The sequence below is a fragment of the Marmota flaviventris genome, chromosome 1 (genome assembly GCF_047511675.1).
Source record: "Marmota flaviventris isolate mMarFla1 chromosome 1, mMarFla1.hap1, whole genome shotgun sequence".
In the NCBI taxonomy this organism is placed as follows: domain Eukaryota; kingdom Metazoa; phylum Chordata; class Mammalia; order Rodentia; family Sciuridae; genus Marmota; species Marmota flaviventris.
In genome coordinates, this window is record NC_092498.1 from 11,656,890 (window position 1) to 11,728,978 (window position 72,089).

At 38.5% G+C, this 72,089-nt stretch overlaps 4 protein-coding genes across 4 annotated transcripts; all 4 read right to left on the reverse strand.

Moving 5' to 3' along the window:
• Positions 1-1,665: 1,665 nt before the first annotated feature.
• LOC114084316 (olfactory receptor 2A14-like) lies at positions 1,666-2,598 on the reverse strand. The gene has a single exon (XM_027925436.2). It carries the CDS (start codon positions 2,596-2,598, stop codon positions 1,666-1,668), a length of 933 nt encoding a protein of 310 aa, XP_027781237.2.
• Positions 2,599-15,588: 12,990 nt separating this feature from the next.
• On the reverse strand, positions 15,589-16,521 carry LOC114099096 (olfactory receptor 2A14-like). Its single transcript, XM_034637001.2, has one exon. It carries the CDS (start codon positions 16,519-16,521, stop codon positions 15,589-15,591), a length of 933 nt encoding a protein of 310 aa, XP_034492892.2.
• Positions 16,522-31,600: 15,079 nt separating this feature from the next.
• Positions 31,601-32,533, reverse strand: LOC114099097 (olfactory receptor 2A7-like). Its single transcript, XM_027943326.2, has one exon. The coding sequence runs from the start codon at positions 32,531-32,533 to the stop codon at positions 31,601-31,603; it is 933 nt and encodes a 310-aa protein (XP_027799127.2).
• An 18,423-nt stretch (positions 32,534-50,956) lies between these two features.
• On the reverse strand, positions 50,957-51,910 carry LOC114099098 (olfactory receptor 2A5). The gene is made up of 2 exons (XM_071605426.1): positions 51,659-51,910; positions 50,957-51,613 (listed from the first exon to the last, which is right to left on the reverse strand). The coding sequence occupies exons 1-2, from the start codon at positions 51,908-51,910 to the stop codon at positions 50,957-50,959; spliced, it is 909 nt and encodes a 302-aa protein (XP_071461527.1).
• Positions 51,911-72,089: the final 20,179 nt, after the last annotated feature.

A 72,089-nucleotide genomic window follows, 5' to 3' on the forward strand; every position in this document is an offset into this window, starting at 1 on the left:
GTTAGAAGACTACCAGAACCATAGTCTCACACAAAGGCCATCACAATCTCATACAGACATGCTTCTGCAAGGACATCGTCCAGCAATTGTCTATTCCACCTCAATTGATGCCACTCTGGTTACTCATTCTTGTGGCCAATGATTATTGCTTTGAAATATCTCATATAATCCCTATTTTTATCTTTAAAATTCCCCTTTGCCTCATACTCTAATAGTCTCACAGTTTATAACGACACACATGTTCCTATTACAATACATTTTATCCCCAAATAAACTTAATTAATCTTTAAATAATCTCTGGTTGTTATTTGGTTTTATACAGACAAAATGATTACCAGTGTAATGTAGGCTGAGATGAGCAATGTCTTTCTGAATATATAAACAAAACAAGAACTATTTCAACATAAAGATATAAAGAACTAAAGATATAAAGCTAATTTTTTTAAACAAAGATTTTGATATATCCACCTTTAAAAAATCCCTAATCTGTACAAGGTAGCTCTGTGCTTATTTTTATAGAATGGTTAATATCATTATATGAATGTGGTAGAGCAACCATGGATATTTGTAGACCTTCAAGTGATGGTATATTTTAGAATTTATTGGAAGTAAAAGCCTTGCTCTAGGGTGGTTTCAAAGTGACCACTGGGTCTTGTTTTTAACCACAATTAATTACACAGTCCCTGTCCCCACCCCACCCACCAACTCCAATGAGAGTCTCTAACTTTGAATCAGACAGAACTAGTCCATATTCTAGGTCTAGAGGAAGGACTGACAAAGTATCAGGCCTCAGGTACATGTGATCTGTTCCTTGTGTTTGCAAAGAAGATTCTATTAAAACATAGCCACATTCATTTGCGTATCTTTTTAGCCTACTTTTGCTCGAGTTGAGCTATGGCAGAGAAAATGGTCCTCAATGTCTTAAGCATTTTTCTGTGTCACTCTACAGGAAGAAGTCACTAATGGTTGATGTAGAGGTTATATAATGTGCTCTCATGAACCCACTGAGTGAAGACTTTGCTACTATTGACTATTTTTAAATAGTTGGCATTAGATTTCCAATCATCCAATGATGATAATCCATTAAAATTTCAGCCATTCTCCTGGATATTAAGTAGTAACTCATGGTGTTTAATTTACATTTTCTTATTAATAATGATGGTGAACAGCACTTCATGGGTTTATTAAATGCTTGTTTTTATAATAAGTCTGTTTAAGTTCTTTCACCATTCTATAAAACTTGGCAATTTATATCTAATATCATTGCTTAGAAAGAAATTTAAATGTATTGTCTACATTTTACTGGAAAGAAAATTTTACAAGGTCTGTAGCTACAGTTTTTGTTTGTTTTTATGGTGACCTGGACAAGCCATGATTAATTTTGAAGACCTAATATTAATCAACCTTTCAAACTTCATATCTGTTGTTTTCATTTCTTTTCTACAGATCAGTTTACACTGAAATTCATTAAGGCATTCATCAATTTGTTTTTCAAAGATCTTCTATAGTACATCATCCTTATCAATCTTATACATTTATAAATTTGTACGTTTATAAGTCCACAACATTGCATTTAAGGTAGCACATATTCAAAGGGCAAAAAAGTTGCCAACTCCCATTACTTCATAGGAAGCAAAGTCCTCTCCCCATCTGACATGGGTACTGTCAGATCAGCCTCTCCTTCCTCAGCGCCCTCTGCAGGGCACCCTTGACCTCTGCGTTCCTCAGGCTGTAGATCAGGGGGTTCAGCATGGGGTTGAAAAGGCTGTAGAACAGGGAGAGGATCTTCTGCTGCTCCTCAGGGTGGCGGGACTGGGGGGCCATGTACATGATGATGGCGCTGCCAAAGAAGAGCCCCACCACACAGAGGTGGGAGGAGCAGGTGGAGAAGGCCTTTCTGCGGCCCTCCCCTGACTGGATCCTCAGGATGGCCAGCAGGATGCGCGTGTAGGACACCAGCACCCAGCACAGGGGCCCCACCAGGATGAACACGCAGGCTGCAAAGATGCAGAGTTGGTTGAGCCTGGTGTCGGCACAGGCCAGCTTGAGGACAGACAGGATCTCACAGAAGAAGTGGTTGACCTCGTGAGGCCCACAGAAGGGCAGCCTCAGGATGAGGACTAGATGGACCAGGGACAGTAGAGAGCTAAACATCCAGGAAGCAGCAGCGAGGATGGTGCAAACTCTCCAGCTCATGATGACAGCATAATGTAGGGGGTGACAGATGGCCACATACCGATCATAAGACATTGCTACCAAAATCAGGCACTCTGTAGCAGCAAAAGCCAAGTACAGGAATGTCTGCATGAGACATGGAACAAAGGAGATGGTTCTTCTTTGGTTCACGAGGTTTGCCAGCATCTTGGGGACATTGTTGGAAGCATAGGACATGTCAAGTACAGCCAGATGAGAGAGGAAGAAGTACATGGGTGTGTGCAGTCTGGGGTCCAGACAGATAATCCCAAGGATGATCCCATTCCCCAGCAGGGTGAAGGTGTAGAAGACAGAGAAAAGTCCACAGAGGAAACACTGCAGTGCCGGATCCACCTGGAATCCCAGCAGAGTGACCTGAGTGATCCATGTCTGGTTGCCTCCCATGCTCTTCCAGCAGAGAGGAGACCTGGACCAGGACAGTTGGTCAGAGCTGTGGAGCAAAGATGCAAGGTAGTTAGTGGATGTCACAGAGGGAGCGTTTGGAAATGGATCACTTAGGATGAATTCGCTCTTATTTATTTTCAGATATGTTCCAGAAAATTACTTGGTTTGATCATAAAAATCAGAGAGGAAAAAAAAAACATGGCATCAGTGGAATAATAAGAAAAAAATAATATTTGCTTTCCTTTTCTTCTTCTCTAATTTTTTTTTTTCTGTGCTGTGGAATGAGCGCAGAGCTCATGCGTGCTAGGCAAATGCTCCATTGCTAAGCCACATCACTGCCCCAAATCTTAGTATAGATGACGAAATACGGTTAAAATAGTATAGGATCTACTGTCATATACTCTATATAGGTGGATACATACACTCACATGCACACATATGATGTTTTAGAGAATTCACATATTCTGGTTTCCTTTTCACAGTGGGAGTCATGATTACTAATGTCATTTGAAATGGGGTGATTCTGAAAAAATGCTTCCCTAGGAGTACTTTCATTCCTGGGTCAAGATGTGAGGAGATGGGACACATGTGTCCTCTGCTGTTCATACACCTGCCCACTGCCCCACTTACCTTCTCAACATGCTTTCTACCCACTAACTTCAGATTTGAAGTCCCTTCTAAATAACTTCTCAGATTTGTAGTTTCTTGACAACTTCCGGAGTCCTCCTTTTCAGCAGCTCTCTGGAAGCTCCTGTTGGTACTTTTTTGTTGTTGTTGCTTGTCTCCAGTGTCTGTGGTTTTATTTTGAAAGTTTTAACTTACTTCGTCATCAGCACTTGATCCTGAAATTTGGGCATAAGTGAAAGAATTCTCTGGCCATGTGTAAAGGATTCATTATATATCTTAAGTACCGTTAGATGCCACATGATGATGGTTTGGTCAACGTTGGACTTACTGTGGTTCCATAGGATCATATCACCTAGTGAAGGGAATACTCTTTTGAGTTTGTGAAGTGTAGACTTTCCAATGGTTCCACAACAATGAGGACATCCAAGAATTTATTGCTTAGACTGTGTCCTTTTCACTATGTGACTCAGGACTACAGTCAACAAGATGACCCCTCCAAGTCCTCCTGAAGGAGAGCACTGACACATGGAAGACAAGTTTCATTTCCAGTGGTTACACTGTGACATGATAGCCACACTATCACTGCATCATGTTTGTTTTCTCTTTTCCCAGTTATAACTTAGTGTAGTGCCAAATCTCAGAGCTTATCTCATTTACTAGTGTAGTGCCAAGATATTGTCCTCAATATCTTCCCGGCTGGGGCAACTCCGGTTGCCATCGATTCCTCCTGCAACTTCTTCTCTTTGCCTGTTACCATGCTATTAGCCTATTGCTGTTCAGACAGACCCCGAGCCAGCTGGACTCTCTTGTCACTTCTTTCCAGAAAGCCCTTCTTGGGAGAGCCCTAGGTCTGTCCAGTCTTTGCTGACTCTTTACACTCTACTCTCTTCACAATCTTTTCTAGAAACAACCTGAGATCTCTATTTTAAAATCATGGTAGTGTTTCAAATCAAAAGAATATTTTAAACATTCAATATTTTTTTTTCTTTTATAACCTCATTTGCAGGTAAATGGATGGAGTTAGAGAAGATAATGCTAAGTAAAGTTAGCGAATTCCAAAAAAACAAATGCCAAATGTTTTCTTTGATATAAGGAGGCTGATTCCTAGTGGGGTAGGGAGAGGGAGCATGGGAGGAATAGACCAACTCTAGATAGGGCAGAGGGGTGGGAGGGGAAGGGAGGAGGCATGGGGTAATTAATGATGGTTGAATGTGATGATCATTATTACCCAAAGAACATGTATGAAGACACGACTTGATGTGAATATAGTATGTATGCAACCAGAGAGGTGAAAAGTTGTGCTTCTATATGTGTAATAAGAATTGTAATGCATTCTGCTTTTATATATAAATAAAAAAGAAAGAAATTCTGTTACTGAAAAAAAGAACCTCTACTCTGTATAATAAAATGGTATTATATTATATAGAGTATTTTTAAGCTACATTTTTCACTTAATGAAATAAAATTTTTCTTGCATTAAAATCATGTTTCATACTATTTTTTAAAAAGTATGATATTCTATTATATAATGATTTATTTATTTCTCCCTTTTGGAATTTTTTGTTCCTATTTCTCTTATTTTTATTATCACTGAAATAAGTATTAGTTTTGACCTGTATTCATATTTATTTCCTTAGACTATAAACAAAATATTAAATTGCAGATGGTAATGATGTAGATATTTTGAAGGTATTTTCACCTGTTGACACCTTCCCTCTAGAAAAGTGGGCCAAGTTTAGTTCCACTGACAGTGTTCGTATCATTCAAGTCTCTTGCTCACATGATCATCCATACAAAATTTTCCCAGTTATAATCTGAACTGCTCTAATGCAAGAACAGTTTCACAGTTTATATTTCACCACGTCCTTAACACATGCCCTGGAGCACACGACCAGCCCACTCTGTTCTGTGAATGGAGAAACAGCTGTGGGTAGGGGGCCTCATTCTGAACAGCAGAGGGCATGGAGAAGGGTCTGTGGGGAGCCACCTCTCCTTGTTCTGCATTTCCATTTAAGGGAAGAAGGATCTATAGTCATGGATGGAATCACCCTGGAATATGCCTACCCCTGTCCATCTCCTCACTTAAATGATTTGCAAAATAGGAAGAGAAACCCAGGATGTCCTCTGTGCTCCTTTTGGCCACACATTTCCACCAATTTGCATAAAGCTTAAGAGAGTTTGCACTGTCTCATTTGGGGCTAAGGGTGGCCTGGTGGCTGTAATATTTGTTACAGATATAAACCATGTTTTCCAATAAGCCTTAATAGCAAAACATGTCTTTTTTATTTCTACCTGTTTCCTGTGGCTGTTTTTTAATTTAATGTTTCCGGAGTTGGAGCAGAGAGGGGGCACAGTTCATTACTGCTCCTAAAGCAGGATAAAATGGTACCAAATTATATAGAGTAAATAAGACAATGGAGCATGAGCAACACAATGAAGGAAAAGGTGTTTGATGTAGGGGAATTGGTTTCTTCTCTCCCTCTCTCTCTCTCTTTCTCTCTTTTCTTCCTTCTTTCCTTCCTTCCTTTTTTCCTTCCTTTCTTTCCTTCTTTTCTTTCTTTCTTTCTCTTTCTTCCTTTCTCTCTCTCTCTCTCTCTCTCTCTCTCTCTCTCTCTCTCTTTCCCTCTCTTTTTCAGGATCTTGCTGTGCCTTCTACACATAGGCTGAAGTGATTCTCCTCCCTCAGTCCCCTCTGTAACTGGGCCTGCAGGGGTGAGCCACGTGCCTGGCTGAAGGAAGGTCCTCTAGATGAGATGGTCAGAAAACGTCTGTCTCAAGAGGAGAAACATGAGTGGAACCTAAATGCTGAAGGGAGTCAATCTGACCCAAGCTGCAGGAGGACTGCTCCCTGCACAAGAGACAGCAGGAACAATGAAGGCCCATGCTCTGGGCAGGAAGCCCTCATCAGTTCTGGGAAGAAAAAGAAACCCCATGTGCCTGACCATGGTAGTAGACAAGGGATTAGACATGCTCACTGTAAACTTGTGTGTATTTTTTAAACGTTAGAATTGACATAAAAGTTTTTTGATAGATTAAATATATTGAGCTACTTTTATAGCATAGAATATCATGCAGGCATTAAAAGGATATTACAGATTTTTATGTGGTGAAATATAAATTATTCCCATGGAGTCAATATAAGTGCATATATGATGTGCTTTATATTTTAAAATATAAACATACATATATATATATATATATATATATATATATATATATATATATATATATATACTTTGATCCTGTTTAAATGCATGTGCAACTCTGTAAGGAAATCATGAATCTGCTTACACTGATTAGCTCTGCAGGATTAAATCATGCAGGGATTTAGCTTTTGCATAGATCATTTGATCTTTGGTTCATTTTCTAATAAACTCTGTGGAATTCTGGATTAAAAAAAAGGGCATTTCCATTTTGGAAAGACTCACAACATAATATATAACTAAATTTGCCCATTATTCATACTCATTTTGAGAGAAGTACTACTCACCAAGTTTGAATAGCAATCTCCCCTCCTTAGAGTTTTAAGTGGAAGACATCTCCACATTATGAAAATGAGCTAACCCTTAACAGGATAGAGGAAATTGAAAAAATTTTTCCTTATAAAAGACATATTGTTTTTTTTAGTTTCTCTGATGACCAAGATTTTCCATTGACTAAAAGTAGAAATGGATTTGAAATCAGGTTGAAAATTGTTGGGAGATCCATCAAATTGTGAAGAGAGCACTAGCAATGGCAGGTTCTCAATTTGCACAGGTTGAGAAAAGTGTACCTTGTCATACAGAGAAGTGCATTTTGATGCATTTTAATGTCCTTACCTGTAATGTAGCTTCTGGAGATTTCAAGTTAGAAATCAAAAGAATAAAAGCAGAAATAAAAGAGTGTCTGAAATACAGAATCAGAGTGAAGGGGAATAGAGCCAACATCTAATCAGGGAAGCTGTTTCCATGGGAAAATCCTATAGCACTGCCTGCCTGCAAGGGGGTTCCCCAAGTGTAACTCTACTCGGAAGATCTACTCTTTTCCTAAAACTGCCCAAGTGACCCGGGACACAGTCTGCTTCTGTGAATTCCCTCTAATCATGTTTCTGTGGTTAACCAATGTGCCTATAAGTAGATATATTTAATCAAAGTACCATTATATTTCACATTACAAGGACATTTATTCTCTTTAATGTAAACTTACATGTCTACTCCTACATGAATTTGATGTTTCTTTTCAAAGGAAATGGTCATTTTCAACTGACTTCCAAAGCCTTGAGTGGATGATTCACTGAAGCTCCAAGATATAGCAACAAGATCTGACTTATCAACTACCTTACCAAATCACTCAAATATAATTGATTTTATTTGAGCTGATACATACACTTTTGACTCTATGCTAATTGATTTACTTATAGATTTTTGCTATCAGACAACAGAAGATACATATTGAGCTTCCAATTAGCGGGTATTTGGAAAGGGAATCTGTCCACTTTTTGCACAATATAAATTAGTGACAGAACAAAATTTGGGCATTTGGTGGAACCAACACAATAATGTTGTGTTGATTTCTCATTGAATTGAGCAAAATGAAGAATCAAACACTTAATTCCTCAGATCTCCATGGACATGAACCTTTAAATATTTATAGGTCCAAATGGCTCTCATGAGTGATGTGAACTTCTGGGCTCTTACCACAACCAGGCCAGGGACTTAGGGGATCAGGAACTCAGGAGTTGAAAAGGTAAGTCTCTAGCTTCCAAACCAATAAGTAAATAAACCTGCACTTATAGTTTTACACATGATTTTTTCGGTAAGAAATTTCAGAAAGGAACTTATAGAACAAAATATTACTAAAGGACAAGAATAAATAACTGAAGCAAATAAAATTCTTGGTGAAACAACTAATTCCATCATGTTAACTAATGTGAACCATATGCAATACTGATATCTTTTGTACCTTTAATCAATTTGTAGCAAATATCATAGAGATGAGTCTACAGTGGTAGTTCCACACAGGAATAACTAATCAGCTCGGTCATGAAGCCCAGAAAAGTAGAAAAATATGGGATAAGGTGGAAATATTCTTTTTTCCTTTTCCTCATCAGCCTAGATCCACGTTTTGGATTTCACAGCAGAAAGTCAGATTTTATATTTCCTTAAAACGTCTGGAGCAGATATCAAAAAGGGACATAGATTTATTTTGAGTTTCCACTCCAGCTACAAATGGAAGAACAAACTTCAGTGAACCCAAGAGGAAAAGCTCCATGGGTACATTTCTCAGTTCTTCCCAGTGGGATAAAGTTGGCAGTGACTGGGAATTAAAAACAAAACGAAGCAGAACTTGATCCTGAGCCAGAACTAATGCAGCATGGTGAGCACTGTGGTCAGAACCTCATTCCAACCCTGATCTCAGGAGCCAACATTACTAACTACTGCAAACCGGTATTTGCATCTGTGAATGGTGACAGCGGCTGTGAAGAAAAAATGCCATTACACCAGACCTTGATGAGGCTAATAAATGTCAACTGTTCATAGGATTAAAGAGAGCACAGAACTGAGGGAAGCATCTAAATTTTTGCAGTTAGAAATTCAACACCATCATCAAGGTATAGCAAAGACTTCCACATAGATCTTGCTTTTCATTTAGATGATTTTAATTAAAAAAACCTCATTTTGCTTTTATTTCTATTGAAATCTTTACATTTTGATTCTCCAAATTAAAATTAATGGAATTTAAACAACTAGAAGAATACTTTAAGTGACCTCACTAACGTATTAAGAAAAAAAAAGTTAGAAAGTTAGATTTAAAACTGAAAGGGCAATTCTTCCATGCCAACTGTCTCATGAAAGGGTGAGGGGAAGAGAGGGAGAGAGAATGAGAAGCTCTCAGGGAAAGAAGAGGGGAAATTTTTAGGATATTTAACAAAAGAAAAGTTTCCATTGATTTTGTCACAGAATGGGAGCCCTGGGTCATCGACCATGGGACTCGGGGACAGCACAGCTTTGTCTATCTTTACACTTATTCAGAAGGAATTTAATATCTCTAATAAATTACTTTGACATGAAAAGCTACAAATAAATGGAAGAAACATCAGTAGAATAAAGGAAAGGGACAAACAGGGGAAGGGTAGGTGGACAGGAGAGAAAAGAGAAGTACTGGGAATAAATTGGAGCAAATTATTGCCCATGCTTTTACAATTATGTCAAACTGAACCCCAATATTACATATAAAAATAATGCACTAATTAAAAAAATGCCTATCAATGCCTTACTATCCTGTTTGCAAAGTAGGACAGACAATAAAAATGACCTGATAGGATGGCTCTGAGGAACAAAGGCACTAACAGTTGCTAATTGATTAAATATGATTATTGGGTTTGGAGACCCATGATCAGAGACTACCTTCTGGATCCACTAATCATAAGGAGGATGCTATGTGTTCAGCAGCTCCCCTGCTAAGATGAGGAACAAAGGAGAAGCCACCCCATGGGCTCTGGGCTTCCCTGTGGGAAGTGCCTCTTGCTGGAGGAGGCTAACCTTTTGAGGCTGTGCAGGGGGAAGAAAAACCTGTCTCAGGACAAGCAAATCCTGAAACTTCTGTGACTTCAGGGTTCTTATGTGTAAGGAGAGGCCCTGGGCCACAGGGCTTCTGAGGCTCTTTGTAGCCCCTTAGCCAGATCACCTCCTACGTGGAGGGTTATCTGAGCCTCTTCTCTAGCACAGTCAAGACAAAGCCAAGACCTGCTCTGGGTGGAGGGGCCAAGAGGGTCAGAGGAACCATGGCTGCAGCATGGGGTGGGCAGAGGTTCCTGGAGATCTGCTCAGGACCCACATTGTGCACATGGGCTTAGGGCCTGAAGGATACTAGGCAGCAAGGACATTTTGTCACTTCAATGCCAATTATTTCTTTTGCCTCTTCTGTCCCATTTCCCAGCTGCAAATCTGTTCTTGTGGCAAATGGCGCACCATTACTTACATTGGCATAACCTGCTATCTTGTCTTCAAACATAGCCTTGCACTTAGAAGAAACTTCAAAGACAGGAAGGGAAAGTATATTACAGATGGGGGTGGGGGGTGCACTCTCTCCTCCACAGGAAACTCACTGGGAATAAAGGGAAGATCCAGAGCTCTCCTGACCTTTGTGGTAGACTTGCTTGTGCATGTTCTGGCTTTCTCTAGCATCCTTTCAATCCACTTGATTCCCTGCAGATGAAGATTCTCTAGAGATTATTCAACAGACCGAGTGTTGAGCTCCTAGGCCCAGTCACATTCTCTCTAGAGAGAACTAAAGAGTTTGCTACTTTCCTATCAGCAAGTGAGTCAGTGAGTGCAGTTCCCCCACCTCTTCATTTTGCCTTGCAGTATTCCTGGGGGACTTGTTATATGTATTGCTGGGATTGGACAGAGAGAGTGCACCGACTAGAGAGCCAAGATCCTGGCGCAGAAAATAAAGTTTTGAATTATGCCATCAATTAATTTCTCTGAATAATTTATTTTATCAACTGCAAACTGGTTTCCCTCTCCAGTGCCTCCTGTTTGACTGCAGAGCCACTGTAGTTTCTTGATGTCTCAGAGCTCCAGGCCCCATGGACCCTGTGAAGGGATAGCTCAGAGAAATAGGCTTCTCCCTGTGGAGAGAATGTTACTACAAACAACTGCTCAGTATTTCTCAAATTGCAAATACTCAGGACTTGACAATTTAGTCTGCGCCTGAATTTCCCCCAGTGTGTCTTTATCTCAAACAGATTCAGGTGGTTTGTGTGTGTGTGTGTGTGTGTTATTGTTGTTTCTTTGTTTGTTTGTGTGTGTATGGCATTTTCATTTCCTCTTCCTGAGTGAGGACCCACCTATAAAATGAGACACTTTTCTCTATCATTTGAACAAAGTGATAATGTTTGATGATAGTAAAATCCTTCCAGATTTTACTCCTGAAGAGTCTCTTTTTATTCTGGTCCTTAAACTTTGGTTGAAGGAGCACTTAAAAATAAATCTATTGTAAAGCACTGAAAAAGTATTTAAGAGGAAGAAATAAAGTTATTTCTGATTTTAAATCATCTGTGAGGCCCTTAGAGCCTCTGTCCACTTCCCTCCTCATTCTCCAACACACACCCTGCTTGGATTCAAGGACCACCCCATAACTCCCCTTTCTTGCCCACTGTGTCAAGTTAATTGTAACTTTGCTTTAAACACTTGCAGTCATCTCTGTCTCTCATAGCTCTCATGGAGCCCTCTTCAGCTCTTCCAACCCAGGTGGGTGTCTCCAGCATGATAACCCCAAACACTGCAGTTAGCATGATTCAGTGTTGGGCTTAAATAATCTGTTCCCTTCAAACTTTTTATCATTCTTTCCTACAAAGTTCTTACAGAAGAACCAATTTGACTCCCTAGCCCTCAGATACATGTAAGGATAATATTTTAGTGCATGTTCACTCAAGTCTGTACAATTAGCAAAATTTTATTTTTTCTGGTGAGGATAATACAACACACTTCACACAGCCTACTGTGGACACAATGAGGCATCATAATATGCCCTCATTTTAACAGTTTTTTATTGGTGCATTATAATTATACACAATGGCGAGATTCACTGTCGGATGTTAATACAAGACTTCCTGGGGAAGTTCTTAAGACGTTTCTGAGTGTCTTGCCACTGATGTGCTGTGGATGAAGGGGCTTCAAGGTTCTGGTGCTTCTCTTTCTTACGTCATCAGCCTTCTCCAGCAACTGCCGCCCCAGGAGGGAGCTTATTCGAGGGACACAGCACAACATTGAACTTGGCTCCAGAGCAAAAGACTTAGTGCTGACCACTGGTGTCTTCCTTAATGCTTTTCAATTATTTTCCAAGGAGGAACAGACAGAGAATATTTTATTTACTTTTCAAAAAAATGTATTTGTGATTTGAATTTATTCTTTTAGGGTATTTTACTGAGGTGTGATTAGCATGTAAAGAGCTTTGCATAATGAACAGATATAATTGTATGGATTTGGGATGAGTGTACACTGGTGACACCATCACAACCTCCAAGGCTACAGTCACAGTGATGATCTCCCCAAGTTCCCTCTGCACTCATTGCATATAATTATTATTATTTCCCATCATTAGAACAGTTAACTTATGATCCACTGCCTCATATTTCAAAATACACAGTAGAGTATTGGTAACTGCAAGCACTCTGCTGTATAACTGATCTCTAGTACATATATAATTTGCATCAATGAAACAATGAAACTTTGCAACCTCTAACCTCCCCTATTTGCTCTCCTCTAGTGCTTGGCAATTACCCATTCTTCTCTCTCTGCTTCTCAGAGTTTGACTGTTGTAGATTCCACATACAGGGAGATCATATGGTATCGTGTTGCTTATTTCACTTCCAAAATTCCTCAAGGCTCATCTGTGTTTCCACCAATGTCATCATTTCTTTATTTTTGATGGCTGAATAATGTTATTCCTCTCTGTGTTTGTGTGTGTGTGTATGTGTGTGTGTATTCTTTTTACATTCATCTATCAATGGACACTTTCTTTGTTTAATATCTTGGTTTTGTGAATAATGCTGGAATGGACCAAAGATTGTATACATCTATTTGGAATAGTCATTTTCCTTCCTTTGGATGTATACTAGAGGCAGGATTGATACAACATACAGTCATTCTATTTTTAATTTATAGAGGAACCTCCATACTACTTCTGTGATGTATTCATTCATATTCCAAGATCAGTATAACTAAATTCTCTTTTTCCATATCACCCCCAACATTTGTTTTATTTTTACCTTTTGATAATAATATTAACAAAGCATTAGGTAGTTATTGTCCATCTGGGAGGCAGTGTGAAAGGAGAAACCAGAGAAGTGGACAATTGCCTATAAGAAAGTTGACATGTGATCATCAGAGAGGGACTCTAATCTAGACACAGTTTCTCAGTAGGTGGTTTCTTCCAGTGCCTTAAATAAGCTGGGATTTTTGCCTGTTTGATTTTTAAATGATAGACATCGTGCCTATATGTGTACACTTAGATACATTGTCTGATAGATTTGCCTGACCAAACACCCAAGTCTCAGTATTTACTAGGAGGATATCATATAAAGAGGTATGAGTGTAAAATTTAATCACTGAATCATTATATTCCATACAACTAAATGAGAAAATAAATATATTAAATAAATTATAATATTCAAAGAAATGGCATGCAGCTTCTCAAAGTGTAATGCAGAGAAATATTTTGGAATGGAAAATCATTTGTGATATATTTCAAAATGAGAGAAACAAATAAATGAATAGTTCTGTTTCATGTAATTTTATGATTCAAAATGCATATGAAATATATATATATTTATACCTTAATAAGGTATAAATCCATTTACAAATTATGATGAAGTTAGAAAATTACATTTTGCCATCATCATTACCAATAATTGAATCAGGCAAGATATTCAATGGATGTTAGACTAGTGCCTGAGTGTCTTAAGAAGAAAAAGATATCAACAGGCTTAGATAAACATGTAAACTGTATTTAAAAGGACAAAAAATACAGCACACAGTGGCCTTGTTAATAATGTACAGAATCCGAATGGAGTCAGTAGTGTCAACACTAACAGCAACAACAACAAAAAATAAAGCCCAAGGTTATGAAGGGATCTCATGCAGGATAACATTTGTCACAAGACTGCCTGAACCACAGTCTCACATAAAGGCCACCACAACCTCGGAAAACATACTTCTACAAGGACATCGCCCAGCAACTGTCTCTTCAACCTCAATTGATACCACTCTGGTTATTTATTCTGTGGCCAATGACTATTGCTTTGAAATATCTCATATAATCCTAATTTTTATCTTTAAAACTCCCCTTTGCCTCACACTCTAATAGTCTCACAGTTTATAATGAAACACATGTTCCCATTGCAATATATCTTATCCCCAAATAAACTTAATTAATCTTTAAATAATCTCTTTGGTTGTTATTCGGTTTTACACAGACAAAATGATTACCAGTGTAATGTAGGCTGAGATGAGCAATGTCTTTCTGAACATATAATTAAAATGAAAACTACTTCAACATAATGGTCTAAAGAGCTTTCAATAAAATAGTAAAAAATTTTTTTAAAAAAACTAAGACCTTGATAAATTCACTTTAAAAAAATCCCTAATATGTACAAGATAGCTCTGTGCTTATTTTTATAGGGTGGTTAATATCATTATATGAATGTGGTAGAGCAACCATGGATATTTGTAGACCTTCAAGTGATGGTATGTTTTAGAATTTATTGGAAGTAAAAGCCTTGCTCTAGGGTGGTTTCAAAGTGACCACTGGGTCTTGTTTTTAACCACAATTAATTACACAGTCCCTGTCCCCACCCCACCCACCAACTCCAATGAGAGCCTCTAACTTTGAATCAGACAGAACTAGTCCATATTCTAGGTCTAGAGGAAGGACTGACAAAGTATCAGGCCTCAGGTACATGTGATCTGTTCCTTGTGTTTGCAAAGAAGATTCTATTAAAACATAGCCACATTCATTTGCGTATCTTTTTAGCCTACTTTTGCTCGAGTTGAGCTATGGCAGAGAAAATGGTCCTCAATGTCTTAAGCATTTTTCTGTGTCACTCTAACAGGAAGAAGTCACTAATGGTTGATGTAGAGGTTATATAATGTGCTCTCATGAACCCACTGAGTGAAGACTTTGCTAGAATTAACTATTTTTCAATAGTTGGCATTATATTTCCAATCATCCAATGATGAATAATCCATTAAAATTTCAGCCATTCTCCTGGATATTAAGTAGTAACTCATGGTGTTTAATTTACATTTTCTTATTAATCATTAGATGGTGAACAGCACTTCATGGGTTTATTAAATGCTTGTATTATAATAAGTTTATTATAATACTCTGTTTAAGTTCTTAAACTTAACTTAAACTCTGTTTATGTTCTTTCACCATTCTATAAAACTTGGCAATTTATATCTAATATCATTGTTTAGAAAGAAATTTAAATTTATTGTCTACATTTTGCTGGAAAGAAAATTTTATAAGGTCTGTAGCTACAGTTTTTGTTAGCTTCTTAATGGTGACCTGGCCGAGCCATGATTAATTTTGAAGACCTAATATTAGTCAAATTTTCAAACTTCATATCTGTTGTTTTCATTTCTTTTCTACAGATCAGTTTACACTGAAATTCATTAAGGCATTCATCAATTTGTTTTTCAAAGATCTTCTATAGTACATCATCCTTATCAATCTTATACGTTTATAAATTTATACGTTTATAAGTCCACAACATTGCATTTAAGGTAGCACGTATTCAAAGGGCAAAAAAAGTTGCCAACTCCCATTACTTCATAGGAAGCAAAGTCCCCTCCCCACGTTGCCCCTCCAGGACTGTCAGATCAGCCTCTCCTTCCTCAGCGCCCTCTGCAAGGCACCCTTGACCTCTGCGTTCCTCAGGCTGTAGATCAGGGGGTTCAGCATGGGGTTGAAAAGGCTGTAGAACAGGGAGAGGATCTTCTGCTGCTCCTCAGGGTGGCGGGACTGGGGGACCATGTACATGACGATGGCGCTGCCAAAGAAGAGCCCCACCACACAGAGGTGGGAGGAGCAGGTGGAGAAGGCCTTTCTGCGGCCCTCCCCTGACTGGATCCTCAGGATGGCCAGCAGGATGCGCGTGTAGGACACCAGCACGCAGCACAAGGGCCCCACCAGGACGAACACGCAGGCTGCAAAGATGCAGAGTTGGTTGAGCCTGGTGTCGGCACAGGCCAGCTTGAGGACAGACAGGATCTCACAGAAGAAGTGGTTGATCTCATGAGGCCCACAGAAGGGCAGCCTCAGGATGAGGACTAGATGGACCAGGGCCAGGAGGGAGCCACATGCCCAGGAAGCAGCAGCGAGGATGGTGCACACTCTCCAGCTCATGATGACAGCGTAATGTAGAGGGTGACAGATGGCCACGTACCGATCATAGGACATCACCACCAAAATCAGGCACTCTGTAACAGCAAAAGCCAAGTACAAGAAAGTCTGCATGAGGCATGGAACAAAGGAGATGGTTCTTCTTTGTTTCGCGAGGTTTGCCAGCATCTTGGGGACATTGTTGGAAGCATAGGACATGTCAACTATGGCCAGATGAGAGAGGAAGAAGTACATGGGTGTGTGCAGCCTGGGGTCCAGACAGATAATCCCAAGGATGATCCCATTCCCCAGCAGGGTGAAGGTGTAGAAGACAGAGAAAAGTCCACAGAGGAAACACTGCAGTGCCGGATCCACCTGGAATCCCAGTAGAGTGACCTGAGTGATCCATGTCTGGTTGCCTCCCATGCCCTTCCAGCAGAGAGGGGACCTGGACCAGGACAGTTGGTCAGAGCTGTGGAGCAAAGATGCAAGGTAGTTAGTGGATGTCACAGAGGGAGCGTTTGGAAATGGATCACTTAGGATGGTTTGCTCACTTTAATCCTCAGATATGTCTTGATTGTTGATTTCATTTGAAGAGAAACAATCCCAACAAAACTCTGCTGAAGGAACCAGTTTTCCTTCCTGGGCTTGCTTTTAGTGACTAAGCCCTCTGATCACTCATCCCTTGCCCATACACCCACTCACCTTCTCACCTGCTTCCTACTCACTTCTTACAGATTTGAAAACCCCACTAACTAACTTCCCATTTCTGTAGCTTCTTTAAAACTTCTAGGACCCTCCTTTCCAATAGCCAACAGTACTCCCTGGGAGTACTGGGAGCATCTCTGGTCACTGTTTTATATCTCTAGTGGCCGTTGTGTTTCTTGAGAGTTTTATCTACTCCTTCATCTGCACTTGGCACTGAAATGTAGGCATAAGTGAAAGAATTCTTGGACTACATGCAGTGGATGCACATAACTATTTTAAATATTGTTGAATGCAATGACACTTCTTTCTTATTTTACAGACTCCAATGTTATCAGTGAGACATGAAAGATGATTGCTCCACTGTAACTGTAATGTGTTTGGTTCTTTTCACTTTTCCTTTTCATCACTTAATGGAGTGACAAATCTCAGAACTAGTCATATTTTCTAGTGTGACAGATTTTTTTTGTTTTTGTCTCTAAGATACTGTCACAGCCTCAGCAGCTCAGATTGCCATCAGATTCCCTGATCACCTTCTTCCTTGTCACCTGTACCAGGCTGGCAGCCTACCTATGGCAATAGGAAGGATCTGAAGCAGGTCACAGAGATGAGAACAGCTGGAACTAGGGGCTGATTCTTTGTAGAGAGTGCTCCCCTGGGAGGCCCTGCATATGAACAGACCTCACAGGAGGCAAGGGACCTGATAAGGAGGGATGCAATACCACACAGCAAAACCATGTGACCAGTGCTGTCCCTACCCTTAAATCACAGTTTAAAAGCTAACGCTGGATTTTCATTTTTTTTAAAAAAAAATATTTTTTAGTTGTCAATGGACCTTTATTTTATTTATTTATGTGTGGTGCTGAGGATCAAACCCAGTGCCTCACGCATGCTAGGCAAGTGGTCTACCACTGAGCCACAACCCCAGTCCCCCGATTTTCATTTTTAAATCATACCCAACAGAATAATTTTAAAAATGATTTCGATGTTTACTCCTTAGTAAAAACAGACCCTCAAATATATATACATATATAAATGTGTATATATGTATATATATATGTATATATATGTGTGTGTGTATATATATGTACATATGTATATTAACAATGGTATTATAATTGCACTATACAGACATTTTTGAACTGCCTCTTCTACAAATAGTTTTCATGTATCAAATTCATATATAGGTGATGAACAAAATATACATGGAAATAAATATTAATTGTGTATAATATTATATAAAAACAATATTTTATATTCACAATGTACAATTTTATCGGAAAAAATAATGTATTGATGTATTGATGTATTTTTTTTTCTTGTTTGGTTACATTGAAATAAATATTCTTTCAAACCCTAGTTTTATGCATATTCATGATTGGTTCTTTAGGATTTATTTTGAAATAAAATTTCAGATACTTCAGAGTTTGTTACCTATTACCAGTTGTAATATAATATTAATGTTATTATTGCTATATAATGTAACATAAATTTTATGAAGTGTAAATACCACTGACAGTGTGAGGACTATTCAAGCCTCTTGTTCACATGATAATCAGTACAAAGTATTTCTAGTTATAATCTCTGATGCATGAAGAGTTTCTCATAGTTTATGTTTCACAAAGTCCTTAACACATGCCCTGGAGGGCAGGGTCCACCCCATCTTTTCTGTGATTGGAGGAACAGCTGTGGGTAGGGGCTTCATTCTGAACTGCAGAGGGAAGCTACCTCAATTCCATTTAGGGGAGGAAGCATATAAAGCCCTGGATGGGATCACTCTGGAATACACCTAGCCCTGTCTAGCCCCAAATTTATAATTTGCAAAACAGGAAGAGAAACTGAGATGCCCTCTTTATTCTGTTTTTCACCACACATTTCCATCAATTTGCATAAAGCTTAAGGGGGTACGCTCTGTCTCATTTGGGTGCTGAGGGTGGCCTGGTGGTCACAATTTTAATTTGGAGAGAAACTTTTTTGAAGATATAAACAATAAGTCTTTCTAGCAAAGCACATATTTTTTATTCCTGCCTAATTCCTGTGTCTGTTTCTCGATCTGTTTTCTGGAGTTGAAGCAGAGAGAGGGCATAGTTCATTACCATTCTTAAATGACCAGGAATAAACAAGTAAACAAGTAAATAAGAAATTATTGACTGTGAACAAAACTGTAAAGGAAGTAAACAGGATGAAATGATAGAAGTTACCTGGTTTAAGGAGCTTCTTTAAAAGAGGTAGTTAGGAAAGGTCTCTTCCAAGACCTGGTCAAGTCTGATCAGAGCCACAGGAGGACTGTTCCCTGCACAGGATCAGTGGAGGAGTAGGGAAGGCAAAGTCTCTGGGCAGGAAGCACTCATCAAGTTCTGGGAAGAGAAAGAAATCCAGTGGGCATGAACCCACGGTTGCTCACTGTGGTTCAGGCACCAGGTACCCACCCTCACACCAAAAAAAAAAAAAAAAATGAAGTTGCACATACACATTTTGACCATGTATATATATATATATATATATATTTTAAAAATTGTAATTTACATAAAAGTCAGTGATACATTAAACATATTTGACTACTTTATAAGACAGAACACCAAGCAGCCTTGTTTAGTTTTCCATATGGAATCAATATATGCATGTTAAATATGATCTGTTTTATATTTTAAAATATAAACATTTGCACACATGCCATTGTGTGTCTATTTACATATGTTTAAGGAAACTTTGTTAAACTAAATGGGGAACCGTTTCCGCTGATTACCTACAAAGAAACATTATGCAGTTTCTTTTCACACACTGCTGGTCCCCTTGTTCTTAAATGAACTATGACGTATCAAGGGGGAAATATTTCCATATGAGAAAATCCACAATGTAATAATATACAATTAAAATTATCCATTATTCCTGCTCATGTCCTCACTGAGGTTTAACAGGAATCTGTGATCTGAGCAGATTTTCTTGGAGCTTCCGATGGAGAAATAAGTCACTGTACTGTGAAAAAAGAGCCATCCCTTTACAACTAAATGCACGTGAAAACCTCAACATCGTGTTTCTTTATACAGACACATGCCTTTTTTCTGGGATGTCTGATAGAGGAAGGCTCCAGATCATCTACTGAGTGGCAGTGGAAGCAGACCTCGCACCGGGTTGGAAACCTCTGAGGGAGGGCATGGCCATCTGTCAGGCAGGGAAGTGCATGTCAATGCCTTTCCCTCCTCTTACCTGGAATGCACTTTCAATTCATTTCAAGTTAAAAAACAAAGACACAAGGAAGCTGGGAAGAAAAAAATTCTTTCCAAAGATGGTCTTTTGGTGAGACCTAGGAGACCTGCAGAAGATGGAGGAACGCCTGTGTGGTCTGAGATAAAATCTGGGATGTGCAACAGGTGGTTCTCACCTGGAGCTGTGCTCTTGCTCCTGTGGTACCCTGACCAGGGACCTAGGGTAGCAGGCACTTGGATGCTGTCATTAGATTCCTTTTGCCAAATAGCTAGAATTGTTTGACCCATCAAAGTTCACAATAATCAATGTGGAATTAGAGAGTTTCATGTGTAAATTTTTAAAAAACAATTTCTGAAAGACAAGAATAAATAAGGGAGCAAAGAGACTCCTAAAAGAAATAACTTTTTTCATCAGACATGAGTTAACATCCAAACCATATGTAACTATATAAATGTCACTGTACCTCTTAACAGCTTCCTAGTGAAGGTTGTAATAAGTCACATCTATAACGATGGCTGTTTACACATGAGAATTGTTCCTCGGCTCCATTGTGAAATCAAAAAAGGTCAAAAATTTAATACTCTATGAGGTGGAAAGAATGTTTTCTCATAATTGTTGGCTTGGTTTTGTATTTTTGGATTTTTTTGGTTCAAGAAATCAGATTTTTCTCCCCTCTTTGAAAAAGCCTGAGGAAGATAACCATAAAGACAGATATCTGAAATTAAGATTTTTCTGAATGTACACTATAGCTACACATTAGAGAAAAATCTCTAAGGAACGGAACAAGGATACAAGCTTCTGTTGTTCCATATCAGGACAAAATTAGTAGTGATTATAGAAAACATAATCCCTGAGTGAGAATACAAAAACTATGTATAACAATGTTTCTCACTGTCCTTCCAATCTTGATCCTGAAATGAGAACCCTACCATCTTGAATAATTTGCTAGGCATGCCTGTAATCCCAGCAATTTGGGAGGCTGAGGCAGGAGGATCACAAGTTTGAGGCCAGACTCAGCAACTTAGTAAGACCTTGTCTCCAAAACAAAACAAAACAAAACAATAGCAACAACAATAAAAACTTGAATAACTTATTGTAAGCCTTATTACTTGTATCTGTAGAAGAGGAAAACAGATATCTGATGGACTGATGTGAATAGCAAGTACCATTAAACTGGTCCCTATTAACCATCCAACAATTCAGCTGTTATTAATAGTATTATAGAGAGCACACCCCAAAAAACTATTTGGGATTAAAAGTCCAATGCAATCAATATGATATCACAAACACTTGCATATATATTTTGCTTTTCTTTTTGACTATTTTTGAATTTGAGTAAAAAAAATTGATTTTTATGTCTATGAATAATGTTTTTCTAATTTTATTTTTAAATTTAAATTGAAAGTGGAGTTTAAAGAGATAAAAGAACCCTTCACTGTAACCCTACTCCTATGCTGAAGGAGAAAATATAGATTTTTAAAACTTAGACAGTTTTGCTATGACAAATATCAGAGAAAGAAAAGAGAGAATATGAATCTTAAAGAAGGAAAAGAGAGATACATTTTGCATATTTACCACCAGCCCAAAGCAAATGCTTATGTTGACATTGAATTGGAGCGCTAGGGCCATCAAAGATGGGGTTCTGGGACAGCCACATAGGTTTGTCAAGCATTTGCATTTACTCTAAAATAACCCACCTCCTCAATCATTACATTGGTATTCAGCCTGATCCTAATGAATTCCATGTTTTTTAAAAAAAAAGGTGTGTGTGTATGTGTGTGTGTGTGTGTGTGTGTGTGTGTGGTGGGGGCATTTAGGCCAGATTGCAGGGTTCAAATTCCGGCTTGCTATATACTACTCTCTGACTTCTCTGTGCCTCTCCCTGCCTTGGTTCCCCCACTTGAAAAATGGGATGAGCAGTTTGTCCTACCTCATAGTGCAGCTGTGAGGACTGAGTTCACTCTCACAAGGTACTTAATAAGTGCTTGTTTATTAATATTATGATGATGGTGGTGATTAGAGACCTGGAGACCCGTGAAGGGAGAGTAGCTTCTGGATCCACTAATCATAAGGAGCCTGCTATGTGCTCCCCTGTCATGTGAGGAACAAAGGAGAAACGGCCCCATGGGGCGCTGGGCTTCCCTGTGGGCGGCCATCTGCCTCCTACACTTTGTGAAGTGCCTCCTGTTGGTAGAGACCAAGGTTGTGAGCACATACAGGCCTCATATTTCTCAGAGGGCAAGAAAGGACAGTGTCAAGACAAACAAACCCTGCAACTCCTGTGACTTCAGGGTTCTTATGTGTAAGGAGAGGCCCCTGGGTCACAGGGCCGCTGAGGCTCTTTGTAGCCCCTTAGCCAGATCACCTCCTTTGTAGCCCCTTAGCCAGATCACTTCCTATGTGAGGGTTATCTAAGCCTCTTCTCTGGCACAGTCAAGACAAAGCCAAGACCTGCCCTGGGTGGAGTGGCCAAGAGGATCAGAGGAACCATGGACATGGGGTGGGCAGTGGTTCCTGGAGATCTGCTCAGGACCCACGTTGTGCACATGGGCTTAGGGCCTGAAGGGACCAAACAGTGAGGACATTTTGTCACAAGTGCCTGGAGTCACTGATGTCATTCACTCCCCATTTCCTCTGTGTCACCTGCGAACTGCTACTCAGAACAAATAAAACACTTTTACTTACCCTGGTATGATCTGTGGAGTTTTCTTTAAACATAGCCTTGCATTTAGAAGAAAGCTCAAAGAGAAGAGGGGAGAATATATTACAGACTGGATGGATTCTCCTCTCCAAAGGAGCCTCACCGGGAAGTGAAGATGGGATCCATAGCTCATCTGAACTCCATGGAGACTTGCTTCTGCCCACATAGGCTCTTCTCTGCCATTGCTGAACAGCACTCCCTGCCTTCAGACAAATAATGAACAGAACAGGAACAGAACCAAGTGGCTCAACATCTGCTCACACCCTCTCAAGGGGCAACTAAACATCTTGCTACTTTTCTCTTAGCAGGTGATTTAATGATAAAATCCCCCCACATATATTCATTCTGTTCTTTCAGTTTTCACAGAGGATGTGGTTTAATGTGTTGCTTGGGATTGGATGGGGTCTGGATTTCTATAAAGTTGGTAACATTTGGAAAATTGAAAAGTTGGATGTAATCAATTCAGTGGTCTCAAAATGTATGTGTTTTATCTTAAAATTGCTACCCTCCCCAGTGGTTCCTGTCAGACTATAGAGCAAAGGTGAGATTTCTTTATCTCTCATGGCTCAAAGTCCCATGGACCCAGTTAAGGCATCATCACAGAGAAATGTTCCCCAGGGAAGGCCATGTGCTGCTGTGATGCTGTGAAATAACCCTCCCCATTGCTCAGGTAAAGATGCTTGAGATGACAGCTCAGGATTCCTTGTCTTCTTAATTTTCTTCATATATATATATATATATATATATATATATATATATATATATATTCATATATATATTAATACAATATATTCATATATATTCATATATATATTTGGTACAGGGATTGAACTCAGGGGTGCTTAAACACTGAGCCATATCCCCAACCCCTTTTTTAGAGATAGGGTCTCATCGAGTTACTTAGGGCCTCACTTTTGCTGAGGCTGGCTTTGAACTCGTGATCCTCCTGCCTCAGCTTCCCGAGCCACTGGGATTACAGATGTGCGCCACCACACCTGGCTTTTCTTCATATTTTTGAGCCGCATTTATATTTCTACAAATTGGGTTATAGCCTACAGATAAAATGCTCATCTCTCTCCTCTCTCCCTTTCTTTTAAGTGATAATGTTTGATGACTTGAAATCCTTTCAGTTCTCCCTTCCTAAGGGTCTGCCCTTAAGCTCTACAGTCTTAGTTCTTAAACTGTGGTGGAAGGATCATCTCAAAATAGTCATAATGAGAAGAGTGAAATAAATATTCAAGGGGAGATCCACTGGGGTTATTTCTCTTTTTAAATAATCTCTGTGGCCAATACATCCTCACTCCACTGACCACACACACTCTCTGTTAAGTGCTATTTCTGGATGTCTCCCTCCCTCTTTAAATTTTAATTCCTTGTTCAGGCTAACTTTAACCTGTTTTAACTACCTGACTTCAAACATCATACTGATTCTTCAGAATGCTCAGTCTTCTTCAGTTATCCCATCCCAAACTGGTTTCTCCTCTGTGATAGGCCAAAACCCTTACAAATAGCAATGGTTCAAGGTAGTGCTTAAATAAGTTTTTCTTTCAGCATTTTTTATTGTTTAATCTTCCCACTTGAAAATGTGTCAGAGAAAGACTGAATTTGACTCATCAATGTCTTAATAAAGCTTAGGGTTGCATTTTTGCACATATCCACTCAGATAGGCATAATTAGCACAGTTTTATTTCCTCTATTAAGGATGATATAATGCAACTTATCACAGTCTACTGTGGATAAAAATCATGGGTCATGATTTGTCTATTTTTACATCTAATCTTTGAAATGACTAGAGCAAAAGCATTTCCAGTGAGAAGTCAGACTTCTTGTGGGTACATCATTTTTGATTAATACTATATATTTTATCAAGAATAAATATGACAAAGCATAACTGGATCCATCAATAGTGACAGAGCTTTATAAATGAAGGTCAATTCTGAATTATAAGTGTTTGCTGAGTATCATTAATTACTAGACTGACAATTGGGCCTAAGTGGACTTTGAATATTTAGCTGTCTCTGAGATAAAAAATACTTCCTTCACAGTAGCCTTTTCTTTTTCTTTGTGAATTTCACTTATCACATAGAATTTCAACAGGATATTTGAAGAAGATAATATAGGCAATAATAATGACTCTGAAATGCTAGGGACTGTTTTTACTATCACTTCTGTCATTAAATATCATTGTAACCTTATGAAGCTACTACAGGATGTGTTCCAATAAAACAGGGGAGTAAATGAAGAAAGAGGATGCCACAAGGTTGTGGAAGATGGAGTCCAGCTCTGGACACAGGCAGTGGGATTACTAGGAAGCCAGTGAATCTGATGTGGGGAGGCCTGAAGTCTCTGAGGATGCCTGCAAGGGAAGTTGGAAGGACATGTTATCTGAGGTGGAGCTGTGGAGGGGGAAATAGGAAAGTGTATAAAGACTTAGTCATAGGACACAAAAATCTAAGCAAAGACCATAGAAAGGCAGTTAGTGAACATGTCATAAGCATTCTAATTGATATATTCTTCTAATTGATATATATATACACATTCTAATTGATATATTCTTCCTGCCTAGAAAGTCAGGTGTCAGAAAATAATGGCCAAATAAAGAGTATGCTTTGAAACTGGTGACGGTGTCCATGTGTTGTGGACAACTAAACTTCAAAGGGGAGGTTGTCTGTCTTAGGGCCCCAGCCTTTGCCGGCAATTGCCTCCCTGGTTGGGCTTAGCAACAGGAACACAGCATGGCACCGTGCTTTGCTCAGGAGTGGAAGAGTCAGTGCTGGCCACCAGATGATCTTTAATCAAATGTGTTTCACACAACGGAACTGTGTCCAGCACAGTTCAGGCTATGGCACCAGGGGAATGAGTGGTGGAGAGCAGAGTGCTGGGTCTGCCTGCCCTTTGCCCACAGGCTCGAGGAAAATGGAGCTGCTCATGTCCCCTTCTTTCCCAATTCTCAGTCCTTCTGTGCCATCCTCTCTCTCTACTTCTTTTAGGGAAAAGTAGATTTTATTTATTTTTTTTTAGTGAGTAAACACTCAATATGTCTAAATTAAAATAATTCTGAAAAGTACGATAAAAACATCTAAAATTTTTCTAGGTCACAGTATCTGGAAATAGCCATTATAATTGGTTGTCAATATGTGATAGATTTCTTCATTAGTATAAGCAGACATAAGGCTGGTAGGACAGACAGATAAATAATTTAACAAGAGGGGGATAATATAATGTTTTAGGAAAGTATTTTTGCTTTTTTTTGTATGTAAAAAGACGCCCCCCTCCCCAGACAGGTATCATCTAAGTAGCAACCAGTAAAATGAGGTTCAGGTAGAAAGCTAACTATAGCTTATATATGGTTATATGGTAACTTCTGAGAAGTTCTGAATAGAGCTGAATAAGGAATTGAGAACTTGCAAACTTCTAAGTATGCGGAGTCACTATCTAGTTAAGATGGAGGGTGTTGATAAGAGCAAGCCCTAGGAATAAAAATCATGCCTTACAAAGAAGAGTGGCCTGCCATTATTATAATCTATTGTCATTATAAAAACAAATAAAACTTCATAAATCAGCAGAGAGATATATATTACAGAGTAAACAGTCTCTATAATTTTTCACTCAGAATGTTCAAAGTCAGGAAAAAAACCAATGCAGGATCAAGATATAAGATCAGTAGAAGACCACCTGTTACTAACATAGAGTCCAAAGCTCCAAAGACTTTAAAATAACTGTAATCAATAATTAAATGCTCTTGGACAGGCAGTATTAATATTGATAAAATGGCCATACTACCAAAATCATCATAGAAATTTAATACAGTTCCTATTAAAATCCCAATGACATTCTTCATAGAAATAGAAGAAGCAATCATAAAATTCATTTGGAAAAATAAGACACTCAGAATAGCCAAAACAATCCTTAGCAAGAAGAGTGAAGCAGGAGACATCACAATACCAGACCTTAAACTATACTATTACCAGATCCATAGTAACTAAAATGACATGGTATTGGAACCAAAACAGACATGTAGACCAATGATACAGAATAGAAGACACAAAGACAAACCCACATAAATACAAGTTATCGCATACTAGACAAAGGCGCCAAAAACATTCATTGGAGAAAAGATAGCTTCTTCAACAAATAGTGCTGGGGAAACTGGAAACCCATATGTAACAAAATAAAATTAAACCTCTATCTCTCACCCTGCACAAAAATAAACTCAAAGTAGATCAAAGACTTAAGCAGTAGAACAGAGACACTGAGGCTAAAAGAAGAAAAAGTGGGCCCAAATCTTCATCATGGCTTAGGAACTGACTTCCTTAACAAGACTCCTAAAATGCAAAAAATAAAACCAACCAATAAATGGGGTGGATTCAAACTAAAATGCCTCTTCTCAGAGAAAGAAACAATCAATAAGGAGAAGAGAGAGACTACAGAATGGGAGAAAATCTTCATCACATGCACTTCAGGGAGAGCATTAATCTGTAGGATATATAAAGAACTCAGAAAACTCAATACCAAAAAATCCTCAAATAACCCAATCAATGAATGGACTAAAGAACTGAACAGATACTTCACAGAAGAAGAAATACAGTAAATCAACAAAACCCTATTCCAAGGCAGAGCAGGGATGACACACTCAATTCACAATTCACAAATACATGAAAAAATGTTCAACAACTCTAGCAATTAGAGAAATGCAAATCAAAACTATTCTTAAGATTCAGCTCACTCCAGTCAGACTGGCAATCATCAAGAACACAAGCACAAATGAATATTGGTGAGAATGTGGGGGACAAGGCACACTCATACATTGCTGGTGGGACTGCAAATTGGTGCAACCATTATGGAAAGCAGTATGGAAATTCCTCAGAAAACATAGAATGGAACCACCTTTTGACCCAGCTATCCCACTCTTTGGGTTATACCCAAAGGACTTAAAATCAGCACACTATAGAGATATAGCCACATCAATGTTTATAGCAGTTCAGTTCACAATAGCCAAACTATAGAACCAACCTAGATGCCCTTCAATAGATGTGGTATATACGCACATAGAATATCACTCATCCTTAAAGAATAATGAAATTATGGCATTTGCAGATAAATGATGGAACTGGAGACTATCATGCTAAGTGAAATAAGCCAATCCCCTAAAACAAAAGTCTGAATGTTTTTCTCTGATTTGTGATGCTAATTCACAATGGGGGTAGGGGGTTACCTAAGGGAAAATAGATGTATTTTGTTAGGCAGAGGGGAGTGAAGGGAGGGGAGAGGGTGTGGGAGGAGGAAGGATAGTAGGATGGGCGTTATTACATGACTGATATGATTCTACAACATGTACAACCAGAATAATGAGAAGGTTTACTCCATTATGAATGATTTGTCAAAATGCATTCTACTCTCATGTATAAGTAATTAGAACAAATTTTTAAAAATGGAGACAAGCATAGAAAAAATGAAATAATAATGTAATAATGTTGACAAAATGTTTGCACCTCTTGCCAGAGACCATCAGGCAGAATGGGTTCCTGACTCATCACAGCAGGGGTAGCCAGGAGCCCTGTGCTGAGGAACTCCTTTGGTTATGTGGGCAGCTCTCCAGGGTCCCCACTGCTCCCGTTTATTCCACAAGAGATTCAGAGGATTGCAATGCTCCCAGGTAGCAGTGGTGGATGCAAATGCTAGAAAAGTAGGGCTAGAGCTTTTGCAGGGAATCATCATGATAGAGGTGAAATACAATATCCTGGTACCTGAGGGCACTGAGGAAGTCCAGCCCCGCCAGAGTACCAGCATGGTGAGAGGTGGAGTAAGGATGACATGCCAAGGGAGTTTGTCATGTGTATAATAGATATTGACTAAATATCATGAGAGAAAATATTTTCCACAGTGTCAGCCTCCAAGATCAAAGGCCAATAGGTCCTGGAATAGGTCCAGAGAGGCCAAATCTCAGCAGGTAACGTTTCCACTAAGGATCAAACAGATCTCACAGGAAGACCAGCACATGGAGCAGGGTGAGATGGTGTGAGAAAGAGGCTCTTGAAATCAGGCAAGACTGAGATACCTTCAGTAGAAAAGTTAAGAATTCCGGTCATCCCAACACTCATGTGTAACTTCACCTTCCCGGTTCCTCAAACTTTCCACTGTTGCTCATTAAGAAGACCATGCTAGGCATAGAAGAAAAAGTAAGTTCCTCATTCTTGGTTCTACTGTTTAAGAGAAAAATATAGGCTTGTGATGCAGTGTCCTGTTTAGATGGTGTCCAAGAGAATATGACAGTTAAGAAGACATGCTGCAGACGTCAGGGTGAGGGTCACCTTTTGGAGGTGAAAGAGGAAGTGCTTACATTAATGTGTCCTTGTGCTCTGTCTCTGAGCTGAACTTTTAAAAATGTTTTAAAAATTCCTCCCTTCACTTATTCTTCATCCTCAGCCCACCATTACGTTATGTCCATTTTACCTTCTTGTCTCCCAGCCCCATCACCTCATTTTGTTCTCCTGTGTGATTCTCTATCCAGCATTTCTTGCCTGCATGGGTACAGCAACTCTTACACTGGTCTCTCTGATACCAAACTGGTCACTTCAAACTCACTCCACATACGCCTTCTAAATTAAGGTCTGGTTACTTGCCATTTTCGTACTGAACACCTGGCTTCACATTTCATATGGGAGGTCTGTAAGGACCTAAGGACCGTCAGCCTGGGAGAGGGTTTCCCCTGTACTCTGTGTCCTCTCTAATCTTGGTTCTCATCAGCCTTGTATTTTACACCTGAAAAACCCTGAACTACTTTTAGTTCCTCCTGGAGCTGACCTCCTACTTTGGGTCTTTCTTCTTTAGCTTATCAGGTGGAGCACCCCTTCCGGCTGTACCGCCTCTTCCAACCCCTTGCTAACTCCTATTCCTTCAGGATGGTCTTCCCCTCCAGGAAGTCTTCCTTAAGCTAGTCCACTCTGAGGCAGTCCTCCTCCTCCTGGGCCATATGAACGCCTCTGAGTATCTCGAGCGTCAAGGCATTGTGTAGAATTGGTAATTTCCACGTATATACCATTTTACTCTCCCCTCTAGACGGTGAGTGAAGTGACAGGAGGAAATGCGTTTTACTCATTCTTTCATTTCAAGACTATCACAATGTGTGTGTGTGTGTGTGTGTGTGTGTGCATGTGTGTGTGGGGGGGGAGAGACAGACAGAGAGAGACAGAGAGATATCCTGGCATTTTTCATCATATAGAGGTCTACATTTTCCATTATTCCCTCTTCTTTCTGGTTAAATGGGAAATCTGATTGTCTACTGTTTCATTTCTAAATTGTCCTTGTTTTTTAAAGATACTATAAGTGTATGTAGTGGGAGACATTAATAAACTTCACTCTAAAGTACTTGTTCTGAGTCTTGGGTTCTGCTGAACATTTTCATGTAGTTCTTGCTCTGATCTTTACAACAAACCTGTCAGCTTGCTATTATTAACCTCATTTTACATATATCAAATCTGAATTCAAAGAATTCAAGTTAATTACAAAAGTTTGCACATTAGCAACTGTCAGAACTTTGTAAAAACCAGGTTCATCTGAACCTCGAACACGTTTTTAACCTTTCTTGGATCATGGGATCATGTTTACATAAGAGAAGATGTTACAAAAGAAACATTTTGTGAGAAAGAAATTTATATATTTTCCTCTTCAAAAATACTATTTTTAAATAAAGAAGAAACACTCATTCAAAAAATTAAGTGTTTTCCTATAATACAGTTTATTTATAATTTTAGAAGAGTCGAGAACAGTGTCTTTATGCATCTTTCCCCACTACGGCTCAACAATTCTTTTCAATCCCTTTATAATTAAGTGAAAGAGTTTCATATTTGAGTAAAAAAGTTGTTTAACTTACCTCACATATCATAAGTAAAAATCGAATCATTCATTATTGGTTGGTTAGTTATCACAACAATTACAGCCTGTTCTTATTGCTGGGATGGTCTCTTTAGGCTGTGATCATTTTCTATAGGAGAAGACTGACCAAACTAATGAGAAAAAATATGTGACTATTTTGGTGCCTCTCAGTTCCTTCCATTCTGCTTTCTTCCCCCACTTGTATGGATTTCCTCAGGCAAAGAAAAAGAAGGGCAGAGAAAGATCCCACCTGTCTACAGACTTATTGGCATGACAAAGGCTTAGGTGTTCTTGTTGTTTCAGTTATATTCTCAATTATCTTTCCTAGAAGCCATGGCTCATGCTGTTATTACCTAGACTGATTATGACTTATAAAGAATTATTATCATAAGAATATATACAAATGTTTCAGATATAGACTTATTTTGAAAGGAGATGACACTTGCTAAATTATAAATATTTAAGTAAAAAGATGTTATTGATTCCCAATTCCCATAAAGGTAAAAAGATGTTATTGATTTCTCCCAATTCTCATATCTTAAATATTCTACCAATATTTCTTTAAAATTTTGCCTATAAAATTAATAGAAAAATAAAATTTATTTTCTTCAGGACATTTCATATAACCACATTAAAAATATGTTCTCTTGGGTAGGGATGTAGCTCAGTGGCAAAGCTCTTGTCTAGTATGCGTGAGGCACTGGGTTCAATCCTCAGCACTACATAAAAATTAACAAATAAAATAAAGACATTCTGTCCATCTACAACTACAAAACATAAAAAGTTTTAAAAAATGTTCTCAATGCAGCCAGTGTAAAGATAGTTTATTAGTTGTGCAGCACCAATCTGCCATGCTAGAGAGAGGAAAGCAGTGTGACTTCCTTAGAAGATGTCATACAGAAATTTCAGGAAGGTGGAAAGGATGCCCCAAGCATGTTGATGCATCGTGTGTAGGTATTGGATGAGATGACTTCTCATTTCCCCTTGGGCATGTGACTTTGTCATTCTCTACAACTCTCATGGTGTTCTCTCCTTTATGAGCATCCTCTTCAGAGCACATTTGACCTCTTTGTTCCTCAGACTATAGATCAAGGGGTTGAGCATGGGATTGAAAAGGCTGTGAAACAGCAGGAGATATTTCTTCTGCTCCTTGGAGTCCCCATGTTGGGGCCCAATGTACATGACAGTGGCTGTACCATAAAAGAGTCCAACCACACAGAGGTGGGAGGAGCAGGTGGAGAAGGCTTTCTGGCGCCCCTCTCCCGACTGGATCTTCAGAATGGCACCCAGAATACGAGCATAAGATACTACGATAGAGGAGAATGGCCCCACGAGCACAGATGCTGCCCCAGCCAAGACCAGGACCTCATTGATGTGGGTATCTGCGCAGGCAACTTTGAGAACAGCTAAAATTTCACAGAAAAAGTGGTTAACTTTCTGAGATCCACAGAAGGGCAATGGTAGGAGTAATATTAAATGAACTAGGGCCAAGGAGACTCCTAAAATCCAGGAAGTCACTACCAGGCCGATGCAGATTCTCCAGCCCATGATGGCAGAATATCGAAGGGGTTGGCAGATGGCCACATACCTATCATAGGACATCATCACCAGGAGGAGACATTCTGTGTGTGCGAAAGTCAAAAAGAGAAAGGTCTGGGTCATGCAGCCCCCAAAGGAGATGGGCATGGCTGGGTCCAGGAGATTCAGCAGCATCCGGGGCACTGTGTTGCAGGCATAGGCGATGTCCACTATGGCCAGGTGGGAGAGGAAGAAGTACATGGGGGTGTGCAGTCTGGGGTCCAGGCAGATGAGAGCCAGGATAGCCCCATTCCCCAGCAGGGTAAAGGCGTAGAAGAGGGAGAAGAGCCCAAAGAGGAGCACCTGCATCTTTGGGCCAAGTGGAAATCCCAGGAGGAGGAACTCTGTGACCATAGTCTGATTGCCCACCATTGCCCTGTGGAGGAAACAACCAAGTTCACCACATCTGAATGTCTGAGCCGAGTGTTCAAACATGATACAACTGTGTGTGTCTTTGTTTCCTAAGGAAATGAACTTTCATGACATTTATGGCCTGTTAGACACTTATTAAGGGAAAATTATGTGTTCCAAATGAAACAGAAGAAAGGTTGTCATGTATGAGTTAAATGCTAATATTGTCTTACCTTATTTGGTAAATTTTACCTTTATTTGCAAATGGAAGTTCAAAATCTGTTAATACTTAAAATACCATCACAGGAGAGGACCCAGTTTTCAGTTTGTGGTGATTATATCAGACATCATCCCATGAGTATTCCTGCATTGCAGCTTATGAATGTCCTCATGTGAACATGTGTACACATCTTCATGAGGATGGAAGGGGATGAGGAGCAAGCAGGTCAATTATCCTTCTATCATATTTTCTCACAAATTTGCACCTTCAAAATATGAATTATTTGTTAGACTTGGGATTTCTTCAGATAGAATACAGATGAATTAAGTGAAGAGAATAGGAGATTGCTAAAATTTTGACTAGATTTACAATGAAGACATTTATCTTTTGACTTTGTATCCACAGTTGGTTTATTCTGTTGTCTCTGCTCAGAATATGTTACCCCTGGTAGATATCACACTTGATATTCTATATTTATAAATACACCCATGACCTTGTCTACACCTGGAAATTTGAAAAGTATTGCCACATCCTACAGTAAGAAATATCTGCCCAAAATGTACACAACAGAATACATATATTTACTTGGATCCTTATTGTATATAATGCACTTTAAATATTCTCTTTTATTCTAGTCTCTTATACTCCATTTCATTGGTAAAAATGCTGGTCAACTGATTTTTGTGATGGGTCATAGCCTGCAATTTAAAAAATTACTGATCTATATCTAAGAGTAGAGGTAAAGCACTTACTAAATAGTCTTATATTTGTAGAATCTTTAACGTTGTGTTATAGCTTTTGAGCTATAATGTAAAAAGTAATTATTACTTACAGTGAATCTTTTAAGTATTTTTGTGACTAATTAGATGTCTTAAAACCTTTCCATGTAGAGTGGGTTTCCTGAGGTTTGCATTTTGACTTTGAAACCACTGCTTCTGTTTACTTTCTGTGTGACTGTATAGTCTTTTTCCATCCTAAATCCACGTGAATTGCACATTCAAAAATAAGAATCTCAGAAAAATTCGTAATAGAGTTGGTCAGTCTCCCCTTCATATTTTTAAGGTTAATATTTGAAAGGTTTCCTAAGCAAGAGTGAGTAAACCTGTGCCTTGATTCAGAGGAACTATCAGAATTCACAGTAGATGGCAAATGAGAGAGAAGATCATCTTAGTCCAAGAGAGAGCTCTGTAACCATTGGAATCACTCCATGAAACCTGGTTGTTTGATTAGGACTAAACTTTATCCCTGTGACTATTTAAAATCAGAGATTGATTGAACATCTCTTTGAGATGGGGTCCTGTGTCATATAAGGTGTTGTACTAGGACAGCAGGGTCCAAACTTCAGTAGGCAGAAATGTATAGAAAAGTGTTGATCCAGTTCCCTTCAGCATTCTTATAATATTTAGAATCCGGTAAAGATAGCAATCATATTTCTAAAAGTTCCTATGATGCAAGCATATAACAAAATAAAATTGAAGAAACAAGGGGTATTTCTTTATCTTTCTCCTAATTTCAACTAGCTAAAACACAAAATATAAAATCTATAGATATTTGCTAAATGTATGCTATGTTTTGCAACATGTTTCCGTAAAAGGTATGTGAGTCAGTGTCTATTTGCTGGCACATGTAACCTTCTTATTAAAAAGACTCACAAATATGATCATTCTCTTGTCTCTTCCTTTTAGAAAAATAAATTCAAACTAAAAAACAAACCTGTCACCATGCTCCTTTTTTTCTATCATGTAAATCCTTTTTTGTAGTCGACTTGGTCCATTAGTGTATAAAAACTGCTAATTTCATGAGGCAATAAAAACTTTTCCAAGCAAATATCTAAACCATCTGGTTTTTTTCTTAAAATTTAAACATAGAATTCAAAACAGATGCATCACAGTAAATAACTCATATTAGGTACATCTAAAAGAGTTGATAACTTTTAGATTACCCCTGTGTCTTAGTTTATAATTGGCAGAACTTCTGCATTAACAGACATTTACATTTTGTATTGTGCTCGCATTATCGTCTGTCTGAAATTATAGAATGAATATTAGTTAAAGTATGAAACTTATCTTAGACATACATCTAAAAATGAGAAGACAAGCAGGATATGAGCTGGAAGAAGCCTCACAAATAGATAAACAGAGCTGTCAGTGTGGAAAGTTTTCTTCCAAGGAGAATCTTGTATAAATGCTCCAACAGACTAGATTTCTCTAAGAAGCACTAATTTTATTCTCCGATCAGCTCAGTTATTTCTCAACATACTCTGAAAGTTCATAGAGGGAGAGGGGAGGAAGTTCCATCACACACAGTCACCTGCTCCCTTCCAGGGAAGAGGGTTCTCACTGTGCTCCACACTGGTCTTCCCTGGAGGGGCGGTCAGGACAAGATGGTGCTGCTGACCATGTCTTCTTCACTCACTGCAGGGTCCAGAATCACAGATTTAAGAAGAAATCAGATGACTTTTAGGAAAAGATCCTTTATACTTTAATTTCCATCATATTGGATTTATTATGGTTTTAAGAACTCCAAAATTCCCCTCCTTGGCTTCCAAATAGATTAACTGGTATTTAAGGCAGGTGGAGCCTATATATATTTCCATCCTTTCTAATATTGACTGCGTTTTCTGTTATACCTGACCTGAACAGGTATCGTGTGTGTGTGTGTGTGTGTGTGTGTGTGTGTGTGTGTGTTGTCAAGTCTCCACAATGAATACAATTCATAAAATAAGATCAGATAACAAGACCTATAAGAACTATGTGTTCAGGAGTCAAGGAAGAGGGTAGAATATCCCAGTGGGACTTGTTAAACATTATTTTTAGTATTTAACTGTAGTACAAACAAGGAAGGAACATCTCACCAAGAAACAATCTCTATTCTTTAATTTGTGGTGGTTTTGAGCCCAAGAGAGGAAGAAATACCAAGATCCCTCCAGTCCTGTGACTACTGCTGTTCTCTGTTCCACCTGAAGCAAAATGGACTGCGCCTGTTTTATAATTTGAGCGACTGTGACAATCAAATTGTGCCATTGTGGTTTAAATGTCTGTTTTATTCCCTGATCTAAATTTAAGTTCATGCTCAGAAGAGGCAAAGCATAATTTCCTAAATTAGTTATTTTCATTTAGATGTCAACCAATTATGAAATTAATCAATTTTACCTGGAGAAAGGTGACCTGCAGTGGGTTTGTAGTGGGTTTTTTGCCATCATAGCTACCCAGTAAGAGGCTTGCTAGGGAGTGGAGTCCAGATGCATGGGAGAATGTGGCTCCTTGGCATTCATGCCCAAGGCCACTTGGTGTCCAGAGAAGAGAGGTCACTGTTAATTGTATGATGCTAGTGGTCCACTTTGCTAAACATAGAATCTCGTCTATTTCCTTTTCTCCTGTGAATTTCTAATTCACTAGTGTAAAAGACTCTCCTATTTGCCTCATAATATTTTGGGCCCTCAATTCTAATCTGAAAAATAATTGTTTGATTTTTTTAAATGCTGCATTTAGGTAATTAATCCTTTATCTAGGATTTTTGCATTTATATTTACTTTTGAGACTTAGTCAATCAATTCCTTTTCTTCTATGGTTCTTCTTCAGTTTTGTTACCAAAATCATACAAGCTGCTAAAAACAAACTGTAGAGTCCTTCCCCAAACCATTTCAAAAGTTTTAATATGAAAATTAGATGTTCCTTGAAGATTGGTATAATTTTCTTTTAGAAATAGGTGATTTGGTATTCTTTGGTAGGATAATTCTGAAAATCAATTCAGTGTTTTGAGCACTTATTACATGAATTTTCTATTTCTACATAATGAAGCTTATGTAATCTTCTAATTTTTAGACTTACTGAAATGGATTTTATAGATAGTGTTCTATTATCATTTTAAAACCCTCTGCATTTTAATTGTATGGCTATTTGTTCCTGATATTGTCTATATAGGCCTTTTACACTTTTATTGGGACCAGTCATCTATTTTATAAACTTTACTTCCTCCTCTTACCCCTCCTCCTCTTCTTCTCTCCCTCTTTTTTTTTTTAAAAAAATATAAATATATACTGTGAATTGATCCCAGAGGTCACTTAACCACTGAGCCCCTTTTTATTTTTTTACTTCGAGACTGGGTCTCACTTGTGTAGGGCCTTGCTAAATTGCCGAGTCTGACTTTGAACATGTGATCTTCCCATCTCAGCTTCCCGAGTCCCTGGGATTACAGCCATGGACCACTGCTCCCAGCTAACTTTTCTTACTTATAAGATGCAAGTTTCTATTTTAATGATCTTAACATTTCCTTATTTTTACAATAAAGATTGCACACACACACACACACACACACACAATAGTCTACCTTTAGTTAATTCTCCATTTTATCTTCCCAAGTTCAATATTTAACTTATTCCTTATGTTTTATTTTTAAACAAATATAACCTGTTATTTATTTACTTTTTCAATCATTTTAACTATAGACCTCAACCTTGACATTTATAACTTCTACCATTGCTAACTTCATCTTTAAAAGACATATATAGTTTTACATTTTCAGGTTTTCAAGTATTTTTATTACATTTTCATTGTTAGCTTTACATTTATTATTACTATGGTAAGAGAATAAATCCTTGTGCTATTGACTCTGAATATTTTAGGGGTTTTATTGCTTTACATATAGTAGATTTTTGCAATTGTTATATTGGATTTAATGAAATATATAGACCATTTCTTCATTAAAAGACTCTTCATATATCTATTAAATCAAGTTTCATAATTTTGTTTTTCTAATATTGTATTTTTTTCAATTTTATCTATCAATTTCTGAGAGCCTTCTGCTAAGTTCCCCCCAAAAATGTTAGGTTTGCTAATCTTTTCACTAGTTCTGTTTTTCCTCTAATTCTATATCAAGACTATGCATCTCTAAACATATGTCAGATTGCTGCATTTTCTTCTTGATATCCTGTTTCTTTTGTGCCATCAAGTGCTTCTCTTTATATGGATTAATGCTTTTTTGCTTTAGATAAACAAATGCAAATGTCTGGCTGATATTTTTATTGCTTTGTCAACTTATTAAATATTTAAACAGGATAAGTCGTATTCCCAGGCTCTTTTTCATGATTGTGTCTTAGCTGCTCTTATAAATAATATAAAACTGCACTTTATGGGTTGTAAAAATTCAACATGTGCCAGTTGCTGTGGTGCCTGCCTGTAATCCCAGCTATTAGGGAAGCTAGGGCAGGAGGATTGCAAGTTCATGGGGATGTAGCTTAGTGGTAAAGTGTCCCTGCATTCAATCCCCAGTGCAAAAATTAAAAAAAAAAATCCACTGAAAGATAGGAGAATATAATCTATATTCATTCAATATAAATATTGAGGTACTGGGTCTTTCAAATATTTATGTTTTCTGATGTGCATCTTTTTTTCTTGGCTTTTATGTTTTTTCTCTTCTTTCTGTTGCTGTATAAAGAAATTTATGAAGCCTCATCATTATTTACCTGCACTTAGTGATCAATTTCTAAACTTATTGGGCAGGTTCACTCAAAGTACAGGTCACTTATCTACCCTCCTATAATTAATTGGGTCATCTTGCAACATACCAGGTAAGTTAAGAAACAATTTATGGTAATCTTCTTGTTCATCCACTCCCATACCTGCTTAGATTTTTTTTTTTTTAATGATCACTTGTATAACTGACCCACTTTTCTAACTCATCTTTGAATCAGCATGAATCCATCGACAGGAAGCACACTGAGATTTCAACCATGTTTTGTATAACAAGGAAGTTTAATGGAGGTTGAAGAATGAACACAGCAGAGGAGCTTGGACTCACAGGTCTAAGTGCACAAAGAGCAGAGGTTAGGGTGATTGGGGTGTGGAAGGTCAGAGTCATCCCCACAGGGTTGTGACTTAAACCGCTGAGGAGAAGGGGCATCCCAGCTGGCACTGTTGTACCAAATTGACAGTCATGAGAATGATTCAGAAATGTCAGAAAAAAAAAAAGGTTGGGGAGTGGAGCTGCTGTAATTGACAGTGTGAAAAGTTGGGGAAAACCTGAGGAGAATAGCAAGCAAGCAGAAGGGGCAAGTTCCCTTTCCCCTTGTCACAGCTTCCCATCTCCCTCAGCACCCCTGGCTGGTAGAACTCAAGACAATTCCCAATATCTAAGCTATGGAACCAACCTAGTGCCCTTCAACAATTGAATGGATAACAAAATGTAGTACATATACATAATATATAATATATATATTATATATATGTATTACTCAGCCATAAAAAAGAACAACTTTATGATTTTGTGCAGGCAAATGGAGAGATCTGGAGACTATCATGGTGAGATAAACTAATCCCAAAAAATCAAAGGTCAAATGTTTTCTCAGATATGCAGATGCTAACACAAAACAAGGGGCAGGGAGGGGAAGAATAGAAGTTCAAGAGATTAGACAAAGAGGAACGAAAAGAAGGGAGAGGGATAGGAATAGAAAAGACAGTGGAATGAATTGGACATAACTTTCCTATGTTCATATATGAATACACCACCAGTGAAACTCTGTATCATGTACAACCTCGAGAATGGGATCCTAATTAGAATACGCCTTAATTCATGGATGTAAAACCTGTCAAAATACACTCTACCGTCATGATATCTAAAAAGAACAACAACAAACTAACTAAAAAACAAAAAGCTCAAGTGAAGTTGTCCAGCAGAGGACAAAGGTACTTTGTGGAGCTTCTGCGCCAGTGTCACAAAGCAAAGAATGAACCTGCAAGTTTGGAGAAGAAAGGCAACAGTTCAGTAAGGAGTTCAGTCTACCCCTTTGGTGGCTCAGCATTTTAAACACCCTTTTATAAACACTCTAAAACCTAACTAATAGCAGCTCTATGGTTTGGTGGAATATGATGTAAATAGCATTTGTATACACAAGGATGTTTTTACCTTCTCACTGAGAAGGCGAGGTCACAAAGTCCCAATGATACTGTCTCCCTCTGGTGAGTGGCAGTGGCCACCTCCACTTCTGACTCATGGTAGTTCCTATAAATGTTCTATCTAAGGGGTGTTTTCTATCATTTGCTGACTTCTGGATCTCAGCTCTTTCTATGGAGGCACTTCAACGCACTCACTAAAATCATGCCTCTTCCACTGGAATAGTTCTTTGGTTACTCTTCACTTTTTCACCTCCACCAATGATAAAAACATCTTCAAAAAATAACTTAAATGAAGATGGAATAAGTACAGCTCTTTCCCCTTTTATCTACCTAACCCTTCTTCTAAGACATCAAGCTTTCTCTTAAGGACATCTTTCCTGGTGTCTAGCTTACAAGTCCTTCTTTTGTATCATTTTTTATTCTCCCACTGTTCATATTACATTCACTTTAAAATAACAAGCCACTTTATTCCTCAAATATATGAGTAAACTAGATTTCTAATGCTAAAAGGGAATTTTCCTTAACCCAATTATGGCAATTAGAGTTTATTTGAGAAAAAGGGAAGCAAAGCAACACAAAATAAAAACAATTTGAGCCAGGCACAGTGGCATACCCCTGTAATCTTAGCAACTCAGGAAGCTGAGACAGGAGGATCACTAGTTCAAAGCCAGCCTCATCAATTTAGTAAGGCCCTAAGAAACTTAGAGAGACCTTGTCTCAAAATTGGAAATAAAAGGGTCTGGGGATGTAGCTCAGTGGTCAAGAACCCCTGGGTTCATTCTCTAGTACCAAGCATATATATATATAAATTAAATCAGGCAGCTCCCAGAACAACTGAAACAGTTTCTAGAACTCTGGCTAACAGTGCGGTCTAACAGCATTCATATAAAAATGGAAGTGATGCAAAAAACAACGTATGTGGTTACAGCTTTACTATCTAATTGATTACAGGGCCCCTGCAATCAACCAGAGCTCTGTTACTGTGACTAAACTCTATATTGTTTTGATCAGCTGGGCCCAGGACTTGTAACACTAGGTGCTAAGCTTTCCAAGTACCTGTTGTTAAATTTGCCTTCTTGTGCTCTGGATTTATAGTAATATTATTTGGTTATTTCTTTTATTAAATAAATGGAGTTGACATATTTCTCAGTAATTATCTTCATTCATTTTTGCATGTATATAATAAAATATTGCATACTTTTCCGTGAAAATCCATAATTTCGGTATCTTACATTAAAATGACAACTTATATCATTAAAAAATTCTGAGAATTCATTGATAAGGAAGGGGGTAGCCTGAGTGTGTAGGAAAATGACATAAATCTAAGGTTCACATTTCCACTGCTAGCCACATGAACACACCATGGAATTTAGAACACTGTTTTATGTTACCCAGAGGTAGCACCAAAACTTTTAAGATAAACTATCACAAGAGCATCAAACTAGCTCTACTACCCTGAACTTTAAAGTTCCCACCTGTAGAAGTTTATGTTTGAGAAGTGCAATTAAAAATATTTAAATTGCAAGGTGTGGTGGTGAATCCTTGCTACTTGGGAAGCTGAGGCAGGAAACCTCAAGTTCAAGTCCAGTCTCAGTAACTTAGTGGAACCCCATCTCAGAATAAAATAAAAAGGGATGGGGATGTAGTTCAGTGGGTGAGATTAGTCTAGCATGTGCAAGACCCTGGATTCCATCCCCCACCAACACCCCCTCCACAGACATACAAAGCTCATATTGTTCTCCCAGATAATGCCCCAATCATCAAATCCTGCTTCAGTTTTAAACTTAACACCACAACAAGTTTCATCTATCAATTCAAATTCAAGTTACAGCAGCCTACACCCTAAGGCTTTTACAGCCAGTATCTGCTAGGATATCTGTACTGCTGCTTAAGACCCCGAAACAGCCTGTCCACTGCTTCCCTAAGGGCCTCAGGCAGCTGGCCTGCTTACCGAGGTCTATGTTGCTCTGACCAGATAGAAATCACCACTTGCAGGTGTAAATAGGCAGCTCGCCTGAGGACAAAGCTGCATTACACTACAGCGACCCACCAATGCTACTCATTAGACACTGACCATTTTTACTTAAGCCTTCATCCCGTAGCAGCCAGCCTAGGTCACACTAATTAAAAATCAGTTCATTATTAGAAAAATATCCATTCACATAGGGAAATGCAAGTCACCAAGATCAATAATGCAAATACTCCTAACTTGGCTGATCTAAGTTGTAAACCTGGGTAGCCAGAGGGTGGGACTTTAAGGACATCAATAAATAGCATTTCCCTACAGGCCTCATACTGAGAATTGGTTCAAGTATAGATTCAAGAATAAAACAGATAAACAACAAAATAGAATTTTTATTATTGAAAAGAAAGACTATATGGAGGATGTCGTTTGGATATGATACCCAAGTAGGTTTGCTAATCCCTTAGCCTGAATGAACTCACTGCCTAGTCAGAGTTTTCCCCCAACAGCAGGTCTAAGAAAAATCTACAGCCTGGGGATGGGCAGAAGAAAACAAGAGCTTCCTGGGAACAACTGACCCCTGGAAGGCAAGGAGGAAGGAAGATGGGGATCCATGCATGTTGTTTCCTTCTCACAAACTGAGAAATTTGCAAAGCTCCTCTACCCACAATTCCCCCACACAGAAACAGGAAGCTGGGGAGAGGAAGCCCCTGTACCCACCTCCACCACACACTCCCACTCCCAGCACACAAGTGACCTATCATGCTTTTCAAAAGATTGTATAGGTAGTTACCGTGATTCCCAGATTAAGCCTCAGCTTAAGGCCATAATGTGTCATAAATACAGTGTCTTCCTGTTCCATAATGATGCTCACCACATGTCACTCTCCTACACGTCCAAGGCCAGGGGCTTATCAGCATCAATGTTCCTGCACTAAAGTTTGCCTGATTGAGTTATAAAGTACATGCTAATCCTGCCCTATGATTTTAATAGATTTCACTCTAGATAAAAACTTTTTAATAAAAAGTTAAAATATTAGCATTATTTTTAATAAAGATAACTACTATGAGTAGCTTTCCTACAAGTGTCACATGTTTTTTTTTTCTGTCTGCAAGCAAACCAAATTTTATAAATATTAAATGGGAAGCTACCGAAAAAAAATTCTTAAAGCCCAATTCAGTTGTACACAATTATAATACCAGCTACTCAGGAAGCTGAAGAAGGAAGATCTCTAGTTTGAGGCAGGCTAGGCAACATAACAAGACCCTGTTAAAATAAAATTAAAAGGGCCAAGGATGTAGCTCAGTGGTAGAGCACTTGCCTAACATGTGTAAGGTCCTGGGTTTGATGCTCATTTACTTGAAAAAAAAATCTTTAAATTTTTACTAGATTATAAATAATCAAAATAAAAAAATTTTATAGGAAATAAAATTAGCAATGAAGGTTAAATTTCTATGGCAAGTGATTAACATGCAGCTAATGAAAACTGATTTAAAATTATGTCAGTTCATTCTTCTGGAAAATATTTGGCTAAACAAATTTTGGTCTTACAAATGCTTCTGGTAAGTTTCATAGTCATGGTCTTAAAGTATAGAATAAGAAATCCAGGGCTCAGTGTGGTGGCGCACATCTGTAATCCCAGTGGGCTGGGACGCTGAGGCAGGAGGATCATGGGTTCAAAGGCAGCTTCAGCAAAAGTGAGGCCCTATGCAACTCAGTGAGGCCCTGTCTCTAAATAAAATACAAAATAGAACTGGGGATGGGGCTCAGTGTTCGAGTGCCCCTGAGTTCAATCCCCACTACCTCACCCCCCCAAAAAAAATTCAGAAGAAGAAAATCATGAAAGTGGGCAGTCATTCTACTCCATTATATTCCCATTTGGTATCATAGTATATTACCAAAAATTCAAAGTAGAATGAAAACTTTAAAAGCCAGCTTTTATTCAAACAAAACATTTACTTGCCTATCCCCAGAATTTACAAACACAGTGGCTTGTGTTTTCTTGAGTAGGTACCATTTTATGTTCCTCCTCTTCGTTCTTCTTCTTCCTCTTCCTCTCTCTTCTGTCCCCAAATCTTGGGCTTCCTTATCACAGTCATCATCACTATTGTCAACAACTTCTCCTGGCTAAATAGAACCTCAATCCCAAAATCATACTCAGAGAAGGAGCATCCATCCCAGTTCACCCTTTGGAATTCTACCATCAGGAGCTTCAGAGAGACAAGATGGTTTGAAACGAGAATCACTGGAAATCTTCTTATTCTTTGAACACTTATACATCCCTTGCATTTCTACTGTTTCTTAATGGTTTTAGAGTGACTTTATTTTTACCCAATCTATCTGGAACACTGTGTGGCCTATGGTATGAGGCCTATTGGAGAAGAGGGGTGAGAGTCTCCTGTGTCTGATGTCACATTTTTGTGCCATTTCAACAATTCATTTGTTCTTCACTGAGTTCAAAGAGACATCACACTGGAAGACATCTGGGCTCATCAGAATCTGACGTTTTTTACTAGAGCTTATTTTAGGATTTCAAGGTAGGTTCATCATATCCATGAACATGTCAACTATTCTTGAAAGCAATTGATTATTATTCTTAAAAACTGTCAACAAAAAATGAGACCTTTCTGGGGAGTCCTAAAAAATACCAACCCTGGGTTTCATCTCCAAGGACTTATTTAAGTCATCTATATATGCCCAAGTGTCAGAATTCTTTAAGGCTCCCTGATCATTTCAATGGTCAATCAAGGGTAAGAACAACTTTAGGAGGGGAGCTTACCACTTTATTTTCACTTTCATTTCTTCTACAATCTCACTATACCAGATATGCACTGACTTTATTTTCTGTAGTTTCATAAACCACATAGATAGGTTTTATTGCTTACCTAGTAGATCAGTAGAGATTGTTATGCATTCATCTCTTATGTGTCATGCTTCTTGAAAATTTTTGATGGCATTAACTGGGTGTTAATCCATGCTTAAACATCTAATTTAAGCATGGATCAGATGTTGTTATTGTCATTTGTTGTCAAGGTTAACAAAACACAATGCCCTCAAGTGAAAACCCAAAATTCTCATTTGCAAATGGAATACCCTCAAAGATAAAATGGAGCTCCTTGGAGAGGACTTGCTTGTTCTGCCCTCTCCTCACCTCACTTCCCTCCTCACCATCCTGCCCCAACTGTCCCTCATCTTTTCTGCCTTATTCTTACATCCTCACCACCTCCTCCTCACTACCTTCCTCCTCTTGATGGGTCTGTTCGTATCTGGATTCTTGAGTCTCAGCTCACTTAGCAACTCACCTCTATCCCCACTTTTTCTTCCTTACCCCGATCTGTTGCTCTGTTTGTTGGACTTGCTCTCAGAGTATCCAGACAATGGCTGGGTAAGGATAACTGGTCACCATGGCAGGTCAGGAATGCTACGGAGCTGACAGAGATCAACAGGAAGGGCAGCAGAATACAACAGACACTAGTAGGGCAGTATGTAAAAACGTGGATGTGTAACTGATGTGATTCTGCAATCTTTTTTTCTCTTTTGTTTGCTTTCAACATCTTGCTTTACTAACATGTTCTATTAATGTGCACTTAGTATGTATCTTAACGTATATTGAAACTCTTGTTTTCTATTCAGCTTTACTCATCAGTAATACTTCTATTGAAGATATAAGGTGGAGGGTCATTTTTACTTGACTTTTTCTTTGTCATTTTAATTCTTCTCTTTCTGGAATGATAGTTTAGCTGAGTATGAAATTATAGAGTAACAGTTTTCCTTGTTGTGTTGAATATTATTTTCTAACATCTGGTTTGCTGCAGGGAAGTCTGCTATTACTTATTTTTTCTTTTTTATGTATTCTTTTTTTCTCTGAGGCTTTTATTATTTTTCTTTTCCTTAATATTCTATTCTTTCATTATAATATGTCCAGATATGGATTTATTTTTCACCATGTAGCTTGATATTCAGAGTACTCTTTTGTTCTGAGAATTCATCTATTAATAAAAAAAAAAATCTCCAAAATGATGTGCTTTCCCATTTTTCCTTTCTTTTTTATATCCATATGATAAATGAATATTGTATCTCAATCTAGCTTCTCAGTGCTTTTTATATCATTTTCTTTTTTTAAAAAGGTGTCTTATTATACTATTCCACCTTCTATTTCACAGTTTTTCTTCTTCTAATGTGTTTCCTCTAGCATTTACCTGTTTGTTGATCCCCGCCCCATATCAGGAAATTCAGTCTCTATTATTTTAGGGACTATATGTTTTATTTATAAAACTTGTAACTGATTCTTTTTGAGATCCATCTATTCTTTTCTAACTCCTTTCTTCTTCTTAACTCCTCAGCTGCTTAAAGCAGTTGTCATGCCTTAAAAAAAGCTCTATTTATTTACCTGTTTAGAACATACAACATTTATCATATCATTCCTAAAGACAAACAATGAATGTCAATAGAAGTGAATTTATATTTTACCTGTTGATAATTTTGACTGTTTTTTTTTTTTGGGGGGGGGGACAGCTTCTAAAAATGGACTTGAAGGTCATTCTACAGACACAGTTCTCCCCCTGTCCACGTTCTTGTCCCTCTCCCTCCAGCCCTGATTCTTACATTAGTGGTTTATGACTCTTTCCCTGTAACAATATTGAGCATACTGAAGATCTCCACAGCTGGCTGGGTGGGTGGACTCCATGTCTGTCTGTAGTAGGAAGCAGGGGTTCTCTTACAGGTAAGGCAGAGTGTGAAGGTGCAATTTCTGGTCTCCATTAGTAAGCAAAGAAAGTCCCTCCCACCCTCCCCCAGATTCTATTTTCAAGAAAAGGCCCCACCTAGGTTCCCAGTTATCGCATGAAGCATTTCAGTTTCCTAAGCAAAGCTCTTCCCACTCGGGCCAGCTGCCAGATTCTGCTGAATCACAGTCTGCATTTTCGCTTTGTTTCTGGTCAGCAGAGATATTTATCTTACCTTGGAAGCTGGCTTTGTCTTTCTCATTCTTCTTTCCTAGTTTATCTGTCACTGCTCTGTGTTTCAAGCAAAGTCTTTGAGCAACTACCACTGGAGATCAAGTGAATATTTTAAATGTGAAATCACAACTATTTAGGAATGAAGTGGTGGTTGTGGAAATTACGTTGAGAGAACCCCAAATATGGACCTTATACAACTCCTTCTTCCTACTTGAGTATTTTTTTTGATAATTCTGCTCAATAACCAGGAGAGCAAGACAGAATTTTGACACAGGAAACATCCTCTTTGCAATTTAAAAGTCTTTGAACATCTACAAGTTTGTTTAAAATCAGTTTAAACTTTCTGACATCAAGAAAATAAGATAAAAGACTTCTGCAAAATCATAAAATGTTTAATATTGAAAAGGCATTATAGAGAATCTATTGCAAATGCCTGTTCAATGTGTGTATAGTTCAACCAACACTTGTCATTTATAGGAAGGGCACACCAATTCAAAGGCCTCATTGATGTATACTTTATGATGCTAGAAAAGAATTATGTCATTAATTTTTAACTCTACCTCCCTAATAAGCCTACCTATTGATATGGCTTTTCCCTCTGAAAGGCAATAATAAGTCACTTTTATCTCTTATAGGATGTTCTGTGGAACATATGAAGACAGCTATTTTTTCTTATTTGTCTTCTCATTCCCAGGTAAAACATTTGCATTTATTAAAAAATAAAGTTTCTGTCTGTTCATTCACTTATTTGTTCTCCCATATATTCCTAATCTCTCTGGCATGCTGACTACTAGTAAGGCGTAGGCAACTATGAGTACTAGCATTCAGCCAATGAACAGGGTCCCACAACAGCGAGCTTGTATCTCTACATATAGACCCTGCATTTCCTAGTGGAACTACTCTAGGCACACAGTGATGAGAATTCTTAGTATGAAGGTAAGAGAAAAAATACAACAAAGCTATAGACTAATTATTTTTCTGTTTATTTTCTATCCTAAATGCTATCTCAAGAATCTTTTTGGAATTTTGCAGCTATGTATAGAATGTAAAAATTCATAAAAGCTTTCTTTTACAGCTTATCTCCCATCAGGAACAATGAAAACCATTTCATTCCAAACATTTTATGCATTTCCTTCTACCTCTTTGATGGAGACCTTCCCCAAGATTACCAACCAAATAAAAGAGGTTAAAAAACTTGTAAACTCATAAAGATGAAGTTTTTTGAGACATCTTTTCTTCTAAGTATTGTAATAATTTATGAATTATTAGAATACAATTGATTTTTATAGTGCTGTAGTTGTTTAATCATGAATTTTACCAGTACTCTGTCATACTGGGTGATCTTTGCATTCTCATTATCCTTAAACCTTCCTCATCAAAAAATATACAAATCAGATTCACATGCATTATACCATTGACTACCCATAATAGTTGTGAGAAGTACCTAGGAGAAGCATTAGTATCCACACCTGACCTCAGATGAAACTCAGGATTGAGGAGACTAAGTCATAGTTAGAAGCAGACCTATCAGTAAGCCACAGCACAACTGCAATGCAAATCCAAGCTAACAAGGGTCTCAGCTCAAGCCTACGCTTAGTACCATCAGCACAGAGCCCTGGTCAGGCAGCTCCATCCAGAATCTGCACATGGGGGCTGGGGATATAGCTCAGTTGGTAGAGTGCTTGCCTCACATGCACCAGGCCCTGGGTTCAATCCCCAGCACCACAAAAAAAAAAAAATCAGCACACAAGTAAAGCAGGAAGCTCATTGGGAAAGCATTCATGGCACAGGAAAAGCAAACAGATGGGCAAATTTGATGAGAGAGAGAGAGAAGACCAGAACTATCAGCATGATAGGATGCTGAGGATAACATGATACTTCTAGTTCAGACTGCACCCTTTGAGGCAATGCCTTGTGGGATCATGTGATTTTATGGAAAGGCATCAAGAGGGAGTTACTATTGGGGAATAAGTGGGCCACCAAGATGAGGGTGTCTACTCTTATCCTGGGTGATAATGATTTCCCCAAAGACAAGCCAGCTCAAGATTATATTCTTTCTGGTCTTGAGGCTTTGGACATGGCAATGTGTTCTATTTTCTATTCTAGACATTGGCATCATGTGCCTGTTGGGCCCTACTCATGTTGATCTAAAAATCTGTGCTGTTTGGGCAAGAAACATAAGAAGCAATGTTGGTCAGCAATGAGCACAGTCCATGACTCCATCTCAATTCTGCACTGTTACTGGCTGTGTGAAGTAGGACATGGGGCTAAAGCACTCTGAAATGTTGATTCCTTATCTAGTAAATAAGGAAAATGATATCTACTCCACTGAGTTATTGGTAAAAGATGGGGTGACATTTGTGAAGCACTCAGTAGAGTTTTCATCCTCTCTCTTCTATTTATTCCCAGCCCTTTGAAAACTGTGACTAATGTTGGAAGAATAAATAGAAGGAGATCAAGCAGAGAAGTACAATTTGTTTATTAAGGCCCAGGTTCAATCTCAGGTTCAATCCCACCACCACCACATCATCATCATCATCCAAGAACACAACAATTCATAGTAACTTCATCTTTAGGCATTCCCCGCCTGCCCATACACACACAATTTATTATTGGTGGATGTGTGTCTCAGAGCCATTCAGGGGTGCTAGACGACAATTCTTTTTAATTCTTCTATATTAGTTATCTTCTACAGAAGTTTGGTAGTTTTGGCTTATTTTTTCCCAAGCACTTTTGAACTGAATAAGAACGAATGCCATCCCCTGATTTCTTATCATGATCCCTAAATGAAAAATTCTGAATCCAAATCTATGGTTTATGCCTTATGTTAGATAAACTACTGTATATTTTTATTCTTACCTTTCACTTTTATATTTTTAATCATAATACAAGGTATACATATATTAGAGAATATAATAATTTTTCTAGGAAGAGTTAGAAAATCCTTGTTATATGAAAATATTGCCTTTTTGCTTACTACTTTCAGAATAGGGTACAAAATAATTCCATAGTGCTTATAGTTGCATTAAGGGCCAATATTTATTTCCTTATTCAGATTTTTATCTTTAGGGCGCAGAGCAGGGTTTATAGAGTTCTGTGGGCTGGGAAAGACTCACACTGTGGAGATAAGAATCATAAAGATGACCGAAGGCCAGATGTTTGCTCAGATAGACAGATAGGCAGAACGGCTTGTTACTCGACCTTTTGAGAACCGAAAGGGAAAAAAATGCATTGAGTGAAGGTGGGAGGAAAACATTGCCCCTTTGCTTCTTTATTTCCTGAGAACAGAAAAATATAGAGTGATAATTATATGTAAAAAAATATGGCGAAAAATAGAAAGATCTACGTGTATCAGGTAATAATATAACATCATCACATATCACACTTGAATGGCATGTGACAGTACATGATAGGGAACACAGCAGAGCATTCTGAGGACCCTGTACTTTTGTGATAAGGAACCACTCGTCACTCTGCTGACCACTTAGGTCCTGTTCTTGGTTAAAATAAAACCAATTACTCTTTCATGTCATTCTGACTGCACAGGTGCAGAAAAAGTGATTTATGTCCCCTGGAGTAGGTGCCCTTGTCAGTGTTGTTGAAGTTTGTCAAAGTCCTTAGGAGACCTGTGATATATCGTTCTAAGTGATGGTCCACAGTGTTTTATCAAGATATCCATTTTCTTGGAGTGTTTCTTTCTTGGCAAATGTTTTTTCCTCATATAAATATTTTACTTGATCAGCATAATAATGAACTGCCATTCACATTTAATTTTGTCATCTGAATTCCAGAGAAGGTAACTCCTTAATAACTTCCTCTCATAGTTACTCCAAATGTACATTCTTTCTAAACCTCTTCTAACTAATGAAACAGATTAAGTGGAGATGAAGAAAGAAATCATAAACTTAAACCTCACTTTAGCTTTTCTTAAACACAGACCTAAGAGGCTCATTCAGATGACTTTCCAGGGTAGAAGTTCTGGATCACATTCCGGCTCTACTCAAGCCCTCTCCACGCCCCATAGGGGCTGATCAACCCAGGCTGCTTAGCCCTGGAAGGTTACGTGCACATCCGCAGCAGCATACATCTTGGGACACTTAGCATGTCTTGGGGCAATAAGGGAAAGGGAAATCATGGAGGAATTTAAGAGAAAATTTCAGGGAACTATGCCTCAGAAGATCCGAAGCCACTTTGGGGTAGATCTGGCAGTAGGAGTTCATGGCTGCTTGCCCCTGTGCTTCACCCCACCTGACCCTTGTCTCCATGCCTGTGCCCTCTGTGCCTTTCTGCTATGCTTTGTGGTCATGTCAATGCCCTGTGTTTAGGGACAGCATGTGATCGTTCCTGACATCATAAATCTAAGAGGTGAGTCGCTGAGGCATTGGCATCCCGGCCCTACCTCTTTTACCTTCAAGGTGTCCCGCCATCTCTCCACCTTGATCTCTTCTTCCACAACACCCTGTGCAGGGCACCCTTGACCTCTGCGTTCCTCAGGCTGTAGATCAGGGGGTTCAGCATGGGGTTGAAAAGGCTGTAGAACAGGGAGAGGATCTTCTGCTGCTCCTCAGGGTGGCGGGACTGGGGGGCCATGTACATGACGATGGCGCTGCCAAAGAAGAGCCCCACCACACAGAGGTGGGAGGAGCAGGTGGAGAAGGCCTTTCTGCGGCCCTCCCCTGACTGGATCCTCAGGATGGCCAGCAGGATGCGCGTGTAGGACACCAGCACCCAGCACAGGGGCCCCACCAGGATGAACACAGAAGCAGCAAAGATGACGACTTGGTTGAGCCTGGTGTCGGCACAGGCCAGCTTGAGGACAGACAGGATCTCACAGAAGAAGTGGTTGACCTCGTGAGGCCCACAGAAGGGCAGCCTCAGGATGAGGACTAGATGGACCAGGGCCAGGAGGGAGCCACATGCCCAGGAAGCAGCAGCCAGGATGGTGCACACTCTCCGGCTCATGATGACAGCGTATTGTAGGGGGTGACAGATGGCCACGTATCGATCATAGGACATGGCCACCAAGAGGAGACACTCCGTGTGAGCAAACGCCATGTATAAAAAGGTCTGCATTATGCAGGGAACAAAGGAGATGGTCTTTTTCTTGTTCACGAGGTTTGCCAGCATCTTGGGGACATTGTTGGAAGCATAGGACATGTCGACGACAGCCAGGTGAGAGAGGAAGAAGTACATGGGGGTGTGCAGTCTGGGGTCCAGACAGATGAGCCCCAGGATGGCCCCGTTCCCCAGCAGGGTGAAGGCATAGAACAGGGAGAAGAGCCCGAACAGGAACATCTGTGTCTTTGGACCGAGTGGAAATCCCAGAAGAATGAGTTCTGTGACCCATGTCTGATTTTCTGTCATGCCCTTGTGACAGTACCTCTGTGGTCACTGCTGTGGCAGTGAGGCGTGTGCTGAGGACCAAAAGCAGATCTAGATTAGACAGTAAATGGAAATAGAGGGTTCACGGTGCACACCATGCGCTGACTCAGCAATCTCTTCAGTCGTTATGTCGAATCATTTAATCCACAGACATGCAGAAAGAACACTTTCTTCAGATAACTCACATAATAAGCGAGCCCAGGTTGTCATATGTTATTTACCTTTCTGCAGAATTTTGCTTATCTTTGATTGGAAAATCCACATTTTTACTATGGTGGCAGTGAGAGAATAAGTTATTTTTTCAGAATTACTAGTCATGCTGTTTTTGAGAAGGGACCATAACCCTATGTCATGTGATTTCACTTTCTCTATTTATCTAGTTTTCACATGTTGTCCCTACTTTCTCTTCACCAGTTAATTTTCTCTCATTCTATAACTTAGGCAAAGTACATTGCACACAGCGGGTACTCAATAAATGACCAAAAATAAATGTATGAATGAAGGGATGAGCTTTACAAAGGCAATTTCGAAGAGATCTGTTTCTCTTGGCCTTTACTAGTTTTAGCAAGTGAAACTTGCATTAAATATTTTACTTCCTGATGCTACCCGGGATAATCTGGCTTTTTTCCTTCTGGGCATAAGCAAGGAGTAACACCATTAATCTGGATAGCATTCATTGAAGTAATCCCTGATATTCTCTAGATAAGTGGCTGTTTGTGTAGGGTTGCAATACCCTATTCTCACCCCTGCTACCATCCCACCCTCTTGCAGGGCTGTTTTTCTGGGTCTGAGTAGTTGCTATTTCTGAAACAGCGACCCAAAGTTGGACAATGCCTACACAGTTGCTGAATAGATGGGTGGATGGACAAACAGTCTCTTATTAGGAATAACAGCCAAAGTTTATATCCTGCATTTTAATGAAGTCTCAAATTTTCTTTAATTTTTGTTCTGGCAGCTATCTTCTCGACCATATGGCCACAGGAGCTACAGAAAGGAAGAACCCAAATGTTCCATAGAAGTTTACAAATATTGATGACTAAGGCTCAAAGGTCAACTGATGCCTGCACCTTTCACATGTCAACCCTATCTTCAGCTCTGAAAACTTCCTGCCCCTAAGTTGGCCCTCTATCTCCCATCTGGTGTACTGACTTCTAGGGCCTTTCCTTCCTCCAGACCCCAGCTTCTCTGAACTACTACATTTTGCAAAACATCCTCTACTTTCTGATGTCCTAGCTCTGGTCTTGCCTCAGAAATCTCGTTAGATTTAGGGCAAACTGCACAGGGATCAAGGAAACTTTTGAAGGTCATAATTTAGGATCTTACTCTTTCCGGCAGCTTCTGAAGAGAGGCCTTCCTGGGTGCGAGAGTTGTCACTAATCTTGATGCAGGCTGAAGCAGGGACTGGGCTTGCTCAGTGGCAACACCAGCAATGTAGCTTTTACATTGAGGCCATCTCTACCACGCCCTTCCAGATCATCTCTAGGGACCCCTGCAGGGACCAGGATACACAGCGCTCAGATTCCACCTGCACCAGGAGAACCAACTGTTGTTTATCATTCTGTCTGCATTTCTGTGGGCCCTGGAGATGGACTTTCAGAAGCAATGGAGCAGTGGGTGATGACTGAATACCCAGCTGGATCTATACACATGAAACCCTTCTAGTAATGAGGACATACAAACTCCCGGGACCACACTGCAAATCATACTCCCCAAGTATTTGGGTGGTGACGGGTTCACGGGTCCCAGCCTTGGCCCAGAAGGAATAGGGGAATGAAGAGGAGGTGGAGCATCATCCTCATGAGATGAGAACTTGAAAATCCCTCCCTCCTTGGGTACTTCTAACTTAGATGTTGGCAGCAAGGAAGAAAGACTTCTATCAACCTCCACACTGTGGTGAGACGTGTTCTGAGGCCTCTCTATGTAGAACTTGAGATTAGATAAAAGATCTAAGAAATAAAGGAAGACAGAAGTGACTATCCTCAAAGAGGTGTCCTGGGAGAAGCCCTGGTGTTTAGAGGGTGGCATGAGACAGATTCACATCTTCACTATGACATCCTCATGAAGTTCAGTGAAACTTCTGATGAGTCAGGCTCAGGAATTCTATTTAAACTTACATAATAAAAGAGAGGACTCCTTAAAACTTTTCTGATTGTCTTTCTTATGTGCATGTCAGTGGTGCGTGCAGTGTGTGCGTGTGTGTGTGTTTGCTACTTGGGTAAAGTGTTAGAGATGGGCATCCACAGTTAATGTGTTGGATCCCACTTGGTTTTTTACTTGATAGAGATACAGGTTGCAGATATGTGAGTCAGGTGTTCACTGCTCATAAGAGGGGAAGGAGCTACGTCCATGATTCTTGCTCACAGACTACCAAGCACTTAGAGCATGCCTATCTCCATGGACTGAGTAATAAATCTCAGAAAATAATTATCCTGGAACTTCAGGGGGAGTGTTAAGGAGAATTTACATGCAGTGATTAAGAAAATAGTCAAAGCACTGGAAAACAAATAAATGTATTGACCAAAAAGTGGAGAGTTACAGGAAGTATTACCATGCTTCTCAATTATCTATAAATTATTCAAATAGGCATATTTATGTTCACAAACATCTGTGTAGATACTTAATGCTTTTCTTATTTGTGTACTAATTCACCAATTCAAATTACATTTATTGAGCATTTTCTGTGTTTGGGCATTGCCCTAGACTCTTAGACACTCTTTGGGAAGGTCTAGGATGGATAGGATATGAAAGCTGTGCTCCAGCATATAAGGAGTGCATAGCAAAAGAATGATGTGGAGAGGGGTCAGGGACCAGCGTCTGCACCACGACAGGTGCTGCACTTCGTTGTGAAGGAAGAGTAGCATAGTGTGGCTAAACATGTTGTTACAGAGATTGCTCATTGGTTAATGTGGAGGAAGCTTTAAACAGAAAAGATCAGAGACTGTGAGTCAAGCTATCTGGTGAGTGTCTGTGTTTGAGTGACAGATGAAGAGTACCTGAACTAAGGTGGAAGTCCTGGGGATAGCAGGAGGAAATGGACATGACACATAGTCCACAGTCTGTGGGTATGTGTGGATGCAGTTTGGGTCATAACTTAATGAAGAATCTTGGACAGGATTTGAGGTAACATGATAAAATATAGCAAAAACAATGGATCTACCCCACAAAATAACAATTATTATGAAGCTGAAATTTTAAAGTTCAAGTGTTGACTACTTCAGAGTATCCATGACCCACTCTTCCCCTGCCTACCTATCGCTAGGAAACAGAATATGAAATAACATGCAGACTATTTAATTAGAGATTCTAGTAACTTAGTTATTCCTTCTTCATTTTAAGAAAATTTTGACTTTGATTTTAGTTTGTCTTCCCTCATTCTTGACAAATAGATTGTAGGTTGATCTTTAATAACATTGACTAAATAAGAGGTCCCTTCCAAAACTCTGATACAGAATTCCTTGCAGCCGTGTTGACATCCCTCACTGAATGTGAGCTGGGCCTAGCTAACACCTTCCATGTCCAGGAGGCTCATGCTGTGGGCCATTGGCAGCGTGGGGAGCAGACAGGACTCCTTCATGCTCTCCAGTCCTGGACTGGAGAGCATGTCATTGTAGCGGACTAAAGCAATATAAATATACCTTTCCTATTCTTGAAAACAACTTGCATAACTATATAAAATATGTGAACTACCTGTGCATTAATCAAAGACTTCTGGTCTATCACTGATCAAGAGAATAGGAAGGGTTTCATGTTTTATTAACTAGAATGAGGATAAAAGTCAAAAGGAAACTTGGGAGTGCATGGAAGCTAATGCTCAAAGCGAGTTTTTTTTTGTTTTTGTTTTTGTTTTTCAGTTTCCTAGATTGAGATTTCGGTGGAATTCATATGCTTTAATGATGACTGATATGGAAATGTCCTGCATACAGAATTTTAAATATCCTCAAAGCCTTAAGACCATGGGAGACCTCATCTCCATCATGCAGGGGAGTTTAGATGTCTGAAGTATGGTTACCTTGCTCTTTCTTATTATTTGAGCAACAACTATATATGAGATGAAATTTTCCACTACAGTGAACTATTCATTGTTTAGGGCCTCTCTAATAATTTATTTTGAAATAAATGAAAATGTTCTAGCTTAAATGTATATATTCTGATCAATTGTACTCTTTATGTGGACATATGTTTAGTTGTTATTTATACCTAAAAACCTTAAGCTGAATTCACATTTGTCTCTAGAAATATAATGGCCAAATTTTAAGAGCTTAACTGGTAACAATTATTGAAATAGTAGCTCAGTGCTTGGAATACAGCAGGAACTAGGCAAGGAGCCTTGCACGTAGGCTTTTGTGGAACATTTAACAAACCCCAAGCAGAATGACTTCATAGGAATGAGAAAATGAGAAGGTGAGAGGTTAAGTAAATTTGATCCTTGAACTCGGGTCTGTCTGGCTACCCAACCCATGCCCCTGAGCACTGCTCTGTTCCTTCTGGCATGTTCCATTTGCTGAGCCCCGGAGGGGCTTTAATAAGCATGCCATACAGCTGGGTGCCTGCACCATCTGTCTGAGCTTATTTGCTTTGTGCTTATTACACAGAGCAGCTTTTGAAATGCTTTCTTCCTTCCTTGCTTTTGAAACAATATAAATGCTCAAAGCAGACAACAACGAAATTCATTTAGAATGTCACAGTTCAGAAATCAACTTTTTAACATTTGGTAGGGTGTTTTTTTTTTTCTTTTTTCAACTTTCACATATTTTTAGCATAACAGAGCTCATACTATACATAACGTTTTCTATGCTTCTTACTACTTACCGTAATAATCCATAAAATCTATAATGAATATAATTTTAATAACTGTATACTATCCTAATGTGTGAACACAATATGATTTGCTTCGTTATTTTGAGGTATTTAGATTTTTCCATATACTACAAATAATGTAGAGGATTATGCTTATGCATAAACTTCTTCTGTACCTGGTATTAATTTTTTATTTCCAGATATGCACTTTCTGGGTAAAAGATTAGAAACACATTCGTATTTATGAATGAATTATAAGCAGATCAATGAGCCCTGCTCCACTGTTGAGTAGCTATGCAACTATGGCCAAGAGTCTAATGTTTCTGAGTGGTTTATTCATTTGTAAATTGGATATAACACCAATAAGTCAGAGTTCTCCTCAGAGCTACATAGAAAAATAACTATTATTATATTATGAAATTACTCTTTAAAGATTGATTGCTAACTTGTCCATCTTATATATACAGCTTTCTTACTATATTCTTGCTTGTACTGTTCTGTATGTATGTATATAATTCCTAAACTTTCTTTACCAATTTGACAGCTTTAAATTATGCCTTTTTAACTTACACAAGTGATTATTAGCAAAGTTGAATGTGGTTTTTATGTTATTATTGACCATTTGTGATTCCTCTCTTGAGAGTGGCTGGTTTATGTTCTTTGCTCATTTACTCATGTGTCTCGATAGACTGTCCCAGGACATGGCAGATGGGAAATAATAATTGACCTTTGAATGAATGATTAAATGAAGGAAGAAATGAAGGAATATGGAGGACAGTGCATTTATTATTTCTTGCATTCTTTGTTAGATTCTGTGGTTTTGTTTGCTATAAATATTTTTTCCATTTAATATATGAATTTTTATATAAAATTTGTATTTATTTAGTCATTTCACTAAAAGAATCATATGACTATTGTTTTCCCAGATCATATGATTATTGTTTTCAAATAAAAATAGGCTAAGTATAAAATCAGAAAAAAATAGTGCATGTTTATATAGAAAATTGAAGCATAAGTCAATGATGTTCAAACTTCTTTTCACTTAAGTCCAAAACTTCTTACATTACTTAAGGTTGACATCTGAAATTTTTAATATAAATTTGTATAGTTGAAGGGATGATTTGGATTTAAGGATTGTGTTAGTCGGCTTTTCATCACTATGATCAAAATACTTGACAAGAATAACTTAAGAGGGGAAAATTATTGGGGTGCACAGTTTTAGAGGTCCCAGTCCATGATTGGCAGGCTCCATTGTTCTGGGATCAAGGCGAGGCCAAACATCATGGCAGAAGGGCATGGTGGAGGGAAACTACTCAGTTCTTGGAGCCAGAAGTAGAGAAAGGAAGAGAAAGAGCTGACAAAATACGATCCCCAAGGGCAGGCTCCCAGTGACCTGCTTCCTCCAACCATGCCCCACCTGCCTATAGTTACAATCCAGTAGTCCATTTAAATTATAATCCATCAAATGGATTAGTCCACTGATGAAGTCACAGCTCTCATAGTCTAATTATTTTATCTCTAAACATTCCTGCATTGTCTCACATAGCTCTTTATGGTGATACCTCATATCTAAACCATAATGAAAATGAATTTCTTCCCCCTTGTTATTTAACAAAAAATCAGTTTTGAAAATTTTTACAGAAAATTTGCAAATATATTACCCAAATCTCTACTTCACCAATTCCCTGTTAATATGTATTCCATCTCCTTTTTTCTTTTCCTTCCTTTTCCCTCTTTAATTCTATTTTTTCTTCTTCTGAATTATTTGAAAGCAAATAGCAAATATTTTGCCCATAACCACTAAATACTTCAATGTGTATCTCTTCAAATCAAAGATAAAATCCCCCATAACCACCATATAATACCCGTAATTAGGGAACAAACAAGTGTAAACCACCATTGTCCGACCCACAGACCCCAATTAAATTTCGTCAACTTCCCAACAATGCTTCTTTTCCTTTCTGCTCCAGGATGCTATACAGCAACTTGCACTGAACTGTTTGTAATGGTTTCATTCTCCTTCATTCTGAAAAAGTCATTCAGTCTTTCTTTTGCTTTCATACACTCAATAATTTTTAAGAAGATAGGCCTTATATTTTACAGAATGGCCTGTAACTGGTCATATTCAATATTTCCGAATGATCAGACACAGGTCATAGTTTCTTGGCAAGAATATTCCAGAAACAGCTCTTTGCTCATCCTGGTCCCCAACACTGACCCATCTAATGACTGGAAATGTCTGAACTTTGACTTACTGATTATATTGGTGTTAGGTTTCTTGATGTAATGTCATCAGCTTCCCTCTAACCTATTAGAGCTTTGTTGAAGATATTCTAATAGTGCATCGACATGTTGATGCTCTTGAGAACTTCATCTGTTGGGCTTAACTTCATTGGTGATTCTCACTCAATCAGTCTCTACTCTAATAATTGCCAAGTGGCTACTCTATATCCATCATTTGTAGCCTGTTGCTCTCCTGTTAAAAAGGAGCTTGTGCATCTTTTCCATTTAATTTATTGGTTATTTATTTAATTATACAAGTGTGGGCTCATAAGTCCACATTTTATTTGTTGGGTTGTAATCTGTTATTTTCATTATTTGTTTTTATTGGCCATATAGCATCATTCACGGTCCCTTCCCGATGGCACTTGCAAAGTCTGCTTACTCCACCACTCCTTAAATACTTCCTTTTTTTCTGGTGTAAAAGACATTATCAGCTCTTTTTATTTTCACCCTAGGATTAGCCTTCTCTTTGGGAGCCATGTCCCTTTGCAGTACAGAGGGTATTTAAAAGCCAAGATCTGGCTTCCATGACATTTGCTGCCAAAGGACTGTCAGGACTTCTATCTCAGCAAACAGAGGTAGGAAACAAAGATAGGAAAGAGATGCATTTACACTCTTAGATATATACATGCACACACACACACATATGCATTTATGTTTCTATGTATATACTTTAAAAACATGATTTCATGAAAGTAATAAATCATACTTCACCAAAATGTAAAACTTATTTTTCTTTAAAGAACACCATTTTAAAAAGTGTCAAAGCAAGCCAAAGAATTGTATAAAATATTATAATACATATTTGTGAGTAGGACTTCTATTCAGAATATCTAAAACACTCTTATAGATTAATAAGAAGATAAATGGACCGATTAAAAAGTGTGCAAATGGTTTGAACAGATACTTCATGAAAGAAGATATACAGAAGGTCAATAATCACTTAAAAGATGTTCAGAATCATTGGTCATCAGGGAAATGCAAATTAAGACGACAGGCAGATGTCACCAGTCTGTAAATATGGTTAACATTAGACAGCCCAACTGTGGTGAAACGTTGATCAACTGAAACTCTCACATATTGCTAGTGGGAATGTATATCGTGGATTGAATAAGTGTCCCTCAAAGGCCAGGTGCTAAGTTTTTCCCCCATGTTGGCACTATTGGAAGGTGGTGGAACCTCTGGAAGGTGGGACCTACTGGGAGGTCTCTAGGTCATTCAGCGTATGCCCTTGAAAGGGATGGAGGGACCCCAGAACCCTGCTCACTCTTTCTTGTTTCCCAGACCTGGGAAGAGTGATTTTACTCTGCCATGCACTTCTCCCATGAAATGCCTGTTAGAGACCTAAAAGCAACAGGGCCAGTCAGTCAAGGACCGAAACCTCCCAGTTTGTGAGCCAAAATAAATCTTTTATCTCTTCAAGTTGATTTCTCAGGAATTAACTGTAGTGATGGAAAACTAACATAAAATGGAAAATGGAACAGCAAAAATCAGTGTCAGATAAAATAAAATGTGCACTCAGTATACGATCCAGAAATTTCACTTTTGGATGAGAAAGTAAATACTTCCAGGCATTTGAAAGCAGAAGTCCACAGAAGAAATATAAATGTTCATAGCTACTTTTTAAAAAATTATAAAATTTAAAATAATGCAAATATTAGCCAATGTTTATAAATTATCTATATGATATATATTATATCATATATAATATGCATATGGTATATCCCTAAGATGGAATGCTACTCAAGAATTAAAAAAATAAACTCTTGATATATGCATTAACAGGTGAATGTTAAGTAAAAGAAGTCAAGAGAGAGAAATTGGACACAAAAATGTATTCTGTATGATTGCATTCATATGAAATTGTGGAACTAGCGAAACTAATCTGTGATCACAGAATGCTACAGTGGTGGATCAGTGGTTGTATAGTGCAGAAGGTTGGGGCTCAGGGATCCATTGTAAATGGACATCAGGATCACTTTGAGTGTGGTGGAAATGATTGATATACTCATTATGGTAAGTTATTATACCTTACTGGACTATACTCTTAACATAAGCACTTTTCATTGTGGGTAAATTATAACTCAACAAAGTTGACTATAAAAGAAAATTATTTCATACCAATGACTCCATTTACAATCCTATACCTCTGGCACTTTCTAGCCTGCCACCATTCCACAGTTTTGAATGCTTTTTCCAAATGTGAGCAAGTCCTCAATGTCTGTATATTCAGTTATGATTTGCTCAGGACGTTCAATCTCCCAACCATGCTACCTCCACACCCCGCACCCTGGGATGTCTTCCAAGCACAGCCACAGTCTTGTACCCCCACTTCCACCCATACCGGAGCAAACATCCAATTGCTGATTGCTTCTTCTGAAGATTGGAAAAAACAGGAAATGAAACTATGGTTGTTTGGGATTGTATTCTCTTGCCTATGTCATCAGTTTCCACTGATTTCCTTTTTCTTTTGCTGTTGTCTCTCATTGGAAATTCTGTATATGGTATTTTATATAGGATAGTCTAGCTAGTCATTTTGTTGAGATTTCCTCATATTTGAGTATTGTGGTGACCTGTGCAGCATCAACAAAAGATTCTCAAGTAGAGACAACAGGAGATGAAGAAAAACACAGAGACAAAGAAGACACAGAGATATTTTCACAAAAAGGTGGGGCCAGGTGGGACACTGCACTCTAATGGAGAAACAGTGACCCAGAACTAGCTCTGCAAGTTTATTATATAGGATCTCATATTCAGGAAGTTAAACTATAGGAGCATTCTAAATCGTTCAAAGCTTGAAGGAAGTCAGAGGCTTCTTTGTGCACTAAAAAGTTACAGAGCTAGAAACATTTTTTGCATCTATCCTACTGTTGCAGTGCAAAGAACGTTTTGCTATAATCCTCTGCTGCACCCAGGAAGCCTATTGTCCTGAGACATCTGATAACTGTCAGCATCAGAGCCCAGAGTCAAAGCTGATAACATCCTTGCCCTTTGGTGAGGAATGTTTCCCATGCTTGGCTTTTTGCTGATGCAGCAGAATCAGTTGATGACTGGGGGCTTATCTGCTCTCCACAGAATATCTCCAGGTCTGTGTGATTTATCCAGTGAGTTCTTCCATCTCTTGTCTGAGAGTGAGCTCCAGAGACAGTGCACATGGAGGCTGAGGGGCAGGAAGAGCTCTGGGGCTGGCGTTTGCTCATCCGTCAGCATTTAGGTTTTCACTCAGCTTCTCTGATTTCAGATCAAGCCTCACTGGCTACTGTTTTGTCTGGGATTTCAGAATCCAGGGATTCTTATCCTCAATTTCACCATAGAACAAGCCTGTAGGCTCCTTCCTAGGATGAGTCATTGCCTCGCTGGGTGAGCAGGGACTGGAGGTCAGAAGACCCACCTGCCTCATTGACGAGCTTTGATGACACCTCTACCCGCCACTGTGGTCCTGGTCCTCATGTTAGAACCTTGTAGGGGTTCCTGGTGGTAAACTCATTGTCTTCCCCTCTGCATGCTACTGAGCTGGATGTTTCTTCTCCGATAAGTTAGTTACTATTCCTCCTTATTATTTCCACATTAAAAACAATAATACAATTTCTCTTGTATGCATATCTCCTCTCCCATTCTATTGTTTCTGTGGGTTACACCTTTAACTTTTTTGCCATTTCAGTGGTTCCTGGGGAGGAAGAAGAGACACACATGTATGATATATCCACCTTGCTTTTAGAGATCTCTTATGACCATTTATAGTCATATATTCCTGCCAACTAATTTTCACTGTAAGAATCTCTCTAAAATGATTTGACTTAAATTGATCTGTTTTCACACATGAAAATTACCTGTGATATTCAGGAAAATCTATTAGTAGTTCATTGACTTGTTTCTTTTTATTTTTTTTCAGGATGTATTTAAGAAATGGAGGTATTCACCTTTTAATTGTGTTCTAAATCCTCTATAAAATCCCAGTAGAAATATTATAATGACATCTCCACTGCCTGGAGTGTCTAGATGAATCACATCCACCCAAGGTTCCTTTTCCATTCACAACATTGTTGGGGTGTGGGCCAGATGGTGGCCATTAAATCCAGTGTGAATGCAAGCTCTAACATCTCAAAAGAATGTGTCTCTTCAGCAGTAAATGTTAGTTCGTTTCATCACTTGGCTTCATGGATGCAAACTTACTTCTACAAAGTAGAATTCCACCATGAATTTATTCATCAGTTCAGTTAAATGTCCCAACTGGTTTGAATGTAGGCAAGCATATGCACACATTCTTTGCATGCTGACTTCTTGGGGATCGTCTGGCACATACCCCAGGTTTACTGAAGATGGGGACTGGGCTGAGTCTGGGGACAGGAGAGCTAAGAGTGAACATGTGTTCCTCCCTGAAGATCTGCCCAGGACTCCAGCTCCTCCCTCTGACTGTCCCAAAGCCAGCACTCAAATAGGAAGCCAACTAGGAGAGCCTAACCTTTACCTGACCTGTTCAAGCCTTCTGGAGTGTTCTCCTTTGCTTTCCCCTGCCCTGGCTGGCTGGGAATGGCTCCAGAGTTTCTAGTTGGAAGGAATGTGTGCCTGTGAGCCGAGCCTGACAGGGAAATTGCCTTCCGGGCTCTCTGAAGTTTTCAAGTGCTTGCTCCCCTGGAGCCCCAGCAACCTCTCTTAGTGCACTAAGAACCTGCGGCTCTGATGCTCTTTAGAGAACTCATTAAAAAGACACAGCTGGAAAGCTGCCTCCGGCATCTTGGCAGAGATGAAAAAATTTTTTAAAAATTAAAAAACTTTTTAATTGATCTCAAAGGAATAGAAACTATTTCAGGATTTAAAAAGTGTCAGAAAAAGTATCTCCTTGTGGATTTCATTAAAACTTTGCCACTGTTAATTACAGGAGTGGTGCTCTCAGCAGGCAACTGTTCTGAGACCATGGGAGCCCTTGGGGTTTAGGGGGAAAGTCCTAGTTACTGGGCTGCCAGGGACCAGGGCTGATGTTCTGGTGGAGCGTGGAGACACCCACCTGGGAGACTGGCGCTTCCAGCATCTCATCAGTGAATTGAGCTCTTTTCCCATTCACCGGTTTAGATAAAGAATAATAAACCAAATAAGCTGCCATATATTCCAGGCACAGTTCTCAGTTTTATATACATTTTTTGCCAGTCATAAAAATAACATGCAAATGTGAATATCTAATACCTCCCTGTTCATAAAGAAGCAAGCTCAACCAAGTTAAACACCTCAGCCATACAAACAACAGTCCCGGAATGGAAAGATTATCCCAAAGCCATTTCCACTATTCTGCTAACAGAGAGCCCAGCAGGAAGGCGAGCATACCCTCTGCCCCTCCTCACAGTGCCTTGCTTAACCATCAAAACAACCACCCTGCCTACATTTTTCCTTGGAAACAGTAAGGAAGACAAAACAAGGCAACATTACCTGAAGACATGATGACAGAAGCTATAAGCTAGAACTTCTTAGGTTAACAGTATTCCAATTTTAAGAGTTCATGCTGCTAGCGTATATCTGTCTCAGTTGCTACTGACCTCGGGTCTAACTGCACCATCCCCTTGGCACTAACTCCATCTAGGTGCCTTTGCTGATTCCTGGATATAATAGAACCTTTCTCAATAGGCAGACACTCGATTGGTGCCAAATGACCTGCATGTCTCTGCTCCACTGTGAGCCCTCACTAGGCTCATGGCATGAGAAATGCTTGGGTTAATAAACTACAGAGTTTGTGTAGACCCTGCCAGGAGACGATGCCAAGACAAGATTAGCTGTACAAGAGATTTATTGTGGAAATGTCATAAGGGAAAAATGGAGAAGATCCAGAAAAAGCTGGGAGGGCATTGGGTGCAGCTCGGATTCCTGTAAAGATAGAAGGAAGCAAGCAAGGCATAGCAGAAAGTCACACAGAAAGAAGGCACAGATTATGGTAACTTGAGGGAAGTTTATTAAAGGGACTATTAAAAAGATATGTGTGGGGTAATCACAGGAAAGGTGCAAGATCTCAGGATGCTGCAGGATCCTGAGGTGGAAATAAAACTCCTTTATGACCTCCCAGCCTAAAAGAGAAGCAGGTGTGCTGTTAATACCTGAGGAGGACTATCTGGAAGGAGTAGCCTTGTAGAATCTGGAATCTTGAGTCACACGTGGCCCTGCAGGAAGTGAATAAATACTCAAATTCAGTCTCCTCCCTCTCTCCTGTTGTTGCCTTAATTTTGAAAAAGCCAAACCTAATAGGAAGCAGAGGGTAGCAGAGCCCCATGCCGTAGACCTTACAGATCAGTTTTACCAGAATCAGGGCCCGTAGAGAGATATGGAGTTCAGATATGGAGAAAAAAATGCCAACTAGTAAATGTAAAAAGGAATGGCAGAATTATAAAGTCACTATTTTCTTTTAGCCTACTTAATAATTGATTCAAGCAGGCAATGGGTGCTAAAGTAATTGGCTAAAGATATCTTGGTCAATAGCAGCCTCCAGTCTCCAAGATTCATGCTGTAGAGTGCTCATCACTTACCAAGCAGGGACAGGCCCCTTTACAATGGAAAAAATCTGGTGGAAACCACTTGCTAAATCACTAAGCTTGGCATTTTATCAATAATGGAGCACAATGACATCATTGCCTCCTGGTGGGACCCACTGAGAACAACAGAAGCTATGTGGAATTCTCCGAAAAGGGTTTATCTGAATCTGGATGCAAGGACATTTCATAAACATTCCATAAACAACCTGCTGCCTGGATTCTTCAGAAGAATGTCAGTGACTTAAAAGACAAAGGATGATAGAAACTTTCAAGATGAAATAAGATTGAACAGATAAGAAACTAAACACACTGAACAATCTGATTAGATCCTGAGTTGAAAAAACAAAAACAAAGCCCGAAGAAACATTTTTGGGTGATGTTGAATTTCATAAATGTGATTTTGGTATTACATTTAATATTTGTTCTTAGGAAATATCTGTTAACTTATTTTGGTGTGAATAAGGCAGAACATAGACATATATTCAATTAAGTCTCAATAATAATGTCTAAAAGATAATTTTAAATGATTACAAGATTAGGTGATCAACCTCAGTACTACTGAAGATTGAACTGGATAATCCTTTGTTCTGGGAGACTGCCCTATATGTTGCAGAATTTCTAGCATTATCCCTAGTGCTCACCTAGTAAATGCTTGTGGCACCCCACCTAAGTCATAACAATCTAAAATATTTGCAGTTATCAACATATGTCCTCTGTGGGAGGAATGAAAAATCTCTACAGATAAATGTATATGTATATGAGTGAGTGTATGTGTGTGTGTGTGTAGCTATCAAGAGAAAGCAATGTAGGTAGATGATAAATAGAAAATGTTGTTGGGCTGGGGATGTGGCTCAAGCGGTAATGCGCTTGCCTGGCATATGCTGGGCGCTGGGTTCGATCCTCAGCACCACATTAAAAAAAATAAAGATGTTGTGTCCACCGAAAAACTAAAAAATAAATATTAAAAAATTCTCTCTCTCTCTCTTAAAAAAATAGAAAATGTTGTCCAAATATTAACAACTAGAAATTATGAAATATAAGAGGAGATTTAAATAGTCGTTATATTAACCTTTCCAAAATTTTGTATTAAAATTTTCACAATAAAAATTTGGAAAAAAATATTTAATTAATCCACTCATGACAAAAATGCTCATCAACCTAAAATATACATACCTCTTTAAATGGTGACAGACTGAATAATTTCCCCCTAAGAATAGGTAAAAAAGCAAGGTACTACTCTCCCATTTTAAGTCAGTGTTTTATTGAAGTGGCATGGAAGTGCAGTTAGAAAGAAAAGGGAACAAGGACTAGTTAAGCTGGAAATGGAAAAGGACGATGTCTCTGTCCCAAAGGGCCGGCTCTGTGTTCTGCTCAGACTGAGTAAGAGTGGTGACAGTAGATATCTCTTCCTTTTTCTGTTTTGGGGGAAAATCATTGCCTTTCACCATTTGAAGTAGTTCCTGTCTATTACTAATTAGATGGTGCTTTCTGTCATAAATGGATATAAATTTTTCTGCATTTATTAAGGTGATCATACAATTTTTATTTTTTGATTGTTAATCAGGAAATCTTATTAATTAATTTTCAAATGTTAAAGAAACCTTTCTCTTTTGGTATAAAACCCAACTAATTGTAAGTTGAGGGCCTACTCAGTGTATTTTGCATCTCATATGTTGGAGTTTTATCTCTAGAAGTTTGATAAGCATTTATTTAAACTTTCATGTTCTTATGATGATGTCTGCTGCTTTTGCCTTCTAGAACATGCTGTGTTCATGTATGATCCCTGTATCTGTGTCCTTATCTACTAATTTTTCATGACTCATTTCTGGGTCAGGTTATGCAGATTCCTGGATCACACTTTCCTCTCTCTTTCTTTCTTTCTTTCTTTCTTTCTTTCTTTCTTTCTTTCTTTCTTTTCATACTTGAAAATATTTGATTGAATTGAAGTTGTTATTTTATGCTATTATAGCCTTGATATTTTCACAAACTTTCTTTAAATACTTCTGAGTTTTCTTCTGGAATGCAATTAAGTATGTGGAGACTCCTTCTGAGGCTCACTAGCCATCTTTGTTAATTCCAGAATGACCTTTTATCCAGGGTTTTTTTTTTTTTTTAGTCCTATAATTGATTACTACTACTCCTACCAACATTCCTTCCCACATTCTGAGGATCTACTCATTGGTTCATATGTAAAGAGGTGTTTCCTGCCCTAGCTGAGGCAGAGAGGAATTATTCCTGGCCCTGTGTGAGGTCTTAGATGAACTGATTCCTGTCTTTCCCCCATGTCTCATTTGTTTTCTTAGACATAATGGGTTCTCAGCTACAGGCTTGAGGATAATTCTCTGAAGATCCCTGGAGCTTGCTCACACCTTTGTCTTACCCTCTCTGTGATGTTACCTCTCTCTGGTATCTCGTCCTGTTAATACCAACCAGACTGGCATTGCAGAAGTCTGAACTCTGTCTCTTCGACCTAATGAGATCACTGGGTTCTATTTGACTTCTCTCCACTCCTGTTTAAGCAGTAAATGGAAGCCATCATGCAGCTCAACTTGGGATGTATCCTGCAAGATTATCCAAGGACCTGACTTGGATCAGAAAAAGTAGAAGAGATGGATTAAATATGGAGTCACATAGACAAATTTCATTTGCATAAAGAGCACCTTGTTTATGAAGAAGAGCCAGAAGGAGAGATTTTGCACTGGAAAAAAAAAAATCTCCGCAGATGCATCCTCCCACTAGCTTTAAGAAAGTAAAGCTCAAGCACACATAAATCCTTGGATCATTAGGAAATGTTTTGTTGATTTGGGCTTTTTTCTTCACATGGACCCATTGCAATATACTTACTGAGTAAGAAAATAATCTGCCTCAAAGGTAGTTGAAAAGAACCAGAACAGTATTTTTGATTCTTATTATTTATGATAGTTATTATGTTCTATGAGGTTGCCATAAATGCTGAGCTAAAAAGTATCGAACTAATGCTCCTAGGAGAAATACAAGGTAAGGTTCCTACAAACCTCTGGTCACAACATTTCATCAACTGAAACACTATTTAGGTTATATAAGCTCCTAGGCTGATGTCCTTATAAAACAACCAATTTTATCAAACCTGCTCTTCCACATAATCCCTTTTCTATACAACACTTGGCAGGTATTTTTAAAATTTGGCTACGGCTTCCTTATCTGCAGCACCTGCCTTGCCTGCAGGTTTAACACTTTTCATGTTGCATCTTCTTTTGGAATAGGTAAACCAGCCAGCACTGGCTGAGAAGGTTTCACAATTTCTTGATCCATGGTAACATGTTAACAGGGTCCGAGGTTTATTTCCTCACAGAAGTTCTGTCCACTATGTATGATTGTCGCTGTTGCTTTTGTTATTGGATTTCTTTTTGTCAGTTGCCATTGTCCACGCACAAATGTAGCCTTCTCCATCTCTCCTTGCTTCAGCATGCACTGCAATTGTTCCTTGAGCATTTCCCGGAAATGCTTTCTAAAGTATCTTAAATTTCAGATTTGACACAATGTGTAAATACTATGTGAAAGAAAATTTAAAACACTGCTTAGCAATGCAGCAAACCCAACCAAGTAGAAAAACTTACTATGTTCCTGAGTAAGAAGAATGAATATTTGAAATATGTCAATTTCCCCCAGCAATTCAATCAACAGAATGCAAACCCAGGGGAAGTAGCAATGGGATTTACTTTTTAACGAAGATAGGATGATGCTAACATCTCACAGAAAGAAAAAGAATGAACAACAGGGAAATTCTACAGAAGAAGAGTTATGAGGAAACCTGGGCCTTTTGTATTTTCAAGCATCATAAAAGTGTGCTGATTTAAGTAGTAAGTTATTCATGCATGGGTCAAGTAACTTGTCAGGGAATTTGGGAAAAAGAGACTTTAAATGAACACATATATAATGGAGTTCTGTTTGTAAGGAAGATGGCACCTCAGATAAGGCTAAGATGGGCTACATAATACATGTACTAAAATTACTAACTACTGGAGAATAATAAAAATGGATTTATGTCTCTCACTTTACACTGAAATTCAAATTCTTTCCCAAGACATGGGGAAGCAAGGGAGACATTTTCACTCTATACTCTGAATTTAAAACCATACCAATGTATAAACTTTTTAAAACAAATTAAGTGCAAAAAGCTTTTTTCTATATTTAATTTTGAAATAGCATGTTTTTCTGATTGTAAAAGGAACATGTGATTTGGAATGTAAGGAATATAGAACCTAGAACAACCAAGGCAGAGTAAGAGGCAATTCCAATACAACAGAAAGAAAGCAGAGGGCATAGTTATCTCCTCCCTTCTTTGCATGCTTCTGTTTATTTTTTTTCTCCAATTGCACTTTTCAAATACATGTCGAGCAATGTCAAATGACTTAGCCAGAGTCCTTGTCAACTCCAGAGCATACCATTGATAGGTTCCGATTCCTCACCTCTCTTTGGTCTGTGTCTGTCATCCAGAGCTACTTTGTGAATCATCTAACACGATTTCCCAAAGCAAATTAACTTCACTTTCCTTTAAGTTATTTAAAATGTAACATATTTTGAATCAAAGTACAACCCTTTAGTGGAAAACCTTTCCTGACCTAAAGATAACTGTTCGTATAACATTAAGATATTTTTATTTATTTAGATATTTTATTCATTTAACTATTTTAGTTATTTTTGATATATAATTTTAAATCTGATATATAAATATAAAATGTTGATATATGAATTTTAAATTATTTAAAGAACTTACATGACTAAATCCAAGCAATTTCTTTTGAGTTCATTTACAATACCAGCCCAACTCAATGATTCAAAGTTATGGTTTATTGTTGACCTTCTTGCATCTGACTGATTTCAGCATTCTTTTATATTTAATTAAGGCCATCTCACTTAATCATTTAGTGCACTCTTACTCTCTCATTGTATTCTTATGTTCCCTAAGTATCTTTTAAAATCTGCTTTCTATTGTATTCAATGTCCCTTTCTTGCTTCTCTAAGATACCCAAACCCTACACAGCTTTCAAAATTCCACACAAATTTCCTCTTCTAAAAAATTTCATTTTGTTCACTGTTAGCAAGTTTTTCTTATTCTTCTGAATTCTTACAACAATTTTTGCCTATAAATTTTATTAAGCAGCTTTTGCTTCTATTGAATAATTCTAATTTTATTATCACGTTTCACTTATTAATTTCTTATGTCCCTGTCTTAGTGGTAAATCATGTGAGGTTAGAAACCAGGCCTTATGGCCCTGCATCCCATCTAAAAGTTGATTTCTTGATGTAGACTTTGAGAAGCTTCCTCAAGTTTCTAAATCTCAATTTGCTTATTGTCATCATGGAGGATGCTGGACAGGTGATGAGCAAGATGCGTCTCAGCACTGAGTGAAAACCAATTCAATTGCTAAGCATTACTCGTGATTCCCACTAGATGGTACCAACACCAAATAAACATTACTTGATAAAATTGATAATGTATGTTTAAATGAGTGGGAGAAATGAATATTCAGGACAGGAACATTGTTATGATTGCCATTTGAGAAATGAATTAGACACATACCCGTACAACTGTGATTCCATCAAACCAATCGAGGCACCAAACATAGTCATTACCTCCAAAAATCTCTTTGTGTCCTTTTGTATAATGTGGTTTTTGTTTGTTTGTTTTTGTTTTATGGTAAGAACATTTACATGATGTCTTTCCTTTTAACACGTATCAAAGAGCATTCTATATAGCATTATTAACATTTTACAGCAGATCTCTAGAACCTGTCTTGCAAAACATTTACCCATTGAGCAAAAACTACCCATTTTCTCCACCCCCATCTTACCCCTGGAAATCAGCATTCCATGAATTTTACTCTTTAGATACCTCACGTAAGATGGTATCACTCGTGCATACATATGTCCAGGCTCAACAGGATGTGTACACTACATATGTACAATTCTTATGTATCAGTCTATGCCTCAGTAAATCTAAAAGGTCATAAAGAATCATACAATTTTTGTAGTTTTTCAATTGAACAAGTATTTGTCAATAAACATCTGAACGAGTATCCTCAAAAAACATTATTTAGAATAATATTTGTGAAATCAACCTGAAATGCCTTATTTAACAAATATTCACTGATTAAAATCCCTATATACAACAATGTAATAGTCATCTGAAACTATACAAAGATACTGGGTCTGTCATAGGTACTCTTATAAGAATAAAATGGAGGAAAAAATCTTAAATCATAATACTGATAAAAATGAGAATATCCAGAGGATACAAATATTACTTTCAGCTGCAGAAATCTGCTTTGCTGTTCACTGGAATTGGGTATTTTAGATATGTTTTGGGATCTGGGTTCAATTTGTTGTGTCATATAAGACAATCTCATTGAAGCAGGGAATATTGAATGTCAAACTAAAGTCTTAGGATTTCATTAAGCAGATAACGGGACAGAATGTTCTCACACATTGTCTCATGGTCAGAGCTATGGATTAAAAAGTTTTGCCTGCTGGTCATGAGGCTCTTAGGTGAGGATGAGAGGGAAGAAGCAGGACTACATGTCAAAGGG

What these genes read in the sequence shown, in the direction of transcription:
- LOC114099097 (XM_027943326.2), bottom strand. Translation starts at nt 32,533, where the DNA reads ATGGTGGGCAATCAGACTATGGTCACAGAGTTCCTCCTCCTGGGATTT.
- LOC114084316 (XM_027925436.2), bottom strand. Translation starts at nt 2,598, where the DNA reads ATGGGAGGCAACCAGACATGGATCACTCAGGTCACTCTGCTGGGATTC.
- LOC114099098 (XM_071605426.1), bottom strand. Translation starts at nt 51,910, where the DNA reads ATGACAGAAAATCAGACATGGGTCACAGAACTCATTCTTCTGGGATTT. An exon ending in CCAAGATGCTGGCAAACCTC is followed by an intron (nt 51,614 to 51,658) that starts GTGAACAAGAAA and finishes TGCATAATGCAG; the next exon opens with ACCTTTTTATACATGGCGTT.
- LOC114099096 (XM_034637001.2), bottom strand. Translation starts at nt 16,521, where the DNA reads ATGGGAGGCAACCAGACATGGATCACTCAGGTCACTCTACTGGGATTC.